This window comes from Sarcophilus harrisii, chromosome 2, assembly GCF_902635505.1.
Source record: "Sarcophilus harrisii chromosome 2, mSarHar1.11, whole genome shotgun sequence".
Lineage (NCBI taxonomy): Eukaryota > Metazoa > Chordata > Mammalia > Dasyuromorphia > Dasyuridae > Sarcophilus > Sarcophilus harrisii.
In genome coordinates this window covers 454,572,314-454,633,261 of record NC_045427.1, presented here as the reverse complement: position 1 = coordinate 454,633,261, position 60,948 = coordinate 454,572,314, and the positions used below count along the sequence as shown (strand labels likewise).

At 43.1% G+C, this 60,948-nt stretch overlaps 1 protein-coding gene across 3 annotated transcripts; it reads left to right on the top strand.

Moving 5' to 3' along the window:
- The first annotated feature begins 9,463 nt into the window (after nt 1–9,463).
- Nucleotides 9,464–30,892, top strand: KCTD15 (potassium channel tetramerization domain containing 15). 3 transcript variants are annotated; one of them, XM_031954366.1, is made up of 5 exons: nt 9,464–9,651; nt 15,330–15,505; nt 23,332–23,476; nt 24,394–24,699; nt 27,230–30,892. In XM_031954366.1, the coding sequence occupies exons 1-5, from the start codon at nt 9,643–9,645 to the stop codon at nt 27,386–27,388; spliced, it is 795 nt and encodes a 264-aa protein (XP_031810226.1). In that variant the 5' UTR covers nt 9,464–9,642; the 3' UTR covers nt 27,389–30,892. The 3 variants fall into 3 exon arrangements, with proteins under 3 accessions (XP_031810226.1, XP_031810227.1, XP_031810228.1); XM_031954367.1 differs by lacking the exon at nt 9,464–9,651 and adding an exon at nt 9,798–10,001; XM_031954368.1 differs by lacking the exon at nt 9,464–9,651 and adding an exon at nt 10,042–12,024.
- The last annotated feature ends 30,056 nt before the right edge of the window (nt 30,893–60,948 follow it).

Sequence of the window (60,948 nt, the reverse complement as noted above, 5' to 3'; positions counted from 1 at the left end):
AACCAAGATAAGATTTGAGTGAGAAGGGAAAGACTGGAGAATATTATAATTAGAAAGAACAAGATTTAGCATTCAATTAGCTATGGAAAACCAAAGAGTAGGATTGTAAATACAGGTTATTAGAAGTATAGTGGTACTTTCTACAGAAATAGTGATACTTTGTGGAGAGACAGGCTTGGAGAAGGGAATATAATGAGTTTTATTTTGCAACATGTTGTGTTTGAGATGCCTAATGGACACCCAGGCAGACATGCCTGGTAATGGATAGTTGATAATAAAGAACTATTGACTAGGAAAGACATTAAGACTGGATATATAGATTTGAAAGTCTGAATACAGATATTAATTGAACCCATGGAGCTAATGACATCACCAAGGCACTGAGTTTAGAAAGAGGAATACAAAAAAGAGCCCAGGACAGAGCATTGGAGGCTACCTGAACTTGGTGGAGAGAGAAAGATGACCACCAAGAAATAGAGGCAGAGAAAGAATAATTAGACAGGAGACAAGAAAAACAAGACCAAGAAATAATATGCAAGCCCAGGAATGATGGAGTATCCAGAAGGAGGGAGTGGTTAATAACAGCAAAAATTTCAGACTTAAAGGAAAAAAAAAAAGACTTCACAAATTTAAGAAAGAGAAGATATGCTTAGACGGCAATTTGTGTGAGAATCTGGGGGTTTGGATGGACTGCAAACAGATTCAATAGTATGATAAGGAAATCAAAAAAGATTTTATTGAGAGAATTGCTCCCAGTAATAAGAAGGTGATCATCCCTCTCTGCTCTGGTTAAGTCATACATAGTATATTTTGTTCAGTTCTAGTTACTAGATTTTTAGGAAGGAAATTGATAAGCTAGAAAGCATCCTCCTTAGCTGGAGGGCAGCTAAGATGGTGAAAGACCTGGAGTCTGCTCAATGAAGATTGGTTGAAGAAACTAGGGTTGTTTAGTCTGGAGAAGGAAAGACTCAGATTGTGCAAGATAAATGTGTTCAATTATGGGGAGGGCTACCATATGGAAGAGAAATTTCATCTCCTTGGCTCCAAAGGGCAAAGTCAGAAATAAGGGCCGAACTTATAAAAAGACAAATTTAAATCTAATCAAAGAAAAGCACTTGTAAACATTAAAACTAACCAAAAGCGGGAGGGGCTGTCTCAAAATAGCTAATTGTCCTCATGAGAGGTTCCTGACAACTCTGAAATTAAATGATTTTCTGATTCGGTTAAAAAATAAATAAATAAATAAGGTGGCTTCTAGTATGGTAAGGGCAGAGAAAAGGCCATTTAAATTATCTTGAGAAAGTAGTTTTAGTAAGGTCAGAAGACAGATTGCGAGGAATTGTTAAGTGTGTAGGTAACGAGGAAATAGAGACAACATCCGAAAAAAAGGGAGAGAATATATAGAGCAATAGTTCAGAGTAGAAGACGAGGTCAATGGAAAAAATTTTTTTAATGGGAAAGGGGAAAGATTTAGGTATGTTTCTAAAAGGGACAGTGAATGTGGAGAGAAGATGAGCGAGGAAATGATAGAGAGGAGCAAGCTCCTGGAACAGCTAAAAGAGGATCCAAGTTTGACAAGAAGGGCCTTTTCTTTGATAAATGGTGAAAAATATTTAAGAAGGTTTTGAGGAATGGAGCAAGGAGGAATGGAGAAGAGTGAATTGTTGATAGATAGATAGCCTGTCTTCTGAAATAAAAAGTGAAATCCCCTATTAAGACTGAGGGATAGGAATGGTTTAGGAGTAAAGAGTCTGGAAAAGCAGAGTTGGAGAGCGTACTGGAGATTCAATCAGTGAAAAATAAAATGGTTGCTGATAAATAACAAATCTGTAGCACAATTAATCAATATGATTGGGAAAACTTCAGTCCTGAAACTCACTCCTAGGAAATCTTGCTCTTAGGGAAATATCATTCCTTCTGATACTTAAGTTCTTTGAAGATACTATATCTAGGAAGACATCAGAGAACCATGGACTCTCCAAACTAAATGGATATCATTATCCTTCCTGTCCTCCAAGTTCTCTACCTTTTTCTTCCTCAGCTTCTTATCCTCCCTCAAATATATATTCAACCAGTTCCCAAATCTGAGTGCTTCCATCTCTCTATCTGTCACATTCACTCCTGTTACACATGATAGAAAGAAGTATGTAATATGTCTCAAGTCTCTAAAGGAGTTTACAATCTAACTGGAGAGATATTATCTCTAAAGACATCACATAATACATAGTATAGGGTGTGCCCCCAATATATATACACACTTTATCAGATCGTAACTTTTCTTTCTCTTCTTTCTTAGGTACACATACATTATTAACAACCAAAGAATATATGTAAATGGGGGGAAACTTTATACACAAGGCAAGCCAAGGGATCAGCACAGGTTGTATATGCTTATGGAATTCACTTCTGTAGGAATGGACCACCATGGACTGAGATGATCACAAAAGGCTTTATGATGGAGCCAGCACTTGGCTTGGACTTTAAAGCTTCCTCAGGTGGAAAGGTTGGATAGGTATTGTGGATTCCACAAAGAATATCAAGAATATGGAGCATGTACAATGAATCTCTTTTAGCATCAGAGACCACAGCAAAATAATACTTTTACAAACTGGCTTGTCTGAGGAGGACAAATTATCCAGTTACCTAAAGAATTAACTGATAAATATGTGACAAAGTTAACATTAGACTTCTAGGTGACCTTAGTCCTTAAGGATCTCCTTCAAGAAGTAATGGCTCACATGAGTTCAAAAAAAGAGTAAGATAAAAAGCAAATATATATCAGCAAGGCATTGGTCCTGCTTCTCTGACCTGGGAAGAAGTCAAGAATTTAGGGGATTCCATACCCCTCATTCAGCATAGCCTACAAAATGCAATTTGGCCTTTTATTCTCCTCTCGTTGACCTCTCTGCTTATGAGCTGGCCCTCCCAGGCTGGAACCTCACTGAGGGCAGGACCCAGCTTTTTCCCTCTGTCTGGGTCTGTTTCTTTCCAGGCAGGAGTCAGAATGATGAAACAAGTATTTGCTCATTGGTCTTTAAAACAACCCACTGGTTGGCAAAAACTGGATTCTAAATCTGTGCTTCGAAGCAGGTCAGATGTTCTAAGGTTGCTTTATTGGGGAGGGGAAGTGAAGAGATGGGAAACCCCTTCCTGGAAGCAAAGGGATTGTCATTAAAGTTGTATACTTTTCCCCAGGAGCCCTTAGTCCCGGCCTTTTTCCTCAACTGCTTCATGTGTTCAGGGATTAATGTAGACACACCCTCTAATCAGGGGGCAGTCAGTGAGCATTGCCACCTTGGCAGGGAAATACAGATGGGAAAAGCAATAGGAAGAAAACTTGGAGAGCCAAAGGATTATGGAACAAGTGAGAAAAAGTAGCTGAATTGAACAAAGAAGAGAGATGATGGAGAGACTGTGGCCAAAGAAAAACTTACTGATGTGACATATATCAATGAATTAATTAGCCCCATCCTACTCTGTGACACTAAGTAATAGTAATTCCTATAGAACTTTCTCAAAATGGCTCAGTGACGTGTTAGTGTAGAAATTAGAATACCTTTTTTTACAGGTAAGGATATAAAATAAAAGAATAGAGACATATAGAAACTTATTTGCAGGCAGACATATGCACATGTGTACACACAACTTTCTTCATCAGGCTTCCAGACTGATGTCATAAACTTACTCTGATGTCTCAAATAAGCTTAGGGAGAGATTTCAATAAGGAAGATCAAGTTCAGTTCCCTTAAGACTTAAAAAAAAGAGGGGGAAAAAAAGACACCTCTGACCCAGTAAGGATGGAGCTTTTAATGTGGCTAGACAAGCCAGAGAGAAATTACAGCTGAACTTAATTGTGGAATATGTGCAAAAGAAAGGGAGTCTCATCCCTAATCTTTCGTTTTCACAAGATTCGGGAAGTGAACCTAAAGATGTTCTAGTCTAATCCCTTCATTTTATAGATAAGAAAATTGAGGTCTGGAGAGGGAAAAGGACTTTGCCAGAGTCTCAAAAATAATAATTAGAAGAGCCAGAATTTGAGCTCAAGTCCTTTGAATTCAAATTCCATTTTCTTTCCATTACATCACATTATTATCTTTATCTTTCCTGGAAAATGGCCAGATTTACCTCCACAATTGCCACCTAGGATAGCAGATGAAAACTGATGGATTTGGGAAATAGATTGAGTCAGCATCTGTGCCAGTGCTCAATACCTGTCTTCAGAAGCCAGAAGGCAAAAGTCTCTACCCTAGGGAAGGTATAACTAGGTAGATAATGCAATCTTAAATTGAACTTGGTTCTTAAAAGAACTTATTTTCAGGCAGTTTTCTAACCAGAGGCCATATAAAGTCAGTAAAGACTGACTGGAAATATCTGGAAGATAGATCCCGTAGGAGGAGGAGTTGGATGGGACATTATCCTTTTAGCACATTTTCAGGAGAACTTTAAAATACATGCAAATTTGTGCTTGAAAATTTGAACTGCAAGGACTTCATTACTAACCCAATTTTGATGTTCACCCAAATTGTCTTTGAATAGATGCTCATAACAAATTCAGACCACAGGAGGAGGGCAATGGAAAAATATGGTTTTTCACTGACTGTAATGCTTCACTGTGGTCTCCATTCTTGATTATGTCTCCAAAAAGATATTATGTCTGGCTGGATATTTCCAAGATGATTAAGACAAACACCTTATCATATGTTGGCTAAAACCTATCATTGAAGTAGGTTGGGGTGACTTGATTAAGTAAAATCAATTAACCCCATCCTACTCTGTGATACTAAGTAATAGTAACAATAACTCACATTCTTATAGAACTTAAAGGTTCACAAAGAAGAGATGCTCAGTATATCCCTCAGTAGAAGTGTTCAACATCTGGCCAGATGCTTTGAAAGCATTAAGAGGTCAGTTATACTCCAAATTCCTTTTCTTACAGGCATGTCCATGTTAAGGAAGATGATATTGAGATTCTAAATTTTGGAAATGAAAGGCAAAGCTCTATTCCGGAAATTAGTTGTGTTTTTAAATGGCTCTTTCTGTCTCTCTTCATTCCCCATAGTTAACACTTTCCTTGGCTATGTGTGGATGAGTTGTGCTGGAAATGAGATTTTGAAAACCGGCCATGTTGGAATTCAAAATAAAATGGAAGCTTTTGCTTTGGGGTCAGCAGCACCATAGTGAGGTTGTCGCTTAAACAATGACACTCGGTATCTCTGTAGTTCTATGAATACTTTTGAAGTGTCATATTAAAACCAATCTCTTGGCCTTGAGGCAAAGAGAAGCAATTAGTCTTGGAGTTGTGAATAAATAAAAATCCATTTATATACCCGTCCTTGACATGTACCTTGCAAATCTTAGAAACTTCATCTAGTGGGAAAAGAAATGTTAAATCGTGAATACCAATACTAATCATGCTGCAATGTTGCTTCCAAAAACTGTTTAGTTTATAGCAATCTTTTAAGTATTAATTCATATGTATATATTCATACATATTGAAACACAAAAACAAAGCAGGCCTTCCTAGAAAAAAGAACCCAATTGATGCATATGGAAGACACACCTTCTAATCTTGTGGATAGGAATATGAACAGAAAAATGAAATGTCCTTTCCTAGAAACCACAAACCATCTAATTAAGATGTGTGAAATAGAATGGATTTTAATAGATATAGGGTTTCAATCCTCAAACAACTGCCTTTGTGCTGTTGATTCCTCTGAGAGAATTTTGGTCTGATTTGTCCAGTACAACTAGGAAGGACTACATACAGAGCAGTGCAAAGTCCCACTTCTAAGCAGACAGTTCAGTCCAATACCTTGCTTTCTAGACTCAAAATAATAATTCATGCTCATATAGTGTTTTACATTTATAAAGTACTTTATAAATTCATTATCTCATTTGATCTCACCTCATCTCAATTTCCTCGGGCCTCAGCTGTCAGAGAAGAACAGGCATCTCCTCCAGGGCTTTCAGGATTTCCGGCCACTTGAGCTGAGTCTACCCAGACAAAACAGAGCAGAAGTACCACTGCAGTAATTGGGATAACTGGGGTCTCGGCCCACTTCTGCCTCCCACCTGTGGTTAGTTCAGCAATAGTGGGCCAAAGGGTACCAGTCTCGGTGAGTAGTTGTCTCTGTTCTCCATTGGGCTTGTACACACAGACTTTGGCCCAGAAGGGGAATAGGAAAGAATGCTGCCCCATAAGGCTGCCCTCCCTACCAGAATGATTGCTTTGACCCAAGAAGAGCTGGCGAATACTGCCCACACCCGCCTGTATTGGGCTTATCTCCCACCACACTCGCTGAGATGGGAGCAAGGGAGGCAGAAAACCACAGATGCCTTTTGTCCAGTCTCACGCAGGTGACAGGAGCTGCTGTGGCCCCCAGAATTGGCTACAAATTAAATTGCCAACGACCCAAGAACCCTGACAGTAGGGATGAGCACAGGGCTGGAGGCCTAGGGCTTTGATGATGCTCAGAAACCCAGCTGGCCTGGTGGGACCAGGCCAAGGCCAGGCCAACCCAGCCGGGTAAGGGGAGCGGGAGGGGGAGTGCATCCCCAGCTCTCCACTGACCTAGTTCTCATTCCCCTTTTCATTTCAGAAGCTCAGCTAAAAATCCATAAATTAAGGAAATTAACTGATGGCGCCCCCGGCATCTTTGTAAGCTATTTAAATCTTTAAATTTACAACATCTTCTGCATATATCAAGTAATTGAACTAACTGCAGGGATGTAACTTTAATGAGAAAATTTCCCTCTTCTCCTGTAGTTTGTGCTTTAAAAAAATAAAACCTACCCTTAGGAAAAAAGTTTCTGTTTATTCCTGCCATATAGGAGAACTTTGAAAACGCCTCAGTTTGGGGGCCCACCCGTCACTCTGTCCTTGGATGGTCCCTGGGCTCCCGTCAGCCGCCTCTCCGGCGGAAAGCCACACCTCCGCCCTAGCACGTCGATTCGGAGCCGGCGGCGGAGCGCCGGCAGACTAAGGCCAAAGCCGGTCCTTCTTCGAGCCCTCTGGGGCGGCCTAAACGTGGCCAAGACTCCGGCCAGCAGCCGCCGGCCTTAACTCCGTGCAGCCGCCAGGGGGCGTCGAAAGGAAGACTATCTTGAGTCCAGCTCGCCCTCTGCGCGGACTCGGGTTTGCGCCCCGCGTTGGGGGCGGGAGAGAGAGGAAGGTGGTGGGCCATTGATGTTTGCTTTGGTCCGGGTGGGGACGGGTCTTAGCCTGCCCCTTCCCCAGGCCCGGGAGCGAGATTGTTTGTGGTTCCATGTCGAGAGTCGGGATGGGGAGTGTTTCCCCGACCTGGGGGTGAGGGTGGGGTGATGGAGGAGAAGCGCCGACCTGGGGACCCCGAGGAGGGAGCACGCAGGGCCGAATGGACCCCGGCAAGGATACAGGTGGACATGGCCTTATGTGCTGTCAGATAAAGCCCCAGGACGTGGGGGAGGAGTGGAGAGGCGAGGAATGGAGTGGGGAGCTTATGGGAAGCGTGGGTGATTTGGTTGTAGGGAGGAGAGAGCAGAAGGGAGGCGATGTGGAAGGAGGAGGTGGTAAAGGCAAAGGGGGGATGCGCGGGGGCCTCGCCATCCGCGTGGGGCGTGGGACACGGGGGCGGGCGGAGCCAAGCTCCCGTGGAAGCCAGCCCGGTGGGTCTGGGAAGTCCTCGCCGCAGACATCTCCATCTCACCGTCACCGCGCACTATAATTGAAATGGCGCGTTTGGCCCGGGGCGAGTAGCCAGGCACCCCCTCCTTTCTTCCCTCCCCCTCCCGCAATAGCTCCGCGTGTCCATAGACGTCATTTGGTTTTAATGGCTCCAGGAGAAGCGGGCGCTTTACAAGGCGAGACATTAGCAAGAGAGGGTGAAAAGGCGGAGAGAAGAAGGGAGATCAGGGAAAGGGAGAAAAAGAAGGCAGAAAAAGAGAGAAGGAAAAGGGGGAAAGTAAGAAGAGGGAAAGAGGTGAGAAAATGAAAAAAGAGGTAAGAGGAAAGGTAGAGACGAGATGAGTGGAGGGCAAGAGAAGAGATGAAAGGAAAGTAAGAAAGGCGAGAGACAGAAGGAGAAAGAAGAGAAAAAAGAAGAGATGTAAGGAAGAAAGGGAGAAGTATGGAGAAGAGGCTTAAGGAAGCAGAGTAGAAAGAAAGAGGAGAGATAAGATGAAGAGGGAGGCAGGATAATAGGGCCGAAAGGAAGGAAAGCCCCTCTCTCCCCCCAGATACCAGTGTTCAGCCCCACGCTAACTTCCAGCCCAGTTTCTCAACAAGTTCCCCCCATAACCCCCGTGGCAGCGGCGGCTCCCTCCTTATAGTCGAGGAGTAGAGAAATGTGAGAAACGTGCCCTGTGTTACTTATTCGGGAGCCGAAAATTTATGCCCAGCTGAGAACGCCGGGGGAAATATGACATCAGACGAAATGACAGTGATTAAAATCAGCTTCGCCCCCCGCCCCTGCCCAGTCCCCTCGGCGGCCCCTTCCTCTCCCTGGGAGATTCCTGGAGGACTGGACGAGGGGGCCAGAGGCCCTGCACATTTCAAACCGTTATAGCCCGGTCTGGCTGTGCTCGGGCGGGGGTGGGGGTGGCGGAACGAGAAGGAAGCCAGAAACAGCCAGGTCCAGGGCCAGAGACAGGGCTGAGGACAGCGATAGCAAACGAGACCGCGAAAGAAGCAGGAACAGACGGGGGGAGGGGGGAAGAGCAGGAGAGTGGGAAGGAAAGAAAGACAGGGACAGGAACAGAGAGCATCCTGTCATCAGTAGGGGGGATTTCTCGCGGGCACCAGGGAGAGGGAGGAGAAGAGGAAAGGAGGGAGGGTCTCCAATTGGGTTTATTTTTAAAGAGAGCGAAAGAGGTGAGGCTTCTCTGGTTTTTCCCAGTTAAAAAAAAGGGAAAATATCACATTTTTATCGAGAAATTAGCTGGGGCGGGCACAGGGCTGAGCTAATTGTAGCTCTAATCCTCTGCCCCGAAGGCGCCTGCCAAGCCCGGAGCAAGAAGTCGCCTGTGTGTGTGTGTGTGTGTGGTGTGTGTGCGCGCGCGTGTGAGTGTTTCACTCCTGTATTTAGAAGACAGATTACTGCCCTTTCTCTTCAGAGCATAGTCTCGGCGGGTTTCGATTTTAAAGGGTTTTGTTTTGGTTTTTCCCCCCCTTCTCCAACAGCTATCAGAGAGAGAGAAAGACACGGAGAGGGAGACGGGGAGCGAGGGGAAAGAAGCTGGGGAGCAAGGGGGAGAGACTGAGGGGGAGGGAAGAGGAAGAGAAGGAGGAGGGGGAGGAGGCAGGAGAGGAGGAGGAGGAGGAGGAGGAGGCCGGGGAAGAAGAGGAGGAGGAGGGAGAGGAAGAAGAGAGGGGAGGGGGAGGAAGGGGAGGGGGGGCAGAGCCCTGCCCGGCTCGGCGAGGGACAGCGCAGAGAGGGGCCCGGGGGAGGGAGGGAGGGGTGGGGGGAGGGTGGGGGGGACTCGGGAGAAAGTAACTACAGGACGAGACCGAACCGACCCGTGGAGCCAAAAACCAGAGAAAAGAAGCGCGCCCAAGCGGCCCGGACACACGAGACCCCGAGCCGCGGGCGGGAGGAGGCGGGCGGGGGCCGGGGCCGGGGGGCCCGTGACCGCGCCGCCGCCGCCGCCGCCGCCGCCGCGTCTCCCATGTCCAAGGTAAGGATCAGGGCGCGGAGGTTCCGCGCGGAGCCGGGGACTGCGCGCCCTCTTTTCGGAGAGTGTCTTCCCCAACTCGGACAAAGTCGCTTCGGAGACTGAGGGACAGGCGGGGGCGGGGTGGGGGGGCGTTAAAGGCGCCGAGGCCCCAGCTCCGGATCCCGGGCCCCCTCTGGCCGGGCAGGGCCGGACCCTTGGCCGCCCCCCGCCCGATCTGTGGCCCCTTTCCTGGCCGCGCCCAGGGGCGGGCGGGAGGCTCGGAGGGAGGCCGGCTCGCGTGGGGGTTTGCTGCGCGCTGTGGGGCCGAGGAAGGCCGGGGGCCGCGGAGCCGAGGAGAGGGACTCCCAGCGGTGAGTGGATCCGGGAAAGGGCAGGGGGCGCCAGGCGCCGAGACGGCCCTGGGCTCGGGAGAGCTTTTGTCCGGACCGGCGGGAGACGATGGCAGGGGCTGGGGAGTCCGAGGGGCTGGGGTCCTCCCCAGGGGGCGGGGACATGGCGGCTGCCACTTGGAGACTCGTGCTTGTGCTCCCCTTCCCGTGGGGCCGGAGCGCGCCGGAGTCCGGCGTGAGGCACCGGCCGGGGGCTCGGCGGCCGCACAAAGGGGTGCTTCCGAGGAGGGGGCGTGGAGTGCGGTGACCCCGGGGCTCCCACGCCAGCCCGCTAGCTCTGCGGGACCAGGAGCTCGCTAATCCCGTCCCGGGGACCCCCGGCCCGACCGGATTGACCAGGACCAGCGAGGCGTTGGGGGGAGAGGACTGGCCTTGAGCGGAGCCAGGAAGGACGGACCCACGTGGGGCTGAACTCCGGGGAGCCTCGGTGGTTGAAGTCTCCGCGGGGCACCGCTGGGTGCTCGGGAGTCTGATGTGCAGGCAGCCGCGCTTCTGCCTCCCCCCTAAAAAGTTCCCGGCGGCCTGGGGGGGAGCGGCCCGCGCGAGCCGGCGGCCGCGAGTGACCGCGCGCGGGGCCCAGCTCCAGGCGGCCACGCTTGCCGTGTTTGGCGCCCAAACTGATGCGGGAGGGATGAAAAGTGAAGTGTGCGCCGTGCCGGGACAGGTCCCGCCCCGCACCCCCAGCCTCGGGGCCGAAACGGGGCAGCGGGAAGGAGGGAGGAGGACCCCAGGAGGCAGCGTCATCTCGCTGCGGGATCCGGGGACTCGGAAACCGGGCAGCGGGGGTCTGACCCTGCCAAGGACAAGGACGCCGACCGAGTCGGGGCTGGCGCCGCGAGCGCCCCGGCGCGGGGCAAGCCCCCCGGCTCGGGGCACCTAGGCGACCCGCACACAGGGTCCCTGACCCTGAGGGACGGGCACACTTGTGTGCCCTCGCAGACCCAGGTGGGCACAGCACACAGCCCGCCCTGGCGAGCACACGTGCACAGATGGGTACACAGACATCTGTATACACAGGCAAGTACATGCTTGCACCCAGGCGGAGGCTGCCCAGCCAGAGGTACCCTTCCCCCACCCTCCCTCTAGGGCTGGGGAGGCGGATCCTGAAACCTGCAGTTTTCTTTATGTCTTAAATGCGCATGAAGGAATTAAACTGCACGAGTGAATAACAGCATTAGTTTCAATTAATTTTTTTTATCCTGGCAACAATAAACTTTGGGAACAAAGCGCTTTTACATCCTTAATTAGGAGAGTTTCCCATCTGCAGCCTCTCTAAGTGTCTGCTCCTTGATTTAACTTTGTCTCTTCCTCCCCCTTCCACCCCACTCTTCCACTGCCCTCCCCCCACCTTTCTATTTTCTCCTCGCGACACCATTAACCCTTCCTTGGGCCAGGAGCAGGGCCTCTGTCTCTCCCCGGCTGGGCCCTGAGCCTTTCTGTCTCTCCCTCCCCGGTTTTGGGCTCTCCCTGCTGGGCCTTGAGCTTCGTGCTCTTGCCTGGCCTGCTCTGGTTGCAGCCCCAGGCGGGCTGTGTCTCCTTGTGGCCCCCGCAGCCGCTGGGAGGGGTTCCCATAGCCCTGGGCAGCGAGCCCAGGTGAAACCTGCATCTCCCCAAAGTTCTGAGACTTTGAAAGCCTTGCTGTGAGTGGGAGCTGAGCTGTATCGGAGGAGGGTGCATTAAAGGAGCCGAGTCGCTGCAAGCCTGAAGCAGGAGCCCACACCCTGGAAAATTCTGCAGTCTTTCAGCATTCCCGCCCAAGGCGCCTAGCCCTGGGCTCTGAGTGAGCAAGCCAGCCAGCGAGCTCAATGGCGCTCCTACAACTGCCTTCTGTTTACCTTTTATGGTTAAAATAACAGCTTCGCAAAGAAGCAACTTCACGGAGAAACGATTCAGTGAAATCATCTCAAGCTGGAGCCGCACAGCGAGTTTAATCACCCCTAGAGAGCTGAACAACTGTGAACACAATGGGACACAAACTCATTTTGTGTGTAAATGAGCGTGGCATTCTGATTATTTCCCTTTGCATGGGCAAATCGCTTTTACAAGCAGTACTTATGCAGCCGGCTCGGAAAGGCAAGAAGGGAAGCGGGGGCAGAAGATCCTGTGTGCAATGATGGTGGTGTTTGGGATGTGCAGTAATGGCATGGAGAGCGATGGTGGATTGGAGCGAGGGGTGGGGGGTGGGGGTAAGTCCATCCCTGTGTAGTGACCGTTGTTCGGTGGTCAGGTGTCTGGTGATTGTGGAGGAGATGCCCGGCGGTGGGCATGCGGTGATCAGGGTGTGCGTTTGAGGTGAGGAAAGGAAAGGGCAGAGGCTATGGAAATTGTCTACAGAGTTTGCCTGTGGTGGGCAGGGTCTTGTGTTTCTGTTGAGATTTGCTGCCTCATCCTCTGGGATGGGATAGTGTTGCTGCTGGAAGGAGGACAGGCCTGTGGGCAGTGGCTATTTCTGAGTCAGCTTTTGTTTGTTTTTGGACACCTACTTTCAATCTCTTGAATTACAGGCAGGTCATTGAGACTTGAGGGTCCTTCACCCTCATGCAGGAGGGAGTTCTGTTAATGTCTGGATTATGCATAAAAGTCCTGGTTAACAGCAACCAAGGAATTGTCTGTGAGTTGTAAACAGTTGAAAGAAATTAGATTTGAGGAAGTTAAAGATAGAATTTGAGACCCATCATATTTCAGTTTAAATTTAATGTTAGCTCATGTTTCCTGAATACAGGCAAAGTTTGGGAGCTACTTAATTGATACAAATAATTTTATGGAATCATAATGACTTAAATTGCAATATTTTTTTATAGGTACTTTCCCCTGAAATTTAAAAGCCCTGGCCTAGGTTGAGCCAGAATGCTTCATCCCCAGTGGGAACTGTTTTAGTATCTAAGTTCTTCCTTTTCTGAAGACCTGGTGGTATATATATATATAGCCAGAACTGAGGATAAGACCCTCCAGTGACTCCCATTAATTAAATCTCTATGCTGTGTGCACAGGTCCTGAATGCTACAACCTCCAGATCTGAGGGATCTTCTGGCACAAACATGAAACCAAATCTTGGTAGAGAAGCATGCCTTGAATATGTCCAGCTGTGTGTCGGTGTCTCCTCCCCCCCTCCTCCCCCAGCCTTTATTTTAAAATTTATTTTATTTTAAGACAGGGTTATTACTTTTAAATGGGAAACTATTAGCAAGGAAGTTATTTCTCATGGATTTCTTGAAACTTATTTGATCAATCCTTCCTGAATTAAAAAAAAAAAAAAAAAAAAAAGTATAGCTGACCCTGATAGGTACATCAGAAGGCAAGCAGGATTTTATTTTTACTCAAGCTAGAGCAGATGTGTGGTGTGTACATATGTGTGTGGATACAGTGCATGCCTACAGTGTCATTAGTAATAATAAATAAGCATCTCCTCAGAGCCACACAGACCCCCTACTCGAAATGGGGATGGCAGTGGTGAGAATATGGGGCACAGAGGAGAAAGGCCAGCCACACTCACAGAGCCGCCTTCCCAGGCAGCTGTTGTTTTCTGCTGTTTGCCACATCTGTGCTTGAAGCTGTACTTTTTATTTAATGGGACCTGTTTATAAATGCCCTCCATCTCATGACTGTGACCTTGCTGGGGGGTGGGCGGGAGTATTGCACCTTCTGCCTCAGGGTGCCCCTGTGGGAGAGGCCAGGGAGCTGGAGTCTAAGACAATAGATTTAGATTTGGTGCTGCTGATGACGAAGTGCTGGAGGCAGTTCTGATCTCCCCCTCTATGGGAAGGGAGCAGACTGCTGTCATTGGGAAAGGTGGGGGGTGGGGGGGCAGCTGTTTCGAGGACAAAAGTCACGTTTTCTCAGCTGCTGTTGCACCTCATTAAAGGGCCCGTCTGAGGCTTTTCTTCTGTGCCGGGTCTTGTCTCCTGGTGGGATGGTTAAGAGGTTTGGAGGAGAAGCTGCCGAGAAAATTCTGTCCCAATGAGGTGGACACCCAGGTTCCAGATGACAGCTGGGGCTTCTTGGAGAGGTGGGAAAGGCACTTGGTACAAGTAAATATTCACAGTGGGCTGTAAAGCTCTCTGCTGATGTAAGAGAGCCCATGCTTGGGAGCATGACTGCAAAACAAAATACCAGGAAAATTAGATTAGTCTCTGAAATGTTTTACAAAGATAATGCTGAGCATATGTTGCATTACAGTTGGTAACAGACGTGATAGACATGAAACTCTAAGACATATACATGTATGTCGCATGTGACGGATCGGATATGATGCGAGGCAGAAGAGTACCTTGGCTCTTGTGTTCCCTGAAATAGATCTTCCTGCATGTTGTGTGAGGGCTACCTGCAGTGGGGAAGGACATATTTGTTGGAATCTGATGAGGGAGGATCGGCTCTTCCTGGTTTCTGATACCTGGGGAGGTGGCGGGCAGGGAATGGGAGGAGAAGCAGTGCTGGACTGCACTGTGTGGGAGAACAGACTTCCCCTCGGTCGGGAATACAAGTATCTGGATTTCTTCAAAATTGAGCCTGATTTTCTAAAGACAACTCCATTTTATGGTTGCAGACAAGTTAGTTACCTTTCTATTTTGTTGGAATTTGCCACAGATATTCTTGGAAGGATATGGAAGGATAGGTACTCAATAAGATTGAGTATGATGATTTCTCATTTCCCATGTCAGTTCTGATGAAGGTGGTGAGAGTCTTTCTAGCTCATCTCAGTGGAAGCACAAGATTCCCTCTTGCCAAGGAGTCTACGCTTTCTTTCCTTCCATTCAGTGGTGAAACCCAAATGATAGGTATTGATCTGGCATGCCTATTATATATTTTTAAAACAAAAATGCTCCTAGTTTGATGTGAAATTTACTACATATATAAACTCACTGCCTTAGGTGCTGAGGAAGTCACTAATTTAGAGGTGTCTCGTTACTGAGACAAACTTGCAAAAACCCCTGAATCCCAATTCACAAATTGGTGATTCGTTTGTCAGGGGATATTTCACATCTAACACATAAGCCTGCGACCTTTAATTAGGATTTTGCAGTTTGTTTTATGCCCCTGGAGGCTGACACCTTGAAAAATTTTTTTTCTTGATTTCTTATTGCTAATAAGCATCTTTCCCTTACCCTCTGGTACTTTGAAGAAAATGATGCAAATACACTTAATTACAGTGGTGGCAATAATTTGTCAGCTGAATATGTGATCAGGCAGATGCAAAAGTGATCTGATTAGATCTGTGATCACAGCAGAAATAAAGGAAATCCGCAGCAACACTAAAGAAAAATTGTCCTGTTGTTTTGTTTGCATTTGTAGGAGGGAAGAAGCATGTCCCGACTCTCTCTCACACGGTCCCCAGTTTCTCCCCTGGCAGCTCAGGGAATCCCGCTCCCAGCTCAGCTTACCAAGTCCAACGCTCCCGTGCATATCGACGTAGGGGGACACATGTATACCAGCAGTCTGGCTACCCTCACCAAGTATCCGGACTCCAGGTAAGGAAGACCTTGCTGCTTTAAAATTTCTTTACATACACCTGCCTGGCATTGAGTGAAGGGAGACCTTTCTCTGTCACCATGTCCCTGGTGGTGGCTTAGAGAAGCTTCTTCCCTGTGTTACGTCTGCCTGGGGTTAAGGCCCTCCTCTTAGGACAGCTGAGTCCTGGGAGCTCAGAAAGGGAATGGATTCCTCATTACTGTGTGTTGTAGGAGATGGTTTTTCAAGCACCTGGTGGCACAGACTCTCTGTTGTTAGCATGAGGAAAGACATTTTTTGGGGAACAAAGTTTTGTTTGTGGAAAGTGGCCTTACACCAAAATGGATCGATGCTGTGGTACTTGCCATTGTGGCTGTATCACTAGGAAGACCCAAGCTGTATCTAGTCAACTGCATTGTCACTCCTTTCTGGCCCTCAGTGGCCAGTCCCACACTCCTGAGCAGCCTTGAACTTGACTGACCACTGTGTACCCTTTTCTGTAAAACATGCTAATTACTGAGCGGTCAAAGATCATTTCATCCCACTGCAGATTTTAAACCTTTGAGGAACTTCAGCTAAGTTTCTTCCTTTTAGTAAATATTCACTTGCTAGAAATGATTGTGATTGAAGAGCCAAAAGCAGATACTTCTGGTGCTGTCTTTGGCACCCTCCCAAAGAACAGGGCCAGCGATTGGGGCAGCTATGATGACAGATGAGGAAATGTCAGAACTGGACCTTAGGTTCAGCTGCTTAGGTTTTTCTCTAATGGGGCAATTTGGGAAGGCTCTGGTGAGTCACCGTCTCCATTGTCACCTCACATATGCAGAAGGTGTTTTCTGTTTTCCACCGAAACCCTGGATCATTTTAAATGAATTCTTGTGGATCATCTATGGCGACAGATAGGGGTGCAATCAATAGAGTGCTAGACCGCAAGTCAGAAGACCTGAGTTCAAATGCAGTCTTAGATAGTTATTAGCTGTGTGATCCAGGGCACTGAGTTTCCTCTTCTGTAAAATGGGAATAATAAAATGAGAAAAAATTTGTAAAGCACTTTGCAAACTTTATAAAGACTGGCTTTCATTGTCTTCCTCATCCTCTCTGGAGGACAGATAAATGGACCCTTTTAGGCTCCATTTCTATTGCTGACCTGTCCCTTCTCTTAAGTCCATATTTTTGTCACGATGTGGAGTTAGATTGTCTTTTCTTGTCCCAAACTTACCCATTAAATGTTTCTTGGGTTCCTATGCCAGTGGAGTACAGCTCCACCTCACCCTGGGCCTGAAATGCCCTTATCTATGGCAACAAGAGCATCCATGGAGGCCCATGTCCTGAAGCTGGAGATCAGGCCTATGGCTTTGGGTATCAGTCATAGAATCATCAACCAAGAAGTGAAACAGTACTTTAGAAGTCATCTAGTTTAACTCCCTTGGGTTAGAGACAAAGAAACTGAAGCCCGCCCAGAGGGGTTAGGCCAGATAAGTAGTCAGTGCATTCAGGCCTCTTTCCATGAACCCATCTGGCATCACAAGGGGCCAGTAAGGATCTTTGTGCTTTCTCTGAGCGTGGAACTGACTCTGGTCCCCTGACAGCATCCCTGAGAGCCTTTCTAAGACGGTATAAAAGGGAAATGACTGTGGAAAGAGAGTCATTTAACATGAGGGGGGGAAATTAGCCTAGGATGTAGAATGTTTATTTGCTCACCAATGTCCCAAAAGCCAAGAGGCTTGCCTTGGAAATTTATATATGAAGAGATTCTGAAGGTCTGATTGCACAGAAGTCTCTTCCCAGTGGAGAAGAATTGATAGCAGATGAGGACGGACATTTGCGGAGGGGATGAGAGGGCCCACGTTGGCACTATAGCGGCTGTGTGACGAGCCTCACATCTGTTCCCACAGCTTTAAGGAAATCCCTGCTGACACTTCAGGAACAGGCATATTTAATAGAAACTTCCGTGGTGTAACCCATCAAAGTGTAAGTCAGCTGGAGATGAAACCCAGGGGATTGTTGACTTATTTGTTGGTGATCAAAAAGGCTTTGGAACAGTTCTGCCTCTCCCTTAGACTAAAGTGGGTGTTTCTGGCTCAATGTGGAGGGGCTCTAAGAACACACAGGTAATCATTTATAACTGAAGTGTGGGGTATTAGGCCTCTTGTGCAGCCCATGTCAACAAATAATGGAGGGGGGTGATGTGTAACTGTGTAAAACAACGCGTGAGGGCAACACAGATAGTGCGATGTGTCTATGAAGAAAGACAGAGGCCAGGTATTTAATTTCAATTTTCCCGTCTGCAGCATTCCCGAGTTGTTTTAGATAGATCAACCCTTAATCAGTTGACGACGTTTTTGAGTTAAATTAATAAAACCTTTGCCCACAACGCTCTGTGGAATAGCTTCCCTGAGAATAGCAAAACTGCTTTTGTGATGTAATCACAACTGAGTAGTCAGGGGAAATGGGAAGAGTTTCGAGTTCTGTGCTGATAGAGGGCTACAGAGAGAGAGTATTGCAAGGGAAAGGGCCAGAAGCTCTGAGCCTAAATCTGGGGAGATGAGACCAGATGAATGCCCACTCTCGGTGACCCTGAGTTTGAAACCCAGAATTATATCCTTATCATCTTCCCTCTCTGTGCCCTGTGGCCATCTGCATGGCAGACGCTTGTAGCCTTTGAGGGGGAGGTTATTGCTGTTTTTCAGAAAGCTACAGCCTTTGGTACCTGAAGGTCCAATGTCCCATTGTCCTTGTTTATCTGCTGTGTTTTATTAAGAATCCTTTCTTGGAGCATGCTCTGTGATCTCAGCCAGCCTGCTAACTAACGAGTTTCGGGATGTGGTGGGTCCCACACGGCCAGGAAGGCTGCAGCAGAGGATCCATGCTGTTTCAGCTGTGGCCCCTCTATATGGGAGTCTGCCCATATGCACAGGGGCACAGAGATGCACTCAGATCTGCTTTAACAGAGCCACGTACATAGGTGCACCCACATGTGCCTCCACAACTTCTGGTCAGTGGAATAGCAGCCTGCATGTGTGTGCAAGTGCATCATATCTCCATCTTCCTACATGCATTTGTCCCATGTGCACACATTCTCTTCGTGTGGGGGAATCTTAGAAGAGCAAATTGTGTTTTTCCTCTTAACTGCTTCTTTTTATGTGGGCAGCTGTGGCTGCAAATGGGTGCATTCTCCATGAATGCTGCCTGCCCACTGGTGCGATGTCACTGCCGTCAGGCATCTGATCACATTCGTGTGACATCCCCTCCGTGAGCCCCACAGCCTGAGGCCTCAGCCAAGTGCCCCGAGTGCCGCCTGCCCGCCCACCTGCCCATCTGCCCGCCTGCCTGCCTGTCTGTTTGCTGTCCTGCACGGCTTTCTGCCTCTCTGTTCACCTACCTGTTAGTGTCAGTCCCATGGTGAAGAAGCCTGTTTCTGGACTTGATTCATTCTTTCCTTCACCTTCCTTCACTAATGCTCCCAGTCCGACTTGCACCAGGGCTACAAAGACAAAACAGGACAGTTTTTATTTTCTAGGAGTTTGTATTCAATTGGAAAGAAAAACAGTTTGTTCATGTAAAAATAAATACAAAATGATTTTTAGAAGGATACTGGCAGTTGGAAAGAGGTGGTACGTTAGCTGAGCTTTGACGGAGGTTAAGTATGCTGAATGGTGGTTCTGGGAAGGGATGGCATGGGAGCCTACAGAGCCTACAGCCTACAGAGATGGGAGAGGAAATTTCTGTTCTGTGGTGCCCCTGAGGACGCAAGAAGCATGTGGCTGGCTAAGATTCACTTCTCTTTGGGAAAATAAAAGGGGCAGTTGTCAGAAGACAGGGGGCAAGACTCTATCCACTGAGGAAAAGTTCAACCCATGTTAAGTTGGTTACTTTTTGAGAGGGCAATCATATAACCACCAGCCTCTTCCCTATGACTTCAGTTTTATGAATTGATTTTAGACCTCACCTGACCTCTTGGCTTATAATAAATCTTGACTTATTAGGAACATAAGAACATAGATTTAAGGGTTAGAAAGGAAGCTAGAGAGGTCAGACCAGCTACATCACTTTATAGATGAAGGAATAAGAGAAAATGATTTGCTGCTTGTCACATGAGTGCTAAGTGAGGGAGCTGGGGTTCACGCCCAGCTTCTCTGACTCCAAACGAAATTGCTGTCATGACTGCAGACTAGACTGTGTCTCTGTGAGGGCTGTCGACTCCTGTGGTACGGCCAATCTGTGCATCATTCCACAGCCGTGTGCCTTCTCATATAATTAGTCTGTGTACTCTCACAACCATGGGCCCAGGACAAGGTTTAGTTGAGTCTTTATACAAACAGTGGCTTCTCTGAGATTCTCTTTAGAGTCTTAGATCTCCTTCAACTTGATCCTTTCTCAAGTATTAATTTTTTTATTCTTTTTTGCACCAATTCTTTAAAAAAAAAAAATGCCATGTGTGTTTTAAAGAATGATTTCCAAAAAGGTTCAGTAAAATGGAGTCAGAAAAAGCAGTGATAATTGGAGTATTAGGGAGAAAAGAACAATGAAGCCCACTGAGGGAGAAGGGATACATGAGGACCATCAGCAGTATCTGGCCTGCTTTGGAGACTCCACTGGCCCACAGGCCTGTAGGGAAGGCTCCCACTTTCTTTTGTGCCCAGTAGTATTTAAGGTGACAATAGTTTGAGGGTAAGTTGGCTGTGTGTCATTTGCTGCCTTTTGCATCTTACAGGACTAATGTAGAATCCCCAGAGATCTTGGGATGTCTGTGAGGAAACAGAGGCAGAGCCCTGCTCCATACATCATTTTATGATTGGCCCCTGTAATCCGCCTGCTGTCCACCTTCTCCATGTCATCCTCACTGTTGTTTCTAATTTCTCCATTACCTCAGTAACAACCCCATTGTGCATAAGGTCCTCATTGCTTCTCTATAAGATCCTTCCAGTCCTCTCATGGTATTCTGAGGTCTCCCTGTAATAGCCCCAGTGTCTCTTTAGAACATTCTCCGGATGAGGACATTACCTGTGGGCTGAATTGAGCCATCTACACTCATCTGTCCATTAGAAAGCTGGGCAGGAAATCAAGCCTGAGACAGTGGCTAGGGACTTCTTCCTCATCTCTAAAATGAGGGGATTGGACTGGGTGACCTCCAAGGTCCCTTCCAAGCCTTACAGGCTGTGTGATCAGGGTTATTCTGTCGCCAGGCTCAGGGTCCAGAATGGTACCAATGGCTAGGGTTCAGGCTAGTGGTCAGTGTTCTGTGTGAGAGCAGGGCCACCCCCTCTGCTAGGGCCTGGGTCAGAGTCGGTCTGTGGCTGGGGCCAAGCTCAGCATTGCTAGCCATCAGCACGCACACCAGTGAAGGAGTGGTAGGTTTGCTGGGGTTAAGCCATTTTCTCCTGCTTGGGCACTGCATGCCCCGGTCTTGGCATTCTTGTTCGGGGGATGATCCGACACGCCCAGTGCCTGGTGGACATACCCCTGGTAAGCAGAGTAAGTGAAATACCTGGGAGGCCTTCCTCCCCATCAGAGTCAGCAGGACATAGGGCTTGACAGAAATGCCCAGAAAATCATTCTTGTTCCACGTTTATTGGTTCTCAAATAGTCCCTAGATGAGCCTTAACTCTGAGAGACCCCAAATCTGCCACTGTTGTGCAGGTGACCATGGGTTAATGACTTCCTTTCTCTGGATTTTATTTTTTCTCCATGTAAAGAAAAAGGGAATTGAAGTAAAAGTTCAGAGGATCCAAGTTCTAGTCCTATCTGATAATGGCAGCCTGTGTGATCTTGGGAAGTCACTTCTCAGTTGCTTCTGGGACCTCATTTAGCTCTAGATCTTTGGTTCCATTATCTGAATCATGTGGTTTCAATGACTGTCCTAAGATTCTATGGAAGAGAGACATCAGTCCAGAGATTGTTTTGGAAGTGTGACCTTATAGCGAGCTCAAGGTGTGATCTAGCTGCCTCAGCCTGCGGCGTCTAGGATCCGGGCGTTAGTAATTTTCCCGGGAACATGGGGTTAATTAAATCAAACATTGTCGAGGCAAACTGAACTGAGACCCTTTCTTCACTAGACACCGAGACCAAACAAGCTCCATCCTTAACAGTGTTTTCAGAACTGAGCCCACTATGCTAGTGCCTCCTGTACTAGACACTGGGGAGCTCCTTCCCTGCCTGCATCTCTACGGGAAGTGTGGCATTGGATCTCAGGAAGTACTTGGAAAGAACATGCACAGTGAAGGGGTAGTAGCCACAGAGTGTGCGTGGACATAATTCAAGAGAAGCAAATAGGGCGTGAGAAAGACTTCTTTTCCCATTGCACAGGAGAGTTGGACCTCTTTACAAGGAGCTAATGTCCTTGGGAAACATGCATTTAGTAAATGAAATTTAAGTTTTCCGCTCTAAAGTGAGTCTGCCTCCTCACATTTGGCTTAGCCAGTCCCACAGGCCATCTCCCTGAGAGCAGAAGGGCCTATCATGCATGCAGTCCCTTGGTCTGTCCTTATCCCTCTCCCCAGGATAAGCTGGTAACCTACTTTCCCAAGTTCTAGGCTTGAGGTAGAAGTAAAGGTAGTCTCTTTAGGTGCACAGAGTACTACTAACTCCTAGCGTGACTGAAGAAGTGGCGAGAAGGTCATGAACCATAGTGTTTATCTATTCACAACATGGAAAATGCTGGTCACAGACCTTGCACATACCTTGACATATCTTGGATCTAACCGGGGGCTTCTAAATCTCAAATTAGTTATTTTTAATAAATTACCCTATGTAAGAGTCACATATTGCCCTCCCCAGAGATGGCTGTTTCTTAAAGTTTAGTGGTAGAAGTTTTAGAAAATTATTTTTCACTAAATTGAACTTAGTATTTCACCCAGAAAGTGTGGCCAGTTTCATTCTAATTCTATGGGTGGTGGAAAAGGTTTTGGCTTAACACTAGGCTGGTATCAAATGATGACATATAATTTAATTTTCACTTTATTAAAAATAGATTTATCTAAAATCTTATGTCTCGTAGGTCTTCCCTATTTTCTCCAAAAAATTAGAGTCTCAAATAATGGTATGAGAGCTTTTAAAGAATTCTCCAAAGCACCATTATGGGCTCTCTGGATTTATACCCCAAAAGGGGTACTTGGAGGCCTCTTTGGAACAGTAAATGTTCCTCTATTCCTAAACCCTGTGTACAGCTCTGGTCACTGCCCTTCTACACAAATAGAACAGAGCTGAAGAAATTCTTCCCTGTAGCTTTAGTGACTCCTTCCAAGTGGAGCCAGAGACATTTCTCCCTCAGGAGAATAATTAATCCATTAATGTGATGGGTAACTCCCAGTTTCTGTTTTGGTGTCTGTCTTTTGAGCATCCTCAAGTACACAGCACACAAGGCCATGCGCTTCACTCTCCCTCATGCCAGCCTTTCTGTCACCATCATATCCTTCTACTTCCTTTGTGAATAATTATGAGTTTGATTGAGTGTGCCTGGTGGGAGTTGGAGGAAGGGGAGAGAAGCAGTCTTGTCCATTCCCAGGCATGTGCAGAGAGTCAGAGCTGCTCCCATATCTGTATCCTGTTATAGCCACCTCCTAAGTAGACTCACTTCAGTCCTTGGGAAGCAGTGCTGCATGATGGGAAGAACACTGATTGGAGTTGGAGCATCTGGTTTCAAAACCCAACTCTTGTCACTTGAGCAAATGTCCCTTCTAGACTTCAGTTTCTCTTTCTGTAAAATGAAGGGGATTGGGCTAGATTACTTCTAAGGGCCTTTCCAAGTCTTCATCTTCAGTTTCCCCTTAGCTTAAGTCACGGTGTCCACCTCACGCATTCTGGTCTTTCCCTTTCCAACCATCTTTCTTTCCTTTTTCCATCTCAGGATAAGTCGTCTGTTCAATGGCACAGAGCCCATCGTGCTAGATAGTCTGAAGCAACATTATTTCATTGATCGGGATGGGGAGATATTCAGATACGTCCTTAGCTTCCTGCGGACATCAAAACTCCTGCTGCCAGATGACTTTAAGGTGAGGTGGGTGGATGTTGGCTAGGGTTACTGGCTGCCTGGGTGAAAGCTGGCTGCTGACCTGTGCCCAGGCAACTCCATCATGTTCCCCACTGACACAGGACGGTACAGGGATGCTGTGATTTAATAAATGGACCACTGGTTGTCATGGATACCATAAAAACTTAAACAATGAAGCCAAAGGCTAAATTGGTTTTTCTAAACTAATTCTATTTTCTCATATTTGTAGCTGATTTGTTTATCAGAGTATCCTCACAATGAGATGGCTCTGGGAATGATAGCACTGACCTCCACCCCATGGGCAGTGGTCTCAGGCTTGACCTAGGTATGAAGTTCCAGGTTATTGGGGAAGAAGCATCATAATCCAAAGTAAACTGGCTTTACATTATATAAAACTCTTTCCTGCCAAAGGAGATACTATTCTGGGGCCAGAGTTGTGGAAGTGAATAGGCCCACTTAGCCAGTGAAAGGGTCACTTTTGTGTGACCAGGAGCCTGTGGCAACTGTGAATAGTCAGGGGATTTTGGGAGGCTGTGAATAATCCCATGGCTCTGACTGATCCTGCCCCAGGACCCAGGTCCAAAGGTCACACCCCAAAGTCTGGGGTCTAACTTTCACATACAGATTAAGAGCCCCAAGACTGAAGGAAACCCAAGAGGCCACTGTGTGCCTCACAGATGAGGGCCTGGTATCGAGCAGGCTCCTCCAGGAGCTGGGTCCCAGGCAGACCCTGAGATAGTGTCCCTCCTCCATTACGCGCCCAGGGCCCAGGCTCTTCTTGAGCCGATGTGGACGGATCCCTCTGGGCCTCCGTGCTGTCTGCCTCTGGGGAGAGCCCCTCGGGGAGCGGGTGTGTGGTGCAGATTGGAGCGTGACAATGCATCTCCTCCTGTTCTGGGTGCTCCCCACCATCCGCAGGACTTCAGCCTCCTGTATGAGGAGGCCCGCTACTACCAGCTGCAGCCCATGGTGAGGGAGCTGGATCGCTGGAAGCAGGAGCAGGAGCAGCGGCGCCGGGGCCAGGCCTGCGAGTGCCTCGTGGTCCGCGTGACGCCCGACCTCGGCGAGCGCATCGCCCTCAGTGGGGAGAAGGCACTTATCGAGGAAGTCTTCCCGGAGACCGGGGATGTCATGTGCAATTCTGTCAATGCCGGATGGAACCAGGACCCCACACACGTCATCCGCTTCCCGCTGAACGGCTATTGCCGGCTCAACTCCGTGCAGGTGAGGGTCCCGGGCCCCGCGCCCATTAGTAGCCTGTTGTGGGCCCGGTGGGGACCACGGGGCTCTCGGGTCCTGGGCCTTGCAGCCGGCTGTCCCAGCCCATCTTGATATGAACTGACCAAAAAGGCTCCTTCCCATTCTTTTTCCTCCCCACCAGAATCTTGCCAGGAAATATGGTTAGGAGTCCCGAGTATGTGCCTTGGGGTTATATTCATTCCCCTGCAAACCTGGTGAAAGGCAGAGAGAGAGAGACTCGAGAGACACAGAGGCAGATGACGGAGAGACTGAGATAGAGACTGAGTTGCCCAAACCCCAGAAGCCTCTGTGCCATTTCCAGAGAAGGCAACAATGTGTCGATGCATAATTTATGTCTCCCTCATAATTAAGTGATGGTGCCTGCGGGAGGGACTTAAAAAAATTGATCTCTGCACTTCTTTTTTCTTTTTTTTTTTTTATTTGGCAAAATGATGTTCTATAAAAAAGGCCCAGAGTATTTTCAACCAAATGTGTTTTATTTAACACTCGGAGCCTCATGTGAGACTCAAAATTAAATAGGCGCCAGAAAGAGGGTGGGACAAGACCAGATGTGGCTTGGAGATGCTGGGGATATATGATTGTGGGCAGAGCTCTCCTGTGGGTTTGGGCTGAATAGGCAGGTGAAGGTTTTATATTTGGGGAGGAGCAAGGTTAGGGAAGACTTTACCTTTGGGAGTTGGAGATCTTGTAGGACTGGGGACTTCCTACACACTGAGGAAAAAGAATCACGAACATGGGGCAGGGTTCCCAACCCTACACTTCCTCCAGGGCATCAAACACCAGATTTTCTCAAGGTTGAAATTTCTCAGCTTGGAATCTGCCGAGGAAAGTCCTGGCATCTGATTTCCTGTGGTTCAGGCCACGTGGGTCCGTACTGCTCAGCAAGCACAAGTCAGCTAAGGCCCGCATTCTTCAGCTTAGTCATAGCATTGTACCTGCTACCACTAGTGGACACTACAGGCCAGCCGTGTCTCTTGGACATATGTGGACATTTTATGGAGATGGATTTATCAGACATATCTAATACATCCTTATATATAACGTGTACAGACATACACATGCATGTAAAATGTCACCTCATTCAGATCTTTTTTTCACCCCCATTTATATGGAGCCAGGGAGACCCGGATTCAAGTCCTACCGTAGTCACATACTGGCCTGTGGGTAGCCTTAGAATGTGCCAATCTGCATCGGGAATGGGAATTTCTCATCTGGGAATTCCTTGGGTCTATGAAACCATAGTTCAGTCTGTATCCCTGTGGAGATACCAGTGGGGCAGGAGAGGAGGAGGTTTTGGAAGTTTGCTTAGTAGGGCTTGAGATGCCTTTGCTAGAAGCCAGAAGGGCCTTGGAAAAGGAGGTTACAAATTCTGTGCAGAGCCAGTAACTCAGGGGGAGAGAGAGAGAGTGTTTGTGTGTGTGCAAAAACTCACTTGAGGGGACACACATCCTGCCTGTGGCGGAATACCCCAGGGTCCAGCTATTTAGAAGGAAGGCTCTGTCTGGCCATCTGCCGTACAATGCTCCAGGCCTCCCGTGGCTCCCTCCCTCTCTTCCTGTCACCCTGACCAAATCGGGCTCTTACAGGACAGGTCAGAGGATGATAAACGTTGAATGAGTGCCTGGTCAGGCAGTCCCGTCCCCAGCCCAGGCCCAGCGCTTTTCTGAACAGTGAAATAGGCTGGGGAAGCAGAGGGCGAAGGGTGGTTTTTGTCCATTAAAAAGGAGATCTGACCATTCCTCCTGCTTGTCCATCTTAGCTCCCTCCTGGTCCCGACGTCTGTCACTGCCTGGGGTGAGGTGCCCTGGATTCCCCCAGTCTCTCATGGGAAGAGCTGAGTGTCTGGACACATGGACATCTCTCCCCCCGGCCCCAGGCACCAGCTGGACGACTCCTGCCTCCAGGCCCTGCCGGCTGCGGCTCCAGGAGCTCACAGCTGAGTGCAGATTGCAGCCCTGGGCAGCATCTCTATCGTTTATATGAGCCTTAATTATTTGGCAGGGTCATCTGTCCTCCCCTCTCGGCTAGTGAACGACTCAGACTCGGGGAAAGCTGGAGAGGATTTGTCCTACTAGTTTTAGGCACGGGCTGGGGGAGGGGTTCTGGGTGAAAGGCCAGCCCTGGGGAGGGGGCTTTGCTGCCCACTAGGATTCCTGAGTCTCAAGCACAAGGAGTGGAGGCCCCAGGACCACAGGCTCCTTCCTGCTCGGCCCCCAGGCCTGAGAAATCACTAACCCCGACGGGTCGGGAGCCCTGTGACCGGACAAATGGCCCAGGCCGCCCGCGCGCCACATGGGCTCCTTGGGGCCGCCTGTGCTCCCAGGTCCCGACAGGCTCCACCCGCTGCCCCACCCACCAGGGGATGGTCGCCTCCTTGCTGCTCAGGGCCGCAGGATTCGCGGTGGGTCATTTGAAGGGAGGCCTTCAGTCCTGGCCGTGACCTCAGGTTCCCGGGGCCAGGGGCCGTGCTGATTGTGTGTTTCTGACTTCCCAGGTCCTCGAGAGACTGTTTCAGAAAGGCTTTAGTGTGGCTGCCAGCTGCGGGGGAGGGGTGGATTCCTCCCAGTTCAGCGAATATATGCTGTGTCGGCAGGACAGACGGCTTCAGCAGGCCCCGACCACCATCCGGATAAAGCAGGAGCCCCTGGACTAGACTGCCCTCGCCATCTTGGTGCCGAGCCATCCCCGTGGCAGGCGCCGGGGGGTCGGAAAACAGTGTTAGCAACTTGGGTGTGGAGCTCCTTGGCCAGTCGGGGGTTTTCCCAATGGTGGTCACCCAGCCGGTCCTCATTGTAAAGCCCCGGAGCGCACTGGCGGACAGACGGGGCCTGCCTGGGAAGGCGGCCGAGGGCCATTTCTTCCCGGCAGTGGTGGCGTTGGACCTGAGCGGCCCTTCCGGTGCCCGCGGGGTGTGTGGTGGGGCTTGGGTGACAGGGCTGCGTGGAAGGAGCCCCGTGGACAGCCTTCCCACACCCCCATCCCCTCCCGGCCCGGAGCCCGAGGCCCCCGAAGGACTAAGGCCAGTGCGACGCTGGGCTGGACGTGGCCTCGGCAAGGCGCCGCGTCTCGCCAGACGTGCTCCACATTTCCATGCGTGTGTCTGACGTCTGTGATTGTTCATGCTAGTAAATGGCTTATTTTTCTACAATATTTAAAATGAAAGTGGCTTCTCTGCTGAGGTTGGAGAAACAGACAAGGACCGATGCATATTTATCTGGTGCTCAATACTTTACAAAAAGGAAACTGTCAGTGTGACTCATTGTGGCCTGTTTTCCAAAGTAAGATCCACCTCGAGAGCAGCCCCAGGCCCAGGACAGGACCCCAAAACCAAGGCCAAAGTATGGAAGCTTTTGTGCTAGCAAAGCAGGCCCAGGAAGATGCCAGCCCGGCCTCCCCCACCGCTCCTCCTGTACGCCCTGGGGGGCGGGGGGCGGGCGGTCAGCAGGGCTCCCTTGGAGCTTTAGGAAAAAGAGCCACCTCTATGCTCTGCAGGACAGGACACATCTTTGTTTTCTCTCTTGTTAATTTAAAAGTATTTTTGAAATACTGATGGCACACTTGCCCTTCTGCTGTGTCTGCCTCTTTAGGGAAGGTCTCTTCCCGCTTTTATTTGGCCCCTACAATGTTTCTTTAATGAAAACAGTTATCATCTCTTCTGACTTCAGCAGCAGCCGCTTCTGTAACTCAGGAGACAGCGCTGCGTTTGCAGGTGCCAGCCTATAAATAGCGTTCTGTGAAATCCTGCTCATTGCTGTATGGCGTGATTGGGGGCCTCAGTCACTAATTCGTGCGCTAATCACAATTTAGTTTCTCCCACATTAATTTATAGAATCCTGTTGTAGACACTGAATTTTAATTAAACTGTTCTTAGACAAACATGGTCATTAAGGAGAAGGGACTGAGCTCTTCTGATGATCTGGGGCCTCTCAGTCCAGACGATGAATTCGACAGAAAGTTAGATCCAGAACAGAAGCAAATGAGCCCATTGGGGGCCTGTTCCCTCCCTTGTGCTAACAGGTACTGAGCCAGGCTTGTCTGGTGTTTGGGGGGCTGTAAAGCTAAGCTACTCCTTCTTTGATTTTATATAGTGTGACACTTTATACACTCACTGATGGAAAAAGCGACCCTGTCCTGCCATATCTGAACAGATGGCACACCACTCACCTTCCTCTGTAAGATACCTGTAGAGTTGTATATTATGCATTTAATATTGTAAAGATCTTAATGTATATTGTCGTGTATTCCTTACACAGTACTTCATGCCATAAACATTTCTCTTATGGACTGAAATGCAGTTCTGAGGATTAGCCCTTGTCTCCCATGTTCTGCCCCAGAGATAAGTTTGGGTTGAATTTCCTGAGATTTGTTTGGTTTAACCAGAGAAATAATTGGCTTCGTCCATCCTCTGGGGTGGGGTGGTGGGAATTGTGTTCTTGGTGTTGATTTCCTAGGCCCCGGTGTTTAAGTACGCTGGAGTCTCGTTCATTCATTCCAGTCATGCCCTTCCTATCTTGTGGTAACTGAGGTGCTGAATTCTAGTCTTGGTCCTAAAAGGAAATTCCAGGAAGCTATAAAGGTTAAATATATCTCATCAGTACCTCACTTGGGAAAAGCAAAAGGAAATCCAGGCTGAAAACAATAGACAGAAAACTTTGTCAGGGTGTTTTGTTTTTTAAACTTAAGTTAAAAATGTTTGGGTTTTGTTTTTTCTCTACTTCTTTCTATTGGTGTTGACAGTATTTTTATGGCCCTACAGAGCAGTTGGTTAGAGCTCTGTGTGAAGGCACATCACAAAGCCTCGTGGGCCCCAATCAGGTTAGTCGGTACATCCATGCTGTGCATATGGTTTGGCCTGTATCACCCCAATATTAGCTACAAGCAGCCTTAACACAGAGGAAGATGTAGGGAAGCAATTACTCCGTTAGGAGAAGTACATTTTTTTTCCAAGGAAAAATGTTTAAACTAGGATATGATCATTTAGCTAGCAGTTCTGGTCATTGATTTTTTATGCTTTTGTATTTTTTTTTTTTATTTTAAATCTCCATTTTCCCCCATCCCTTTCCTGTCCTAACTGCCACACCCACCAGAGCTAATTTCCATGCTTATAAAAGCTGTGTTTAATGATAGCTATACAGACTGAATTAGGAGACTTGCTCCCTGCCTGTTAACACAAAAACAGCCAGCACCTCGAGGAAAGGACAGTGTAGACAGGAGTGCCAATCTGTGCTATTCCCACAGTAATTCAAATTCTACAAAAAAATCTAATTTTAACAAAATTATTTGGATTTTTTTTTTTTTTTTTTTTTTTTTTTTTACTCAACAACAAAACTCTGGTTTCCATATTTCCCATCTCTTGGGTGTCTGACAGGAGAAGAGAATGGAGAACATTAGGCCATGCTTAATGGACAGAGAACTGTAAAGAAGGCAGCACTGTGTCTTCCTTGACTTTTCTGGCACCCAGTTTTGTTGGTGGTTTTGTGAGACTATATCTGGCCTAGAGAAAGACTTAAGCACAACAGAAGTTCAACCACTAAAGATTAGAGGGTTGCTATTATGTTGTGATTATTGTCTTAATATTTTGATTCAAAAACTTGTTTCTGACCAGTGGGTAAAATAACAAAATGTGATACAAAATCATAATTGAGAACAGGTATCTGTACTGAATTACTTTAGTAAACAGTTTTATTTCTTTCTAAATACAAACAAGGAAATGTTTTCACCCTAATTGGGAAACTTCTGAATAATGTACAGAAATTGTCAAAATAACAATTCTAATAAACATAAAGTCTTTGTAAACGATATGTACAAACTATCAATACATTCAAAACATATTTTTACACTTACTGGTCTGAATACCTTGTGCATAATCTTTTGACTAAATAGCAAAATCAAATTTTCCTGTTTCTCAGAAAACTTAAAAATTAATTATTTTTGTTTTAAAAAACTATTGGACAAAGTTCTGTCTGCTCTTATGATTGTTCCCTTAAAAAGTTTTGTCTCCCGAATGAGGCATTCTCGAAACACAGTCAAAAATGTAAGACGATTGGGCAAAGGGATCGTACCCCCACTCTTACAGCACCCCTTTCTGAAAGGGGGTGGTTGTCCTGCTCACACAGGAATGCTGCCACCTGGTGTGACAGTGACTTTAAAAGTCAATGCACACAACTTCAAAACCCATCCTTCAACAGTTCTTTTAAAACCAGTAGCCTGTATTCCTTACAATAAATAAAAGATATTTTATACCAAAAAATTAATACCTTGATTCCTGTGACTAACCACCTGTTGGGAATGTGCAAAAAGTTGTGTCAATACGGAGAACTACTTGGGGGGAGGGGAGCAAGATGGCTCAGCTTGGACCCGAAGGTCAACCACAAACATTTAGGACTCCTGTGAGGGCCCAGCCCCTCTCTTAGATGCACCCAGTTTGTGGCGAGTCCAATGGAGATGGCTCAGAATGGTGCAAAGCTGCAATTAAAATGTGTTGGAAACCAGAGCAGGCATGGCAATGGTTAATTAGTTACAAGAGGCTCAGCCTTAGGGGAAAGCTTCCATTGGCAGAAGTGTCATGAGCCCCAGCCCCAGAGGGATGGGGAGGTGCTCAAGGCACAGACAGGCTCCAGCACTCAGAAACCTTTTGCACATTTTATTTTTCCTGTGTTTTATTTTTTGCTTTGGTTTCTAGCTGATAGGATTTATTGCATCTTAATTTTTATATCAGCCAAACCCTGACATCTGAGAAAACGAAAAGAGAAGGTGCATGAAAATGAGAGATTTTTAAATGTTCAGCTGAGCTTCCCTCTGAGAAAGCCAGGGAAACGACTGGCTTTATTTAAGGAAGGTTCCATAGAGCTGAAGAGAGTGGCTAGTTTTACTTGACTGCTCCAAGCAGATGGTAAACTCTCTGAGGTTGACTCTTGTAATTTCCTGTCTTGAGCCCAGTCTGCATAAGGGGCTCCACTCAAACGGGGTCCCAGCCACTTGCACAGCCCAGAGATCACAGAGAAACAAGCACTTGGGTCAGCTGATAGAACTGGTGCACAAAGTATCTCCGATTCATATAGGCTGTTTAAGACTGGCAAATTTTATTAGATTATTGAAGAAACACAAGTTCATTCAATAGTGAGTTGTACTTTTTTTTTTTTTTAAGTTTGTGATCCTATGAAAAATAACTCTTGGGAGGTGTGCTAGGTGATTTCCAAGGTGTTTCCTGGGAATACAATTAAGAAAGATCCTTTGGCTATGGTGAAAGAAGCTTGAGCCAAATGCTCCACCCAATCTGGTTGAGCCTCTGCTCACCCATTCACAGGCAGGAAAGCCTGGCACCCAGAAATGCCACAAAAGAAGCTGCTTTTTTCCATTTTTCTACCCAGGTTGTTCTGGTCATCTATGAAAAGGGATTGGAGGGGGTCTTTAAATTCTGGTCTTACTGTTACCTGGTACTCTTACCCTCCATCTCCAGGATTATACCAAGTTTTTTTGTTTGTTTTTTAAGAATTATTCCTTTTTAAATATTTTTTTAGAATTTTAAAAATTTAAAACCAATCACCCCATCCAACAACTGAGTGCCAGTTCTGCTAAGGCAGTGTTAATATGCTATCACTAAAACCCACAGATGAAACTTCCTGTTTGATCTGGTAGCCAGAGTCCAATGACATCATTGTACTCTCCAACTGACCTCTCCCTGTTAGTGATGTCTGTTCTGATGTCTTATTGACAAGATGGAATCGCAGTGCATTTCTGACATACAAAGATTATACACCGAAATTCAAACGTAAAGAACTTCACTAAAAAGCTTTGAAGGGAAACCCAAGTTATTGTAGTTTCAGTTTCCTCTGAATGTTTGTACATTAAAGCTATGTTTAGATTGTCTGGACAGTGATGTGCAGAAATTAGATGAAACGTGGGCCTTCCCTCTCTACTCCTGGTCAGGCCAGGATTACATACTCCGCGATGTAGTATGTATCCAGCTTCATACATTTCATTTTGAAGAATTTGACCAGTTGGGTGGTTTTCACAGACAACATCTAGTAAGGTGAGTTTGGTATAAGTTTGCTGAAAATATTCTGTATTAGCTCATGATAAAAACGAAATATTAATTGCCACCACTTTTTAAATTATCTCCAAGTAAATCTATCTACACAGTTAAAATTGACTGTCAAGAATGGCAGGATTCATTTAATACATGGTTGTCAGAAATGGCTCAGCTTTTATCAAAGTGATAGATTTTTCATTAGCCCAAACAAGTATTGTGTTGTCCGTATCCTTGGTAACCATAGAAAAGGCTCTAATAATTTTGTACCCCTTATTTCATGACCCCATCTTCCAGGTCCACACAAAACAACAATCTTATTTTATGGTCAAAAACAAGCTTGGCAAAATGCTGTATTAGACTAGAAAAAATGTAGTTCTCTAAATTCTCTCTATGACGTCCCTTACCAGGAGAAGTTCTCTTTGCTGTTCTGAATAGTTCCCCCATAACCCTCTACTCCTTCCCACTCGGATCTCAAGGTGAGCTTGGCTGCTTCTCAGTCAGCAAGAACTTGGTGTGAATGCCTGGGTCAGAAAAGAAAAAAACATGGGGTGACTCATTTGCCTCCTGTGCAGTCTCTGCAGCCTGAACAGAATAAAAGGAACTGATGAGATGCCCCATCTCCCTTCCATGGGCCCTCTGAGGTGGTTTCTGCTCCAAGTTCTTGGGGAAGGGAGGGCTTCCATGGCTTCCCACTAGCTACAGTCCTGGAGCTCTGATTTTGGTCATGGATTGAGACCAACATCTATTTTTAGTGGGGGGACTGGAGGGTTTGGGGAGGCAATATTGGAAAACAGGCTAGGTGAAGGGGCTTGCCCCACAGTTACAAAAGAAGAAAACGTCAAATTTTCATGAATGACTCAGTCTTAGAATCCCAGAACTGGAAGTAGCCCCAGCAGACACCTAATCCAATCTGTGCCTAAGCAAGGATTCCCTCTACATCGTACCCAAAGTGCTCATTCAACCTTGGAAGCAAGCGCTAGTTCTCACAACCACCCTGGGAGGACAGGTGCCATAATTATTCCCACTTTACACTTGATGAAACTAAGGAGACAGAAATTAGAGTCCTGTGGACAGGAAGTGCTTCTGGCCACACTTGCCCTCGGACCTTCCTAACTCCAGGATCAGTGCTCTATCCATTGTGCCACTGGCTTCTCCTCATCTTTAGTAACTGTAGATGGAGTTGTGAGGAACTTTTTCCTTTCATCTTTGCAACTTCCATCCTTTGTGTCCCAAGCAGAATAATTCCCATCCTTCTTCCATACTATGGCCTTATACATACCTGAAGATGCCAAGTCTTCCCAGGGCTAAACCTTCCCAGTTCCTTCAACCCATTTTTATACGGCATGCAGGTGAGACCCTTGGTTATCCTGACTGCTCTTCTCTGAGCCCTTTCCCCATTATCAGTCAGGGGTCCTCAAACTTTTTAAATAGGGGGCCAGTTCACTGTCCCTCAGACTATAGCAAAAAACAAAAACATTGTTTTGTGGGCCTTTAAATAAAGAAACTTAATAGCCCTGAGTGAGGGGGATAATCATCCTCAGTTGCTACATCTGACCTGCAGGCCATAGTTTGAAGACCCCTGATCAATGTTCTTCCTAAAACGCAGTGCTGAGAATGGAATGGAATAGTCCAGATGGGTCCGATCAGGAGAAGGGAAGAAGGACCATCATCTCCCTAGTGTCCGATGCCCTGCCTCCTCTTCATGCAGCTGGAGGAGGTATTAGCATCCTTGGCTGAAATCTCACACCAGATACCCATGGAGTTCACAATCTTTGTTTGGATTTTTCTTGTGCAGCTTGACAAATATGGAACATGTTTAGAAGAATTACTCATGTTTAACCTAAATCGGATTGCTTGCTGTCTTGAGGAAGGGGAGAGGGAGAGAGGGAAGAGAGGGAGAGTTTTGCAAAGAAAAGTTTTGCAAAGGTGGATGTTGGAAACGGTCTTTGCATGTATTTGGAAAAATTAAATACTATTTAAAAAATAATGCAGAGTATGGTTTCAGAAAAACCTGGTGAGATAAATGAACTGATGCAAAATGAAGTGGTGAGCAGAAACAGATCTTTTATGAAACCAAACACCTATCTGACCACACCTTTCAGGCCTTATGCGGATGAAGGTAATATTCTTGGCTATTGTCATATTTGTCCCAAAATTTGTTAAGAGTTTTCATAATCCTGATTCCATCGTGCAGCATGTTAGCTATGCCTCCCATTTATGGGATCTGATAAGTAAACCATCTGTGAATATTCAGGTGAAAGAAGGAAGAAAACAAACATTTATTAAGTACCTACTGTGTGCCAAGCCCTTTACAAATATGATCTCATTTGACCCTTACAGAAACTGTGGGAAGTAGGCATCTTTTCTCTGTTTTATAATTGAGGAAACTCTGGCAGGCAGAGGTTAAGTGATTTGCCCAGTCGAACAGTGTCTGAGGATGGATTTGGTTGTATATCTTCCTGACTCCAGACCCAGCACTTTTATCTGCCGGAGGTAACTGATAAAATAGCACAGGTCCCTGAAAATCTTCAAAGGTGACATCAAACCATTTAATAGCTGCATTCTAGGTCTGACCTTTCAACCAGTTCTGTCTCTATCCAACTTGCTGCTGCTTTTTTTTTTAAAATTTTATTTTATTTTCAGTTCCAGGTCTCCCCATCTCTCCCTCCCCATTCCTCCACACCCACTGAGAAAGCAAGAAATGCAAAAGCCATTACAAAGTCACAAAAACCAAATTTCTACATTAATCATTATGGGAGAAGGGAGGAGAAATGAGAGAGAGGAGAACAAGCTAAAGAAAGAAGAAATAAAATATAACGTATTCTAAATACATTAATTCTCTATCTGGAGATATATATATTTTTTTTAAATCATGAATCCATTGGAATTGCAGTGAGTCAAATCTTTACAATCTCTTTAGGGTCTAGTAGTTGTATTATTAGGTCAAAGGGTATGTACAATTTAATAGATTTTTAGGCATAATTCCAAATTGCTTTCTAGGATGTTGGATTAGTTCACACCTTTACCAACAGTGCATTTGGTAAACCTATTTTCCCACATCCCTTCCAGCATTTATCATTTTCCCTTTCTGTGATTTTAGCAAATCTCACAGGTATTAGGTGATATCTCAGAGTTGTTTTAATTTGCATTTCTCTTATTAGTGATTTACAGCATTTTTTTTTTTTCCATATGACTTGATATCTTTGACTTCTTTCTCTGGAAACTGCTTGTTCATATCTCTTGACCATTTATCAAGTGGGGAGTGGCTCTTATCCTTATAAATCTGGCTCAGTTCCTTATATATTAAAAAAACAAGACTTCTATCAGAGAGACTTGAATTTGACTTTTGAAGCACCCAGTCTATGTTGCTTCCTCTTTTCCCCAAGGACAATGTGATTTTGTCAAAGGTTTGCTAAGATCTGGGTAAACTAGATCTACTGCATTTCCTAATCTACCTATCTAGCATCCATATCACAAAAGGAAATGAGGTTAGTTTGGCATCCTCTTGCTACAGCCATGCTCTTAAGGATTTCTACTTAATTCTCCTGATTTTTGCTCACTGTTTCTTTAGAAATCTCTTCTAGAATTTTGCTCAGTAGAGAAATGAAGCTCACTGGCCTATGGTTTTCAAAATCCAATTCTCTTTCCCTGCTTTTTCCTTTTAAGTTAGGACAAGAGTTTCCAGTCTTAAATCCAGCTCTAGTTCTCCATAGTCATAAGTCACTGATAGTTCTACAACAATCTATGACACAGGGTCATAGATTTAGAGATGGAATGGACCTTAGAGGTCATCTGGTTCAAACTTCTCATTTTACAGATGGTGGAATTGAGTCTGAAAGAGGTTAAATAATTTGTCTAATGTTACAAAGGTAGTAGAAGTGGAATGTGAATTCAGGTCCTTGGATTCTAGATCAAGTACATTTTCCATTGCACCATATTGCCTCTCATCTGTTTGTTTTTTTAGTATTGAATGATTGTTCATCTGGTTCATTTGATTTGAATTCATCAAAGACCACTAAATGTTTTCTTTCTTGGCTGTTTTTTTCTATTATTTCAGTCATGTCTGACTCTCGTAATCCCATTTGGAATTTTCTTGGCAAAAATACTGGGGTAATTGCCATTTCTTTCTCCAGCTCATTTTACAGATGAGGAAACTGAGGCACACAGGGTTAAGTGACTCATTCAAGGTCACAGCGCAAAGTAATAAGCCTTCCTGAATTCGGGCCTGGAATTCTATCCACTGTACCACTCATTTGGCCAATATCCTCTTCCTCATTCCTCACTTATTTCACTATCAACTGTATAGCCATTTTTTTCTGTCCTTGTCCAAATGTCATTCTCCTTACTTAACAAAAAAGAAGCAAAAGAAAACCTGAAACTCTCTCTCATCACGAATCACTACCATCTCATCCACCCATCCTCCAAGCACAGGTAAAAACAAATCAACAACAACAAAATTATATTTTACTTTCTTTGCTAACCTCAGCTAACCTTTGTTGATTCCGCCATCTTTTGAAAGATGAGGTTATCATTAAGGCAAATCAAAAAACTATTAGGTGCCATGTTTTGGGAAGAGAGAGAGGTTCTGAAAGTGTTTGGATAATTCAACTCCCCTCTCACTATATTATTTCTCTGTGCCCGACTTATGATCTTTGAGCTCAAAGCTCAACAGGGATCTCAGCAGAAGAACTACCACATACCTAAGGGGAACATCTTGAGGGTTATAGCAAAAAGACTCCTATGAGCCAGGAGTTATCTCTTTTGCCATATGTGGGCTACATTTGAGCTCATTTTCCCTTAGACTCTCTATGTATTTTTAAGAATATGTCATAGACTTGCTTACATGAACTGATGCTGAGTGAAATGAGCAGGACCAGGAGATCATTATATACTTCAACAACAATACTATATGATGACCAGTTCTGATGGATCAGGCCATCCTCAGCAACGAGATCAACCAAATCATTTCTAATGGAGCAGTAATGAACTGAACTAGCTATGCCCAGAGAAAGAACTCTGGGAGATGACTAAAAACCATTACATTGAATTCCCAATCCCTATATTTATGCACACCTGCATTTTTGATTTCCTTCACAAGCTAATTGTACAATATTTCAGAGTCTGATTCTTTTTCTACAGCAAAATAACGTTTTGGTCAGGTATACTTATTGTGTATCTAATTTATATTTTAATATATTTAACATCTACTGGTCATCCTGCCATCTGGGGGGGGGGGGTAAGAGGTGAAAAATTGGAACAAGAGGTTTGGCAATTGTTAATGCTGTAAAATTACCCATGTATATATCATGTAAATAAAAGGCTATTAAATAAAAAATAAAAAAAAAAGAATATGTCATAGACTTGGAGTAAACGAGGGAGGTTGTTTTAAACAAAAGCCAATGCCTACTTCTAAAAGTTGATTCAGTCTGGCTGATCCTATATGTTTCAAGGTGGGAGGGTGACTATCCATCTACACATATATGTATATAGATAGATATGCTCACATACAAACATATATGTGTGTGTAGGTATAGTCAAAGGAGGAAGCACCCAGTGAGTGCCCCCCACTCCTCAGGGCTATTGCTAAAAGCTGAGTAAAAGAAGTAGCCACTCAAGCTTTGGGGAGCTAATCCAGCAATATCATTGGGAATTGGGAGAGTTATCTAGACTTTCCTTTAAGACCTTCAGTGAAAGGGATGCTACTACCTCTTGAGACAGCCCATCCTACTCTGCATAGGGCTAATTATTCAAGTTTTCCTTTATATCAAGCCTCCACCAGAGTAAACCCAGCCATTCTCAACTCTGAGAGGCTGAACACATGCAGCCAATCTGGTGGATTCTATACAAGGAAATAGTTTTTTAGGTGATATAGAGAACTGGGCTTGGAGTCAGGAAGAACTGATTCAAATTCTATAGACAAACCGGGTAACCCTGTTTGTCTACGTTTCCTCATCTATAAAATAAGCTGGAGAAGACTCTCTAGTATTTTTGCAAAGAAATACCCAAATGAGGTCACAAAGAGTCTGCAACGACTGAAATAACTGAACAACACAAATTTATAAAATAAATAAATAAAATTATTATTTTTTTATTCTATTAAGAAAATCACAATTCCTAATACCTAGTCATCCTCCTCTCCTCAACACCCCCCCCCCCAACTTTCTTGTAACAAAGAAAAGTAATTAAGGAATACTGACCATCAAAGCAACCACATATAGCCCACTATCCTTCTCTCCTATGAGAGGGGAGATTGTGTTTCATCTTCTATTTTCTGAAACCAAGATTGTTCACTGCAATTAATCTGAGTTTAGTTGTCTTTTAGTATTGTTTTCCCATACATTATAGTTACTATAGTCTGTACTATATATTGTTCTAAATTTTGCTTTCTTTGCTTCATGTCACTCAGGTTTTCTTAAGGTAGAATATTATTATATTACTTTCATATTCCACAGTTCGGTCGGCATTCACCCAGTTGATAATCACCCTCTTGTTTCCAAGTTTTTGAGTTTTTTTTGGTTCTCACAAAGAGAGCTGCTATGAATATTTTGATTATCTATAGGACCTTTTTCTTTCTTCTGTTATTAACTTCTCTAAAAGAAGTGCCAGTTAAATGGTAGGAACAGTTTACTGACTTGTTCATAATTCCAAATTGTTTTCTAGAACAGTTAAGTCAATGTATATTCCACCAAAATTATATTATAGTGTCCCTATCTTTCCACAGTCCTTCCAACTTTGTTTCTGTCTTTTGTCATTTTTGTGATTTGATAGGTAAGAGATATTCATTTATACTTTTCTTAATATTTTGTTTTGAAGTGTTTTTTTTCACATATTGAAAATTTGCATCCCTTCTTCTGAAAACTTTTTCTTCCTATATTTTGAGCATGTATTAATTAGAGAATGATTCTTGGTCTTATATGCTTATGTCAATTCTCTCCATATCCTATATATTAATCTTTTATCCCCTCTCCTCATTTACAGTGGTTTTTTTTCTTATGCTAGCCAGATTTTCTTTGATAAAAAGTTCCGTAATCAAAAAAGTTATGTAATCAAAACTATTTTTTTCTTTCATGGTAAACTATCACTTGTTCATGTTAAGAATCATCCCTTAAGTCATAGATTCTGAAATATTACCTTCTTCCAATTGCGTCTTTTTTTTTTTTAATTAGGGAACAAGGACTATACTTATGATTTCACTGGTAGATAGGAATTTCCTTTGTCCATATAGATGGGCTTTTGCTTTGTATCTTATAATCTTATGGAGTTACTTACGGCATTATGAAGTTAAGTTACTTGACCAGAGTCATACAATCAATATATATGTTAAAAGCAGAACTTAAAACCAGACTTCAATGCTGCCTCTCTATTCTTTCTGTCACACTGCCTAACCTAATTTTTGTTATAGTTTAACTTTAAGTCGCACATACATTTGGAGCTTATTGTATCATGGGATGACTGAATTTTCTGCCAGTGCTCTCCAGTTTCCCCCAAAGTTCTCATTAAATAGGGAATGTTTGTGTTTGCATATTTATCAAATACCAGATTACTGTGTTCAACTGCATCTGAATCTTCTTTATTTAGTTTGCTCCAATGATTTGAGTTTTCAATTTTTTAAAAAACCAGTATCTCTGGTATTGAAGTCACCTTCAGTCATACTATTTTTCATTATTTCTCTCAAGATTATAGACCACAGGTTCTTAACCATTTTTATATAATGGACTCTCAGGGCATGCAATAAAGCCTATGGGCACCTTTTAAAAATGTTTTTAAATGCAAAGTGTAAAGTACATAGGCTAACTGAAAAAAAAAAAACAATATTGATATAAAGACATATTTTTTTTTCCTATTCAAGTCCACATATCTCCTGAAATCCATCCCTGGACCATTTAGAAGACCTGTGGACCCCAGATTAATTGCTCATATTCTAGACTTTTTGTTCTTCCCAATGAATTTTGTTATTATTTAGATGGATAATAAATTAGATAATAATTGATGATAAAATAATTTTTATTATTGTCAAACCAAACTATGAGCAATTCTGTCTCTCCAATTAAACCTTTTATTCCACATTTTCTATAGCTGTATTTATATAAACTTCAGAAAACCTTTTATGTATTTTGTGATTATTTGAATAGAATTTCTTTTTCTTCCTTCTGTATTTTATTAGCAAAATACAAAAAGGCTAATGATTTCTAACATTTAATATTCTGCTATTTTAATAAGCTATTGTTTCAATTAATTTGTTTCTCTAGGGTTCTCCAAATAAACATATTCCTATAAATGGAGAAAATTTTGTTTCTTCTTTGATTTTGCTTAGTCCCTAAATTTCTTTTCTTGTCTAACAATTATAGTTTGAAATAGTAATAGATAAAGGACATTCTTGCTTTATCTCCAGTGTTACTGGGAAAGCCTCTATTGCCTCTCAATTTAATAAATTTCAGCTCTTGGTTTTGGATAGTTTCTATTACATTAAGATTAGGTTCTTTTATTCCTATAAGTTTAGTAACTTAAAAAATATAAACAGATAAGCATTTTTTCTTCTTGGCTATATAGAATGGAATTCTTCCTTCTCAGATTTTTAAATGTGAGAATTGCAATGTATTTTTCCCAATCACCTGGAAGATTTGGAACTCTGCAGGCTTTCTTCCTTCTTTAATGGTCACTCTTTCCATTTCTGCACATGTGCACATTTGCATGCACACACACACACACACACACACACATACACACACACTGGCTCAACTGGTATAAGATGATCCAAGAGAAATCTAATGTGTAGTCAACATCTTCCTCAGGAATAGAAGGTGAAACTTTTGTCAATGTCAAGAAACACTTCCTTTTTCTGGGTGAAATATAATTACAAAAAGGAATAAACTTTGAAAAATGAAGATTTTCAAGCCATTCTCCAATTGATAAATGGTCAAAGCATATGAACAGACAATTTTCAGATGAAGAAATTGAAACTATTTCTAGCCATATGAAAAGATGCTCCAAATCATTATTGATCAGAGAAATACAAATTAAGACACCTTTGAGATACCACTATATATATACCTGTCAGATTGGCTAAGATGACAGGAAAAGATAATGATGAATGTTGGAGGGAATGTGGGAAAACTGGGACACTGATGCATTGTTGGTGGAGTTGTGAACAAATCCAGCCATTCTGGAGAGCAATTTGGAACTATGTTCAAAAAGTTATCAAACTGTGCATACCCTTTGTTCCAGCAGTGTTTCTATTGGGCTTATATCCCAAAGAAATCTTAAAGAAGGGAAAGGGATCCACCTGTGCAAAAATGTTTGTGGCAGGTCTCTTTGTAGTGGCCAGAAACTGGAAACTGAGTGGATGCCCATCAATTGGAGAATGGCTGAATAAATTGTGGTATATGAATATTAAGGAATATTATTATTCTGTAAGAAATGACCAGCAGGAGGATTTCAGAGAGACTTGGAGAGACCTACATGAACTGATACTGAGTGAAATGAGCAGAACCAGGAGATCATTATATACTTCAACAACATATGGCTCTCTTCAACAATGAGAGGATCTATCAGTTCCAATTGTTCAATAATGAAGAGAATCATCTACACTCAGTGAAAAAACTATGAGAAATGAGTGCGGACCACAACATAGCATTTCCACTCCTTCTGTTTTAGTTCATTTGCATTTTTGTTTTCCTTCTCAGGTTGTGCAACAAGACAATTGTATGAATATGTATACATATATTGTATTTAACATATACTTTAACACATTTAACATGTATGGGACTACCTGCCATCTAGAGGAGGGGGTGGGAGGAAAGGGGAAAAGTTGGAACAGAAAGTTTTCAAGGGTCAGTGCTGAAAAATTACCCATGCATGTGTCTTGTAAATCAAAAGCTAACATAAAATACTTTTTAAAAATGACATAATCCTGTCCAATTAAGGAATAGAGTTACATTTCAATTATTTGTATACATCATTCCTTAAAGTGAAAAATATAGAGTTATGATGATGATATTTTAAATGGAAAAAATTACTTTTCAATTTATTTGGTTTAATTACTAATTCTTATGAATAAATTGATTCTTGAACTGGTAAAAAAAAAAAAAGATTTTTCAAAAAGTTTAGAAAAGTTTTGTTTTTTTTCCCCCTATCACTGTTTGACTGTATTTAGAGCACTGTTTTGCTGAAGCAAAAATTATGGATCCTCATTCTTATATACTCCATTCGTGGTCCAGAATCTTGACTCGTCTCTAGCTTATTCCGTAAGTACATGCTGCTGGTCCCAAGGCAGCCAAAAGAGACGGAATAGATGAAAGATCAGCTCTACCCCTGCCCTCTGCTGAACAGAACATTTATGTACAGTCTTTCTGATGGGGATTATCTATAGGACCTTTTTTTAATATATATATAGAAGAGATGATACAGTGAGAGCCCCATCTCTTATTTGATAAGAAAGTGAATAGATATTCACAAGCCTACAGCTCATTTGCAGTGTGGCCTATAATTATATCATGAGATCTTGAACCACGAGTGTGCTGGATTCAGCTCAAACCAGGTTGTGAGAGCCAATTGCTAGGTTTTCAGTGCAAGCATTCATACCTTGGAAACTGGCAAGTACTACATATCAGGGCTTGATTTATTGTTCTGTTAATTGTCTAGACCAAAGTGATGGAGAAAATTAATAATACAGTTAAATTTTAAAGTGTGGCTAATGTACATTCCCTTCCTCCCAGAGCTGGTTGTTAAATATTTTGCATTACACTCCTGCTAAGAACCAAAATCAGAGCGTTTTTATGGACTGCAAAAAAAATTTTAAAAATCTTCAGGAGATTGGGTCCTCTTCCCTTGTTATGTTATTGGTGATGGTGGGGCCTAATAAGCATAATTATTCTGCTTTGGGCATAAAAAAAATGACAGAGAAAGGGTTTTGAGCACTAGCTATCATCATCAAACCCTACTTCAATTAAAAGATCAGTACCTTGACTGTGAATGTAAACTCCTATATTCTATTTCTGCTAGCTGGCAACTATGTAGAAACTAGAAGCTGTATATTGTGTTGAAAAGAACCTTTGACTAAAAGCCCTGAACCCTAGTCCCAGATGTGCTTCTTACTTACTCTGTGATTTTGGGGCAGTCACTTTCCTTCCCCAGGACCGGTTTCTTTTATCTACATCATGAAAATATTGGGCTAGGTAATCTCCAGTGTCCCTCCTAGCTAAATTTTTTCAATAAATTAAATTAATTTTAGAATTTAATACCTAAAATAAAATGCTTTAATAAAAAAAAGAATTTAATACCCGGCATGTAAAAATTGTACCTCATAATTTTTTCAGTTCGTTATAGTATTCCAAACACATTTTCTCGATCCCATCATTTATACATATAAATGTACTGAAATTGGGAAACAGCAAACTAGGGACCTCTGCAGAAAACAATACCCCCCCCCCCAACACTGAAAAACAGAAATTGTTTCATTTTTTCACCTGCCAATTAAAGACCCTGGGAAATGGGCTGCCAGATTCTTTTTTGAGAGACAAAGAAGAGGGCAAATAGTCAGCGGCATTTAATATTTCATCTTCATTCCTATTATCATAGAACAACTGACTCCTGACATCTCTCCTTTGAACTCCATCTTGCACGGAGGCAAGCGAGACACACAGCCGAGGAGTAACAGCGGCAGGGAGGGGGCTTTGCGTCGGGGTGGTTGCCTCAGAACCATCCGCGGAGAAGGATGAGGCTTCCCCGGGAGAGGGGCCAGTGGGCGCGTGGGAGCCGGGGGAAAGGCGAAGGCGATGGTGAACTGCCCCAGAGGGAAGAAGTGAATCATTTACACCGCAGGTCGGGTGACAGGGAACAAAGAGCTCCACAGCGAACCAGAAGGAGTACCGAGCCACAGAAACCTCTCCGTGGCCACAATGTAACCTCTTGTTTCTCTTTTAAACCAAATTGGCTCTTTAAAGTCTTTCTAAAGTGTCTCCGGCAGCCCTGCCCGGTGCCTCAGAATTGGGACCGTTTTTAACCGAAGGAGGTCCCACGAATCCCGGGAAGCCTGTGGTTTGCATGTGCAAACATTTTGAGCCAGCGCCGGCTGGCGCAACCCCTCCGAGCTCCTCGGCGCTGGCGCTGGCTTGCTTGCTCCTCCCTTTTGGCTGCAAATGCGTTCCCTGGTTTCCTGAGGCCTGTAAACACACACCTCGCCCTGCAGTCAAACATCAGAAAAACTGATTTGCACGAGTATTTACAAGCGCCTGGAATACCAGCACAATTGCAACACCTAACAGAGGGTGCGCTGTAATTTGGGAATGTGGATGTTAGGCAATAGCAGGAGGCAACTCTCAGCCACAAGCGGAGGCACAAGTTCTCAGTAACCCAGCAGGGAAAAGGGGATCCAGAGAGAGGGAAGGATGGGGACCCTCAGCGGCGGGGAGTGTGGCCCGCTGGGAAAAGCTAGAGTAGCCCAGCCTCCCCGGAGAGAGGGGCACCCCCCTGGGCTCCCGAGTGGGCCACGCGCCCACCCCCGGGCATGGGCAAGGCTGTCTAACGTCCGGGCAGTTTCAGCTAAGCCCTGTGGAAGGGGAAGGGACCTTTTAAGGAGAGCAGTAAGAGCAGAAGCCACGAAACGCTGTAAAGGACTGTCCGTCTGTCTGTCTAGGGAGAGGGGGAGGCAGAAGGGAAAGGGAGAGGGTGAGGGGGCAGCTGGGCCGGGGGGCAGCTCTGGAAATTTTTCTTGACATTGACAGAAGTTTCCAGAGTTCAAATCTGCCTTCAAAAACTTACTAGCCTTGTGACCCTGGGCAAGTCACTTACTATTTGTCCAATAAAACGAGCTAGAGAAGGAAATGGCAAAGCTCTCCAGAGTCTTCCCCCAGAAAACCAGAAATGGAACCCGAGTCCCCAAACGGCAGAACAAATATAGGTAGAGATACACCACATATGTACATGTGCACACATAGGCTTATATGTCCGTGCATAATGTATAATTTACAGATACCAGCACAAGCGCTGAGAGAGGGTGCACAGTAAGAGAAAAACGTGTAGAATTGTTCGCATGTCTCCCTCTCGTTAGACTGTGCTCCTTGAGGCAGGGACTATTTTTGCCTTTCTTTGTAAACCCAAGTCCGGCGGAGGCCGAGGAGATGTTTAAGAAGTGCCAGCGGAGGACACTGAGGCTTTCTCCGACCACTCGGCAGGGCCAGCGCCGGGCAGCCCTCGCCAGAAGCACTTAAACTGGAGGCGCTTCGGGAGAGCGATTTTGCTTCGTCCGGCACCCAGGGGCACCTGCCCGCTCCCGACGGCCTGGATCGGGGGCCAGCTTTCTCTCCGTGGGTTATCCATTCCCTCTGCCGCAGGAGGCCCGATAAGCGAGGGACCGCTGCCCAGCCTCTCCTACCTCAGGTTGCTCCATGGCAGAATTAGTCATCAGCGCTGCCTTCCTTTTAAAGACTTCTTTGTTCTCCAGTTGGCTTTGCACCTTAAACCCTCTCTTTGCCTTTGATCCTAATAGAGTTGCTACTTGTCAGGGTCTCGGGGGATTTTCTCCTCATTCTGCCGGTGGCACCGAGTGTGAGCACCATTGTTCTTCCTGACAGTGTCACCTCAGAGGTGGGGCGGCCAGCCAGCCTCCGGTGGAACGCGAAATCCCGGCTCCTTTCCTCCACCTGCCTTAGGAGCCAGGGTGGCAGGCGGGCCCCAGTTAGGTCCCGAGCCCCCTCTCTGGGAAGGGCTCTCTCTGTCCCCTCCTTTGTTAGCTTCCTGGGATCTCCTGGTCCCTCTGCTTTTTTTTTTTTTAAGTGACCTCTCCAGATGGCAGGGACAGGAAGGTATCAGGAAGTTAGTCCCAGCTTGTCACAGCTGCTTCTCGCCCTAGTGGGAAGTGAGTCCCGGTCCTCCGGGGTGGGATGGATTATTATTGGAGTTTTCAAAAATGAGAAAAAGTACCATGAGTTACATAAAATCTTTTTTCCCCCCAAATTTTCACACCTTTGTCAACACTGGGCCAAGGCCACTGACCTAGTCTCTGACTAATAATGTGTTTTCTTGAGTCAGTGAGAAAAAACTTGGCTGGACTAGGTTGATGTTAGGACTATTATTATTCACTTTTTTTGGCCTCATCTCTCTCCATCAGTTTTCCACTGTTGGTCAGAGAAGCTTGACCTTCAAATCCCCGAAGGAAGCCTAGCCAGATTTGATTAATTCAACAAAACATCTTTCCTTCCACTGGGGACTAAGTCCCAAGAGCTGGGGCTTACATGTGTTCATTTTCAGAACCTTCTCCCATCTATCATCATCATGGTGACAGCTTTAGTGGGAATCTAAGCTAATAGCTCTCCCTTCTTGGGTGAACTGCTTCTCCTTACACCATCCGAGTTAGAGAGACTGACCTCTGCTAAAGAAGAGAGAGTCGAGTTCAGCCTTGGGACCAGGTAGGGGCTTCTTTCAGCAACTGCACTATTATAGTTTGTCTTTGTCAAACATTATTTCTAATCGAAACGCTGCTTTTACCCAGGTTTGTAAGGGAATCAGCACTCAAGTATTTCCCTAATGAGGTACCTGAATTGCAATGTGACATTCTAAAAAGAGGGTGAATGTATTAAGTATGCTCAAGTAAGGATTCTTTTTTCAGATATCTGGCCACTGGGTTTCCTTCTATTTCCTGTGATTTTTAGCAATAAGTGAATGATCAGATTAGATTAATTGCTAGATAGCACCTAGCGAGAACCACTTGAATTTTATTTTGACTTCCCCACTATGAAGTTGATGCCTTACTATGGGCCTTTAATAGCTAATAACAAAAGATGATGTGGGTCCTGACCTAGGGAAGCAAATGCAAATATAAATTTAAAAGTTTCCTCTTCAAGATATTCATCCTTAGAAGCTGTTCAAAAGCAGTAGATTCCATTTGTTAAAACTAAAATTAAATGTCTATATCAGTAACATAAGAAGTATGCAGAATAAAAGAAACATTTGTTCACAGTTACACACAACCTCTCCCTCTTCTCTCCCCCTTCCACCTAATGCTTAGGCCACATGGAATAAGTCAATACATGCTTAGGACTTCCTATGTTTCATATGTTGTAAGGATACTAAGGTTTCACTTCACAAAGCTACATAGGAGATAAAAAGCCCTGAACATTAAATAACAATAAAAGATTTAAATAGTTCAAGAGTTCATAGAATGTCAGCAGTTCACAGAATGGTGGGAAAAATTGAGGATATTATAGAACTAAGATCCCTTAAAAAAAAAAAAAAAAAAAAAAAAAAGAACTAAGATCCCTTACTATGGATCAATTCTCTGCAGCTTGTGCTAATTTTGGCCTAACAATTAACACCCAGAAAACACTGGTTCTCCATCAGCCAGCTCCACACCATCCGTAGAACCATCAGCTACAGTATATGGTGAAGCTGTGAGGGCAGTGAATAAGTTCCCTTACCTTAGCAGGATACTTTCCAGGGATGTCCACATTGATCATGAGACTGACACATGCATTGACAGAACTGGCTCTGTGTTTGGGAGGCTCAGAAGGAAAGTGTGAGAGAGGAGAGGGATTAGACAGACTATGGAACTGAAGGTCTACAGAACAGTTGTGCTGACCTCATTGTTGTGTGCCTGTGAAATCTGGACAGTATACCAGCACCATGCCAGGAAACTGAACTGCTTCCATTTGAATTGTTTAGTATATTTATTATAAATGCACATTATTTTATGAATCATGTTGGAGAGAAAAATCAGAGCAAAAAGGAAAAACCATGGGAGAGCTTAAAAAAAAAATAGAAAAAAGAAGTGAACATAGCATATGTTGATTTACATTCAGTCTTGTTAGTTCTTTTTCGAAATGCAGATGTCATTTTCTGTTCAAAGTCTATTGGGATTGCTTTGGATCACTGAACTACTGAGAAGAACCAAGTTTTTCAAAGTTGATCATTGCACATTCTTGCTATTATTGTGTACAATGTATTTCTGGTTCTGGTTCTTTTACCAACATCAGTTCATGTAAATCTTTCTGGGCCTTTCTGAAATCAGCTTGTTCATCATTTTTTATAGAAAAATAATATTCCATTACTGTTCTGTAAGAAATGACCAACAGGATGATTTCAGAAAGGCCTGGAGAGACTTACACGAACTGATGCTGAGTGAAATGAGCAGGACCAAGAGATCATTATATACTTCAACAACAATACTATATGATGACCAGTTCTGATGGACTTGGCCATCCTCAGCAACGAGATCAACCAAATCATTTCCAATGGAGCCGTAATGAACTGAACCAACTATACCCAGAGAAAGAACTTTGGGAGATAACTAAAAACCATTACATTGAATTCCCAATCCCTATATTTATGCCCACCTGCATTTTTGATTTCCTTCACAAGCTAATTGTACAATATTTCAGAGTCTGATTCTTTTTATACAGCAAAATAATGTTTTGGTCATGTATACTTATTGTGTATCTAATTTATATTTTAATGTATTTAACATCTACTGGTCATCCTGCCATCTAGGGGAGGGGGTGGGGGGTAAGAGGTGAAAAATTGGAACAAGAGGTTTGGCAATTGTTAACGCTGTAAAGTTATCCATGCATATAACCTGTAAATAAAAGCCTATTAAATAAAAAAAAAAAAAAGAAAAAGAATATTCCATTATCTTCATATACTACAACTTGTTCAGCCATCTCCCATTTTCCAATTCTTTGCTATCACAAAAAGAGCTGCTACAAACATTTCTGCACATGTGGTTCCTTTTCCCTCCTTTAAGATTTCCTTGGGATACAGTCCCAGTAATGGCACTGCTGGGTCAAAGGGTATGCACAATTATATAGCCCTTTGGGCATAGTTTCAAATTGCTCTCCAGAATGGCTGGATCATTTCACAACTCCACCAATAATGCATTAATGTCCCAACATTTATCATTATCTTTTCCTGTCATCTGAGCCTATCTGAGAGATGTGAGGTGGTAACTTTGAGTTACCACCACCTCAAAGTTGTTTTAATTTGCATTTCTTTAATCAATAGTAATTTAGAGTGAGTTTTTTTTCATATAACTATAGATGGCTTTAATTCATCATTTGAAAATTGTCTATTTATATCTTTTGACCATTTATCAATTGGGGAATTATTTATATTCTTATAAATTTGACACAGTTCTTTACATATTTTAGAAATGAGACCTTTATCAGAAACACTGACTGTAAAGATTTTTTTCCCAGCTTTGTACTTCCCTTTTAATCTTGTTTCTGTCGGTTTTGTTTATGCAAAAACTTGGCAAAGTTGTCCATTTTGCCTTTCATAATGTTCTCTAGTTCTTTGGTCATAAATTCCTCCTTTCTCCAAAGATCTAATAGGTAAATTATTCCTTGCTCTCTTAATTTGTTTATAGTATCATCTTTTATGACCAAATTGTGTACGCATTTTGACCTTAATTTGGCATGAGGTGTGAGATATAGGTTTATGCCAAGTTTCTGACTTTTTTTTCCCCCCAATTTTCCCAGCAATTTTTGTCAAATAGTGAGTTGTTATTCCAGAAGCTAGAGCATGGGGATTTATCAAATACTAGATAATTAAAGATCTTGATTATTGTGTCATGTGTATCCAATCTATTCTCCTGATCTATACTCTATTTCTTACACAGTACCAAATGGTTTTGATGATTGTTGTTTTATAATATAGTTTTAGGTTTGGTACTGCGAAGCCATCATCCTTTATATTGTTTTTTTCATTGATTCCCTTGATATTCTTGATCTTTTGTTCTTTCAGATAAATTTTGATATAATTTTTTCTAGTTTTCCATTTGAATTGTCTTAGGAAGATTCTGAAGATCACCTTGTAGGATAAGACCCTAGACACTGAGGTCCTTTCTCAAACTAAAGTGCCAAGCATTCCAACTCTACTGCAGAAAGTACAATTCCCTTAGGTTGGCCATATTGTTCTAATGCCAAAAGTATGTTTGCCAAAACAATTTATTTTATGGAGAACTCACATAGGGTAAGCACTCACAAGGTGGTCAGAAAAAGTGAAACAAGGATACTCTTAAAGTAGGCTCAGTTTTACAATCAACATTGTATGACATGGAAAACACTGACACAGAACTTCTTAGATGGAGTGCCCTCATCAGAGAAAGTGTTGGGTTTTGTGGGCAAAGCAGAATTGAATGAGCCCAAAGGAAACATGAGATGTGCAAAATTAGAGAAGCTAGCCCAAATGTTCACAAAGACTGTCTGACTAAGCATTCTGAGCTTGGATTGATCTGATCAACCACTGTGGGACACACTGACTCAGCTTTAATATAGTGAGGTCATTTTGGTCCTATTCAAAACTGAAGAACAATTTCTGTCCCAGACCTACCTCCTGGGGTCTAGTCCTTTATTTGCAATTGCCTCTTGGAAAATTAATTTTAAAAAAAAGCCCAGCCACATAGGATTTAGCAGATCCAAATTTTAGTCATTGCTCCACCATTGATTTAATCACATGGCTTTGGACAAGTTATTTCAATTTACTGAGTCAAGTACTCAACTTGATAAAAAAAAATTTTTTTTTAACCTGGGTTAATATTGCCTGTCTTGCCTACCACTGAGGGTTACTTTGAGACTCAAATAAGATAATGTATATGAAAACTGTAAAGTACAATTGTACTGCGATGATGATGGCACTACCAAAATTGTTGCCCTTGTTTTGATCCTAATTCACCCTATGTAAAAGATAACAAATTTTGGAAGAATTCCTCATCTACATAAAGTCTGACCATATTTCCTTAGTTTCTTTTAGCTAAGCACCTTAGAATCATCTTTTACTCTTCTCTATTTTGTCTTCCATATTTTCAATCAGTCACCAGGTCCTTATAAATTCTTCCTTCAAAATTCCAGCATTTAGCACATAATAAGCACCTAGTAAGTGTTTTTTACTATTGACTGAAAAATCTCTCTTAAATTCAATCCTTCCCACCATTCATACTGACTGCCCAGTTCACCCAAATTCAGGCCTCATCTCTTCACAAAATTATATTTTAAACTGTTCTCCCTGCCTCTCTCTAATCTTTCCCTATTCTGATCCATCCAGCATGCCCAAGGAAATATAAAAAAATAAACCAGCTCCTGTCCTAGCTTTTTAAAGTTCAATTTGATTTCAAAGAGTTATTCATTCTTTTTCTCTCAAAATCAAATTACAGAGGAAGTCATCAGAGAGACCAAAATAGGCAAAAGAGACTTTGGCTAATAATCAAAGACATGAATTTAAGTCTAATTTTAGACATTCTCTTCCTCATCCCCACCCTGACTCCCATCTTCTTCTATACTTCATAGGGCAGGTAAGGTCAAAATCTGTCAGTGATCTATAGGAATTTTACCAGAGTATGTTACATTTTCCTACTTATACAGGGATTTATACATGAACACACTGCATATCTATTATCTGAGGACTAGCTAAATAAGAAGAAGGTGGCTCATCTTCAGGGCCTTGACCATCAGGTGATGACTATTTTTTTTTTTAAACCACAATGACCGAAGAAAACTTCCAACTAAAATATAGAAAAAGGCTAAAGACTGATGTGGATGTATAAGCCTAAAACCACTGCTACCAGGGAGGCTGAGGATGAGGCTGGTAGATTGCCTGAATTTGGGAGTTCTGAGCTATAGCAGAGTTAAAGCTGATTGAATATCTGCATTAAGTATGGCATCAGTTTGATGATCTACTGGGAATGGTGGGCCATCAAAATGCCTTAGGAGGGAAGAATCAGTCCAAGTAAGAAATATAGAAGGGTCAAAGAAGGAAGGAAGGAAGGAAGGAAGGAAGGAAGGAAGGAAGGAAGGAAGGAAGGAAGGAAGGAAGGAAGGAAAGAAGAAAGGAAGAAAGGAGGGAAGGAAAGAAGGAAGGTAGGGAGGAAGGAAGGAAGGAATGGAATGGAATAAAAGAAGGATAGAGAAAGGGAAGGAAGGAAAGAGGGAAGGAAGGAGAAAGGAAAGGAAAAGAAGAAGATGAGAAAGAAAGAGGGAGGGAGGGAGGAAAGAAAGAAAACACTATCTGTAATAGTTGTTGGAGAATTTTCACTGATGAAATTACAAATCCCTGAAGGAAACAGAAAAACGTCTAAGTTTGTTCTGCTGGAAATTTTGTAAAGCAATTTAGTCTTATACAAAGAAAAGTTCCAGCTTGACTTCCATGATAAATGAAACAGGGATCTCTCATGCAATTGTGACATTGTGGGCAGTTTAATAACTTGTCCCAGAATTTGGCTCCTCATTCCCCATACTGCTTCAGAATCAAGATACTAGATCCCCTCCCCCCCCTCCTCCTCTACCTACACCCAGCCCAGCTATGCAATATTTGTATTGCTAAGCACACTTGAGGAGTAGGGAATCCCATGGATTCAGAATTGACACACTCTGTGGTATTTCTAATAACAAACTTCCAAGTCTTCCAGATGGTCCCAATGTGACGTAATTGTTTTTGAGCCAAGTCCCTGACATGGCCACATCTGGAACACAGCCAAACTTTTTTATGAAAGATACATTGCTGCCGAGTTTCCCCCTTCCCCAAACTCTCAGATCCCTTAGCTCTACTCCATCGTATGGTTCTCTCACAGCTAATCCCCTCATTGGTATATTTAGAACATGGTCATGCTCTTCCTTCTTCAGAGCCCCCTTCAAGGCCCACAGGGAATTTCTTTAATTCTCAAATGACTTTTCTTCCATACCATTCATTAGGTTATCTGCTTGTAGTGTCTCTAGAAAGGCAAACATCTCTGTGTTATAGCCTCTTCCTGCTCACTGTTTATGAGTCTGAAAAAACATCACTCCCAAAAATGTCACCTGCCAATTATCAGGAACGCTGCCCTCATAGTTAAGATCCTGCTGTTAGAAGGTGATGTTTTTTTCTTGCTTCTCTCCTTGCTTATCTAAAAGTTACTTCTTTAGGCTATTCAGGGCTATTCAAAACAATTCATCCATCAAATTAGCCCTAGGGAGTGCTACAGTGAGCAAATGATCTACCTTTATGTAAATGTCCATGTTGTTCTGAAATTCTGTATCCTCAAAGTCTGTCCTGCCCACATGGTGCTCACTGAGAGTCTACAGTGCCAGCAGAGCTTTTGTTGGCATTAGGATTCCTCGTGTTTTCTGCAGAGTTTAACCTCCCTGCATCTGCTGCAACTCTACTAGTCCTCCACTTCTAGGTTGGCTTTTAACAGAGCTCACATAAGATGTGAGCTTCTTCTCCACACTAATTCCATGGACACTGATTTCCTCACTATCTCTTGCTTAGCAATTGAGGCACCTTCATGTTCCTGGAAAGGTCTCACTAGGAAGCCCTGCTGATGTCTGATTAGATGTCTTTTCTCTTGAGATATGGATCCTGCCAATTCCTTTGTTGACATGAAAGCTTTTTCAGTGTGGCTTATATGTCAGGGGGATATTGCACTTCAAAACAAATCATTTTGTGTCCTTACCCATTAGATTCCAGCTTCATTCATATCGAACATCCTTGCATTTCCTCCAATTCTTCCTATCTCCTGACCCATCAGCCTAGCTCATAAAAAAGGAATGTGAGCTCTAACTGCAAGAGTCTCCTTAAGGCTGGCTCTTGGCTCCAACTAAATTCCAGCACCCATAATCCTCTGTGTGTGTGTGTGTGTGTCTTTCTCTGTCTCTCTCTGTCTCTCTCTCTCTCTATCTCTCTCTGTCTCTCTCTCTCTATCTCTCTCTGTCTCTCTCTCTCTGTCTCTGTGTGTGTGTGTGTCTATCTCTCTATCTCTCTCTGCTCTATCTTTATCTCTCTGTCTCTTTCTCTCTCTGTCTCTATCTCTCTCTGTCTCTGTCTCTGTCCTCTCTCTGTCTCTGTCTCTCTCTCTCTCTCTTTGTCTCTCTCTTTATCTCTCTGTCTCTTCTGTCTTCTCTAACTTCTGTGTGTGTGTGTGTGTTTGTGTCTGTCTCTTCTGTCTTCTGTTTCTCTCTCTCTCTCTCTCTCTCTCTCTCTCTCTCTCTCTCTCTCTCTCTTCTGTCTCTGTCTCTGTCTCACTCTTCTTTTTATATCACTTAATTTTCCAAATATATCCCTTCCCCCTACTCAAAGAAATTTTCTTTGTAATAAGAATAAAAAGATTTTTTAAAACAGTAATTTAGAAAAACTAAACAACACTTCAGTTAGTCTAATAGTGCAGGTATATTCCTCACCCACATCACTCCATCTTGATTCCTCCATCCCATCCCCACAACTCCTGAAGAGAAGGGGAGAGAAGTAAACTTTCTCCTGAATGAGACCAGATTTTACCATTATAAACAACTTTCAGTTTGGGTTTGGGGACATGTTCATTCCGTTTGTAATACTGTGTATCATTTCTTGTTACTGTGCATCACTTGACATTGTCTTTCCAGTCCTCTCTATTCTTCATATTCATTTGTTCCTTATGATAGTAACATTCCAATACATTCACAGACCACATTTTGTTTAATCATCTCTCAATCAATACATATCCATTTTCTTTCCAGTTCTTTACTATAATAAAAAGTGCAGCTATAAATATTTTAGACTGTATGAGATCTTTCTTTCTGTCCCTGACCTCTTTGAAGGTGTATGTTTCACACTGAGAGCAATTGTTATCTTAGTAACTTTTGTCCCAAACTGATTTCCTTAGTGGTTAGACGAATTAATAACTCCACCAATAGTGTACTAAATGTTCCTGTTTACTCGGCTTAAAAATGAACCATTCTTGTCTTTTAACATCTTTGCCAATTTGCTGGGTATGAGATGAAACCTCAGTCATTTTAAGTTTCTTTTCTCTTACTAGTAATTTGAAACAAGTCTTTTATATGCTAATGAATAATGAATAATATTGGGGAAAATAATTGTTTCAAGGTAGTCCAGTGTAAAGAGCTTGCTTATCTAAAAGTTACTTCTGTAGGCTATTCATGGACATTCAAAACAATTCATCCATCAAATTAGCCCTACGGAATGATACAGTGAGCAAATGATCTACCTTTATGTAAATGTCCATGTTGTTCTGAAATTCTGTATCCTCAAAGTCTGGCCTGCCCGCATGGTGCTCACTGAGAGTCTACAGAGCTTAGACTTGGAGTCTAGAGTTCCTAGACTAGACTAGAGTTGGAGTCAAAGGACCTAGATTCAAATCCTGCTTTTGAGGCTGGTACTAATATCTGTGAGACCTTAAGAAAGTCATATAGCTTATCCCCAGCTGCAATTTCCTTATCTAGAAAATGAAAAGGCCTGGGAAACAGATAAGTGGGGAAAAGATTTTTGAAGAAAATTTTCCTGATAAAGGCATCATATTTTATATGTATGGATATGTATATGTGAATTTGTATGTGTAAACACATATACAGTATACACACACACACACACACACACACACATATATATAGAATATAAGAAAAGTGACAAATAGGATCATTTCAGAAGAACCTGGAAAAACTTAATAGGAAGTGATGCAGAGTTAATAACCCAAACCAGAAGAACAATTTATATTATAACAACAATATCACAAAGGAAAACAACTTTGAAAGAATTAAGAACTTTGATCAATGTAATTCAGTACTAGAAGATACATGGTGAAGCATGCTGTTCCACCTCCTTATAGAGATTTGATGAACCCAAAATATAGAATAAGACATATATTCAGATATAGATGGGTAGGGATTTGTTTTGCTTCAATGTACATGGTTGTTAAAGAATTTGGGTTTTCCCCTCCCCAATTTGGGGGAAAAGGAGGTGGGGAAGAAAATTGGGTTGAGGAAAGGAGAAAGAAGGGGAAAAGAAAGAATGGAAGGAAGAATAGAGGAAGAAGAAAAAGAAAAGAGGAAAAAAATGAAAAAAATTTAATGCACGAAAGAAAACAGGATAGAAGGAAACAGACAAGTAGCATGGTATTGGAATACACTGAAATTATTAAATACTTAAAAGGAAAAGCAAGCCACACATAATATCATGTACAACACTCTTTCTACCTTGTAAAAACAAATGTTTATCATATTTAATGTTTGTGAAGTTCGGAATAATAAAATTAAATGGCATCCCAACCAGCCTTGGCTGGGCCTTTCCCCAAATCAATGAGACTATTGGCACTAACTAGAAACTTTGCCCAATAATGTCCTGAACTGATCATGCAAAGTCTGCATCAGGAGTTCGACAACAACAACAACAACAACAAAATCAACTTAGCACATTCAATATGTAAGGAAAAGGGTAAGCTTTTCCCCAGTATTTTTGTCAATAATATCAGAGGTTGGAAAATCTAAACTGAAATAATTTTCAGGTCACAAGAATTTGTGGCTGATGTAGATTGAGTTTATATATCAAATACTTGGCTGGAGGAGGGGGAGGAAGGCATTTTCGTTGATAGAAGAAAAACACTTTATAGGCATTTTCTTCCTCCAACAGGGAAGAGAGTGTACATTACCATATATAATATACATAGGCCAGAATCATACCAAGTATCTTGATAGACATAACAATAGGGATAACCTTGTTTACCAGCCTCTGATTGATCTCACAGTTCAGATATGATACTCACCTTCAATCTCTAGTCAATAAACTCCAATGGCTCTCTGTTACCTCTAAGACCACATAGGAAATCCTCTGTTTGGTTTTTAGAGTCCATCATAAACTTAAGCCTTATTACCTTTCTAGTCTTCTTACTTTCCCTCTCCTCCGAATATGCTATGATCCAGAGATAGAAGTTTCCTTCTTTTTTCCAGTGCTGATCAGCCCAGAAGTTTCAGGCTTCTGTTTTTTATCAACCTGGGCCTATTTGCCCCTCTTTGAGCAGCTTATGGCTTACTCACAAGGGCTTGTTATATTGCTGGTGGACGTTAATGGAGAGACTGCCTTAGCTTTACCCCTACTCAAAGATGTGCTAGTAAATATTTAACAACTAGGCTATTTGCATTAAAAATATGTACACACATACACACATACTTAAGTTTTATCTGCATTATTAACACGTTAAGTCTAGACAACGAATGAAATGAATGAAATCCTGATTTATAGCAATCTTCCATTTCTAAGATTGTAAATGCTCACCCTAAAAATTTAACAATCAAATTAGTTAGGACTGGCTTCAGCACATCCCTGGATCTCCTGCCCCTCAAAATTACTAAGCTATCCACCAGCCTCAGCTTCCTCAGCAACAGGTACTGCAGATATGCGCCATCATGCCTGGAAATGCCATGAAATTTCATTGCTTAGAATACTCTTCCTCCTCACATCTACCTCTGGATTTCCCTGACTTTTTTCAAGTTTTAGCTAAAATCCCACCTTCTATAAAAAGGTGGACTTTCTATAAAAAGGACTTTCCCTATCCCCTTTAATGCTAGTACCTTCCCTCTGAGAACATCTCCAATTTTCCTTGTGTATATCTCATACGTGTACAATTGTTTAAAGATTATCTCTTCTATTAAAATGTGAGCTCTTTGAGGGCAAGCAAGAAAGAAGGGGAAAAGAAAGAATGGAAGGAAGAAAAGAGGAGGAAGAAAAAGAAAAGAGGAAAAAAACTGAAAAAAATTAATTTAAATTTTTTGCCCTAGCACTTAGCACAGTTCCAGGCATATAATAAAGGCTTAATAAATGCTTGTGATTAACTAATTGATTAGTAGTACCAAAGATGGAATTTAAAAGTGAGATGCATATTCAACAAAGTATTTATGACTGCTATGGAATGAATCCTACACAAAGCCCAAATAGATAAGGATTTCCCTATCATGTTGAGGTCCTGCCAAAGCTCCTGTTTTTTGGAAAACATTGTGCTGATTATATCAAGCCTCAGAACACTGCTTAGCCTAAGAAATAAGATAGTCATTTATAATAATTTGGTAAAAAAGAGGAAAAAATCCATATATGCAAAAATATTTGTAGAGCTTTTTGTGGTGGCAAGGAATTGGAAATTGAGTGGATGCTCATCAGTTGGGGAATGGCTGAATAAGATATGGTATATGAATGCAATGGAATACTATTGGTCTATAAAAAATGATGAGCAAGCTAATTTGAGAAAAGACTTATATGAACTAATGCTGAGTGGAGCGAACATAACCAAGAAAACACCATACACAGTAACAGCAACATTGCCTGATGATCAACAATGATAGACTTAGCTTTTCTCAGCAATAGTGATCCAAGACAATTCCAATAGACTTTGGATGAAAAGTGCCAGCTGCATCCAGAGAAAGAACTATGGAGACCGAATGAGTTTTGAAGCATACTATTTTCATCTTTTGGAGTTTTTTCCCCCTTTTTTGTGGTTTCTCCTTTTTGTTTTGATTTTTCTTTTCCAATATGACTCATGAAAATATGTTAAAAATAATTGCACTTGTAAAACTTGTATTACGTTGCTTGCTATATTGAGAAGGGAAGAGATAAAGGAAAGTGGGAGAAAAAATTTGGAACTCAAAATCTTACAAAAATGAATGTTGAGAACTATCTTTACATGTAATTGGAAAAATAATACACTATTAAATTTTTTTTTTAATTATTTGATCTAATTATCTATCCACATAGGAAACTCCAAATACATGACAGTTGCCTGTTGTTGTTTAAACTACGAAATACAGTGGAATGAAAAACATCAAGTTTATCTATAAATAAGTAGATTTTAGACAAACATTGCAAGTGAGCAATTAGTGGGGCCCAGAATTGAACAGAAAGAGGAGAGCAGACTGGGCTGCCTATGGGAAACTACAGTTCTTTTGATATTACTAATCTCTACCTCAACAGTATAGTTGAGAAAAGCAGTATAGTATAATGGCTAGAAGGCCAGTTTTACTTGGTCAAGTCAGGAAGACCTTATTTCAAGTTCTAATTGCCTATATTAATATAAGCAACTCTCCAAGATTATATGAAACAGATGAATTGCCAATTTGCATGACTAGATAAAATCTCCACACCAACACTTCTTTGCACTAATAAATTTACAAATTTAGACTACTTCCCATATTCTTCAGATGATATTTTATAACTTTTAGTTATAGAATATCGGTGTCTGCAGAATTCAAGTTGAAAATTCACCTAAAGGGCCTTGAAGAGAGTGATCTACTGTAGGTATGAGAAGGATGCCACACACACAATTCTGCCCCCCCCACCCCAAACTAAAAAATTATCCTGTAAAAATGGTGTGAAGGATGTTGTCAGATAAATTTGTGATCAGGGGAAAAAATAAAAAAGATAGGACTGTCACTTACTAAAGGAAAAAAGCAACAAATAGATAGGTAGCCAATATGTCCTCTGGTATATCTTTCAAGATCAACTCAAGGAAGGTACCAGCATGTTGAATGTATTCTCTGAGAGGATATGGATCAATTTCACTACTAGTGGCTATGGGCAGGCAAAGATTGTTTATATATAGTCTTTATTTTTGAGGAGAACCCTATTGATGAGATCACATATGAGATACAAATGGAGTAGACTCTGTTGCAAACTTGTAGTTTATGTGAATAATCTCTTTTTTATTAAAGCTTTTATTTTTCAAAACATATACATGGATAATTCTTCAACATTAATCCTTCCAAAATACTGTGTTTCAATTTCTCCCCTCACCCCATCCTCTAGATCGCAAGTATTCCAATATATGTTTAAAATGGTAGAAATGTATGTTAAATCCAATATATGTATACATATTTATACAATTCTTTTGCTGCACAAGAAAAATCAAATCAAACTGGAAAAAAAAATGAGAAAGAAAATAAATGCAAGCAGGCAACAACAAAAAGAATGAAAATGTTATCTTGTGAACCACAACTTAGTTCCCACACTCCTCTCTCTGAGTGTAGATGATTCACAAGATCATTGGAGTTAGTCTGAAATATCTCATTGTTGAAAAGAGCCACATTCATCAGAATTGATCATCATATAATCTTGTTGCCGTGTAAAATGTTCTCCTGGTTCTGTTCATTTGACTTAGCATCAGTTCGTGTAAGTCTCTCCAGGACTCTCTGAAATCATCCTGCTGGTCCTTTCTTACGTAACAATAACATTCCACAACATTCATATACCATAACTTATTCAGCCATTCTCCATCTGATGAGCATCCACTCAATTTCCAATTCTTTGCCACCACAAAAAGGGCTGCCACAAACATTTTTGCAATGTGAGTCCCTTTCCCTTCTTTAAGATTTATGAGAATAATCTCAAAGATATAATCAGAATTGAGTTGGTCCTTCCAGGCAACAGGCCTTTAGACAACAGTTATTCAGTGAGATCGGACCACTCTT

Bases quoted from the DNA above. Each gene is read 5' to 3' on its own strand.
- KCTD15 (XM_031954368.1), top strand. From the start codon at position 11,881: ATGGTTAAAATAACAGCTTCGCAAAGAAGCAACTTCACGGAGAAACGA. The intron at 12,025-15,329 runs GTGTGTAAATGA...TTGCATTTGTAG, and splicing joins ATGGGACACAAACTCATTTT to GAGGGAAGAAGCATGTCCCG. The intron at 24,700-27,229 runs GTGAGGGTCCCG...CTGACTTCCCAG, and splicing joins GCCGGCTCAACTCCGTGCAG to GTCCTCGAGAGACTGTTTCA.